The sequence below is a fragment of the Triturus cristatus genome, chromosome 9, assembly GCF_964204655.1.
Source record: "Triturus cristatus chromosome 9, aTriCri1.1, whole genome shotgun sequence".
Lineage (NCBI taxonomy): Eukaryota > Metazoa > Chordata > Amphibia > Caudata > Salamandridae > Triturus > Triturus cristatus.
Window position 1 is genome coordinate 301,902,795 of NC_140592.1, and position 72,089 is coordinate 301,974,883.

A 72,089-nucleotide genomic window follows, 5' to 3' on the forward strand; every position below is an offset into this window, starting at 1 on the left:
TTAGGCAGTTTCTTTTTAAATATGGATCAGGTAGGAATGATTCCCCTGGTGCTGTGCCCACTGTAACCAGGTCCCATTGTAGAGCCTGCAAGTACCACTGGGCATGTTTCACCGGCAAGATGCAGGAGGCCATCACCATCAGACCCATTAGCCTCAGTCTCATCAACATCCAGGACAGAGGTTGAAACATCTGGATCATAGACTGAATGTTCCCGGACTCACCGCACCAGAGGGTGGACATGGAACTACACTGTGTTCAGAACAGCTCAGATGAAAGGGAGAAGTCAGGTGTAACTTCAACATGTTGATAGGGAAACCCAGCGAATGCAAGAGGTTTGGGGCAGTCTGGAGGTGGGTGACGACTGGCTGGGGAGTGCCTGCCTTCAGGAGCCAGTCGTCAAGTTGCTTTTGTGAACACTCGGGGCACTGGTGAGGCCGACGGGAGCACAGCGTCTGGAAATGCTTGTGACCTACCATGTACTGCAGGTTACAGCTGTAGGCTTGCAGGACAGTGAAATCAAAATAAGTGTCCCTCACAACCAACACTACCATGCAGTCTCCAAGGTGCAGTCCAGACAAGACCTGAGCCAAGGTGAGCACCTGGCAATTCTCTTTCTTTTTCGGAAGGAATTGGTGGGATGGGGGGTGGGGGTGGGGGGAGCAGATCTAGTAAGGGTTGGAGGCCTCCAAAAGTAATGGGAATAGCAACCACAGCCTACTTCCTGCACTGGCACCCTCTGGTTAGCTCATTTGGCCAACAGAGCCTGCACTTCATGTCAGAGCAAGAAGAGATGGTCCTCTGTCAGCTGTTCAAGGGACCGGTGGCAAAGGTGGAGGGGTTTCCACGAAGAGAAGGGCGTAACCACGCTGAACAATTAGGAGCACCCACTGGTCTGAAATTATAGCTCACAATTGGGGCAGATGATGCTTTATTCCATCACCAGCCGCATGGCGTGTTGTGTGGGGTTGCCATGCTAAAGGGGCTTAGAGGCTGAGGCAGCCAGAATAGCGGGGGATTGGACAACACACTGGCTTTGGATCCCACATTCTCTGTGAGAGCTGCATTTATGACCACAAAAAGGCTTTATGGCCTCGTGACCTTGGCAGTATGGCTGGTAATGTGGGCACAGCTGGGAACTCCTACCAAAGACACAGGAGGGGCAAAAGGAGAAGGGAGGCTGGTGCAATGCCAGAGAAGAGCCCAAACATTTGACGGAAGCCCAAATCTTTAAAATCGCTGAAATATTAAATGAACCTTATTACCAAACAGGGGAGAGCTGTCAAAAGGCATATCCATCAGAACCAACTGGACATCTCCTAAGAGACCAGTAGACCAGAGTCAGGAGTAGTACCATAGTGGAGGCGGTACACCTTCTGAGTCAATCAGGTGTGTCCAACCCACACCAAAAGGGAGAACTTTGCTGCATCTGTGCCATAAATAATAGCCTAGTTCACTATGGTTCGGGCCTCTTACAAGGTCATGGGCAGCACTTGCATGACCGAGTCCTACAAGGTATGGGAGTATATGCCTAAGAAGCATGCAGTGTTCAACTACAATGCTGGGCTGGTGGAAGAGAAGATTCTTTTGTGCAGCCTCTTGGAATCCCTGTCCGGATGAGCGGTCGAGAACACAAAGGCATGAAGTTTGGCAGTCGCTGCCTGCACCACTAGGTTTTCGGGCATTGGGTGTGGATAGCTGGGTCCACAGAAGCAGGGCGATGGAGACTGGTAATCTTCCTGTGCTCTGGAACACCAGTGCAGGGCTTGGCCCAAATCCTCAGGAGAGTGGTGCCTCCGCTTCCCTTCATTAAAGCCCTCACAGACAAAGGGGATGGCACAGGCTGAAGCACCTCTCTTGAAACGTTACTCTTAACCTGAATGGAGGGAAGCTGAAGGTCGAGGTCCGACAGATGAGACCAGGCCAGCATCTGGGGATGTGTCCAGTCTACTGGCATCTCCCGCATCCTTGTGCCAGTTGTCTTGATGGAGTAGGCCATTTCATTAGAGGTCGAAGAACTAATGGGTGTCATCATCGTATTTCACCCCCCTCCACACCCAAAGTCCAATTCCCAACTAGGCCTGTCAAAAGCCAGGGGCATCGTGCCCAAACCAGTTAGTTGATAATGACTTGACAGGTCAGAGGGAGACATTGAGTGGCGGCATCTCAGAGTCAGACAGGAAAATGGGGTCAGTGTTGTCGAGTGGAACCAGCGGATTTGGGAGGACATGCTCCGGCGTAGGCCTCGGCACCCAAGTCAGTTTGGATCCAGAGGCAGATCAGAGGGTGCAGCTGGCGTCGGGACAGGTTTGCTGGCAGTACACCAGCTGGGGAACCCCTCAACTCCATCGGGCCCAAAAGCGCACCAGAGGGAGCCTGCGGCCCACAAATGGAGCATGGCCATAAACAACTCCTTAAGTTGGGCTGGGGTTGCTCCAGGAAATCAGAGAAGCGCAGAGCAATCCTGGGGTCCGGCTCTGCAGGATAAGTGTGGGAGCGGGGCCTAGAAGCATGACATTAAGGGGGAGAAGGCGAAGTACCCTTAGACTTCTGCTTCTTTGACTTACCCGACTTTGAGGAAAGCAAGATGGACTTTGAAGATGAGCGACTGCAAGACCAACTCCATGACCGGGCCTTAAATCTTCCTCGAGAACAACATGGTACCCTCTTCTGTCACACCACAAGGAGCTTTATGGCTCACTACTGGATCGCCTTCAGGTGCATCGATAAATACTGAATACATCACTTCCGACATGGACGCGGAGCTGATCGACGCCACCTACTGTGCACAGAGGTACTGCTCAAGATTTTGGACCACATTAGGGTCCACTCTCTTGGCATCATACTCTTTTGGGCGTCATTAGAGTACTTCATCTCCAAATTCAATACTCCCAGCACCTTCGAGATATCAGTATATCCTTTCTTAATATACCCAGGGCTAGAATTGTCTAGCGGCACCCTTCGGTTTGCTACTGGTGTGGGTGGAGTAAAAGTATATGTGTAAGAGATCGCGCATAGAGAGTAAAGATAGAACTATGACCAAAGACTGGGTGTCTATGGTGCCTCTGGTATGTAACGTAGCCACTTCAAAGCACCTCAGAGCCGCAGGATACGATACTGAGAGATGCCAGTGGCTTAGAGTAGAAGCAGTAAATGGAGAACAAGCCTGGTGCAAGACTGGGAGAATTAGGGTTTTGCATGCAGGGAGTTTTGCAACACTTTACCTGATCTGCGAGGGGACCATGCAGAATACAGAGATTGCTCAAGGTGGAGTCGTTAGGAACGAAGATTTTCTAGAGTCTTTATTGCTTTGACAACATCCTGGAACAGCAAGCCATGTCTGGAACCAAGCACATTCTTACAGTGCTGTTGACATGATCAGGAAACAAGCCTGAATCCTTGAAATAGGAGCACATAACCCATCAGTAGGGGTCTGCAGACAGTAACCTATGCACATGAATCAATAAACTGATTCATGTGCATAGGTTCTGAATCAATTCTTTAAAAAAATGCTGAGAGCGAGGTGGGGAGTAAATTCCTTGTAGCGCCAAAAAATAAGTGTGTGTCTAGGAGAGTGTGTCTTGGTAGGAGAGGAGGCACTATGCACTCATTCTTTAAGGTGACAAAAATGTTACGGATGTATTAGAAGGCCAACAGTCAGAAGGGGTACGTACGGTGTTTGCGCATGGGTGAACCTATGGTTTCAACCTCACTAAAGGTCACCTGGTTTCTAGTCCTGTTCTTTTACTTTGCAAACTAACGTGTTTTGTGAGGTGTAGCATTGGTTTGCATAAACTGAGCCAACTGAACGAACAACCCTGATAACAATGAACTTTAATAAATGTCTAAATATGGCTACATGATAACCTTATGACATGGACCTCAGTGGAACCCCAATATGGGCCCTGAAGCCTATCTGCACCCTTTGAGGAGGATGTGGATGTCCAGAAGTAAATACAAAAAGAACATATTTACTCTAGCAATTTATAAGTATGTTTTCTCACAGCAGTGCAACAAGCAAGCTAAAAGCTGCTGTACAGCAATTAAGAGAATTAGCAGTATATTGCTGCACAGAAATGAAAGGAATAATATACTTTCCTGTAGCTGTAAGGCAAAATGTGTTTGCGCGCAGCATGAAACGAAACAGTAGTACAATTCACCATAGCAGAGAGTATTTTTTAGAATATGAAATAGAATAACTGCAGGAGATCAGGTGTATTTTCCTCTGCAGCTGAACATCTCCCATGGTTCTCCATGGCTTCCCGCCGAAAGAAGCGCAATGACCATCTCCTTAGGAAAAGCCTTTATTGAGTAACCAATTTTATTTTAAGTGTAATACTATAATATTTACATCAAATAAGGACACTACAAAAAAAAAAAAAAAGTCTGGCGGACGAAAACCCTGAAGGGCAGCGGAACTCCTACTATAGGAATTCCAAGTTTAATTCAGGAGACATGAGTCTCCGGAAATAGAAGGAGCAAGTGGCAGGTCTGCAGATTTGTAAGACCTTCACACTCACCACACCAAAGGAAGCAAACTGTAGTCAAAATAAATTTGGAGCCTTGCCAAACACTCCTTTTCCCCTCACTGAGGGAATTCCAAATCACACACAGCACCCTGAAGTATCTGAGGATGACTGAGATGATGGTCAGGCATTTGCAGAAGTGTACTCCAAACCCAACCAATAGGTCAAAGGAATCCTAGGCCAGAGATGTCACACAGCCATTGCTTGGGGATGGGGACATTATGATTTGCAGTACAACAAAGCCCCCGCTACGTGAATTCCAGGCCACAGCAAGAATACAGTATTCGCCAGGGGCCACCAGCACTCTTGAATGGGTGCCCGGCTGGCAGAGTCTAGGACAAGTGTGTGCGGGCTCAGTCGCTGTCGCTTGCACTTCCCTCGTTATCACTGGATTCAGAGGCCTGCTCACTGGCACTGTGTTCTTCACGATTGGAGTGCTCGCTGCCACTGTGGGCAGGACTCCCACTGCCAGCAGGGCTTCCACTTTCACTGCGGATCCTCCTTCTCTTCTTTGGCCGCTCGTCATCCTCACTACCACTATCCTCCCCGCTGCTTTTGTTCTGTGCCTCCTCCTCAGCTTCACTCTCGTCGTCATCGCTGCCAAAGATCTCCTCTTTGTCTCGAGCAGCACGGTCCTCTTCACTGCCGCTCTCAGCGTCACTGGCACTCTTCTCACTTTTCTTCTCTTCCTTGTCCTCTGTATCCTCTTCCTCTCGTTCGCTCTCACTCGCGGAGCGTTCTGCCTCACTGGCTTCCTTCTCGCTCTCGCTGCCTTTCTCCCCTTCGTCATCTGCAAAAAACACACAAAAGATAGCAAATAATTAGAACCAATGAAGGGAAAGACGGAAACAGCATCATAATGCCAATTGGATCAGAAGAGTCCAGCATTACTTAACAGAAAGAGGAAAGGGTCTGCACCGGGGCCACTGATCCGGACAAAGTTTAGGCAGTCCAGCTTAAGCAGGAAGACAACTCTGGGGATGGTTCAGTGACAGGAAAACACAAAACAGGGACCCTCTAGCCTAACCAGAAGACATCAGTGTCTGAGAAACAGCAGTAACTATTAACTCTCATGTAAGTATATTTCCATGTCACATGGTCCATGTAGCATCCCATCCTACTACGCTAATTAAAATATTTGAAGATATGTATAATTTCACCAAGACAGAGTTTATTCTGGGCGTTTGTGCTACATAGATATTTATTCCTGCCATGCCAGTGAAAATAAATGAAGCTAAATGACACATTATTTAGAGTAGCTTGGCTAATAAAATGCACATTCACACATTTATTAATACAGTGCAAAGATCAAATTCGAGTTTATTTCGACAGTACAGCAAAGCTGACTTTAGAAAAAGTGGATATAGGTAGGGACATTTATTTATATTTTTCTAGATATTTTTAAAAACGTTTCAAGAGTACTGCACTAGTACTAAGGTAGTCACAAGGGGGAAAAAATATGTTAACATAAAAATACACTGTAGTACGCTATATTTGTCAAATATGCTGTCATTTTTGTATATATTTATTTTTCCAAGTAGTTCAGTACTGCATAGGTTTCACTGAATTAATTTAAAAAAAGTAAAGGGGTAAACAATTGAAAATACACTGTAATGCACTACATTTGTGAAATCTAGTGTAGTACAGTATATTTTTCGTATTGCAGTACTCCATTAATTTTTTTTAAATATACAGAAACATAAATAATTTGCCCTACTTATTACCACTTAAATAAAGTGGTAATAGGTAGGGAAAATGTTTAAAACCTACTAATTACCTTTAAGTAAGGCCCTAACCCAGAATACAGCCAAAGTGTGGTTAAAACAAAATGGCTGACTTACTTTTGTAAAGGCAGCCTTAGCCAAATCATAAACAGACTTGTCACCGGCATGTACCGTGAAATTACAGCAGGATATCGTGGCCTCAGATATTCCTATGTTTTATTGCCGTATAAGTTTAAAAATCCTCACCCTACATACCTCTACTATTAAAAAGGATAATCTACACACCATAAACTACATGCCTGCCAAATTTCATAAAAAATCCGACTGCCCTTTTTCGCACTACACTGGAGTACAAAGTCTATGGAAAATGCACCAGTGGAAAAATGTGTTTTGGGACCCTTGTTTATTATTTTAACCCCATTGACGAATCTTCACAAAACTTTGCATCGTCCGCCAAACTAGAAAAAGCAATAGGTCTGCAAAGTTTTGTGGAGATTCATCAAATGGTGGCAAAGTTATTAGCTGGCAAACATCAGAGGATTTCCTATATGTGGGAATCCTAACTATACAGTCGGAAAACTGCATCAATGTCGGTCCCATGCCTGGTGGCTCAGATAATGTAGTGAAGTAAGCTGGGTTTAGAGCTACCTTAAATAATCACTCAAGCATGAAAAATAATAAAAAGGAAATTAAATGACAAAAGAAAATCAGTTAAGACCAAGGGCAGAACACAGAGGTGGCATGGAGGAAGAAATAAGTTACGGGCCCAAAATGACAAATGGAAAGAAACTTGTTACTTACCTGTAACAATATTTGAAGCATGAAACTATTATAGATTCTCATGCTTTCTGTTATTCTGCCATCTAGTGGCTGGGACTGGAAATCCTGATTTAGCACAAAGTTTTTCAAACCGGCTGATTCTAAGCTCACAATGTCTCCATTTTCAGGATTCCGTTTTTCACAATTTTAAAATACTAACCCTTTTCTTTGTCTTAATTTGCCCTCTTCACCAGGGAGACTGGGTGGTAGAATGTGAATCTAGAAGAGCTGCACTCTTCAAATCTATTGTGACAGGTAAGTTACCAGTTTCTTAAGCAGTGTGAACCTCTTATACATTCACATGCTTTGAGAGATTATACAACGGCTTTCCCCTCTAACAGATGTGTGTGTAAAGGGTGGGCAGTACTGAAAATAGATTTCCATACTGACTTTCCCACTTGGGCTTCCGTCATTACTTGGCTGTCTACACAATAACATTTTGTAAATGTGTGCGGTGAGGGCCATGCTGCTGCAGGACAAGCGTCTTTTAGTGAGATGTTTCCCATGTACACAAGTTTCCCCCCCTTTATTCCTTGTTGAATGTTACTGGTTTAACCTCAATCACCGGCTATAAAAGACTGACACTGGCTGCCATTTTGATTGTGGAACGTGGGCTACAAATAACTGTTGTGATTTGCCAACATTCTTTGTAGCTTCCACATAGTACATAATTGCTCTCATGAGAGCAGGGTGTGCTCAAATACCGGTCTGCTGACATATTTGGGGCTTTGGGGCTTGGAAGCAGCTGGAAATGTGGATAGTCAGACTAACGTGACGTGAGTGCCACCAGAAAGGAAATTTGTAGTGTCAAGTCCTTTAAGTATGCTTTATGAAGGGATTCAAGGGGTGGTTTAGTGCTTGTGTTAGAGGTGCGTTTAAATTGCACATTGTTGGTGGGATACACCTTGGTGGGCATATTTTCTTAACCCCTTATAGAAACCTTGTAATGGCATGCATTTTGAAAATGTGTTGGTTATCTTGACCTCTTGTATATGTTACTGCTGAAAAATGGACCTTCAGCGATGCGCAAGGCAATCTACTAGGTGTATCAAGTAGTGTAGGATGTTAGCATCGCTAGTTAGACCTGTGTTTTTCTTCTGTTGATTCCAACTGAGAAATCGTACTTACTTTTCAGCCTAGAACTTGCATGTGGCTGGTGTTTTTGCCTTCTTAATTATTGTCAAACACTTTTTTTTTTTTTCAAAAACCTTTATTCTTTTAAGTCAGGGACACAGCTATTCAGCCGACAACCCGGAGGTACGGCAGCTTTAGAAACACAACACAAGCGAGCGTCCACATTTCACTGACAGGAGAATCAAAAGGTTCTGTTTTAAATAAACACAAACCCAAACCTAAACACAAGCAAGGCGATAAGTACTCAAAGCACAGAAAGGGTTCCCATCAGGGGGAGCGAGCCCCATTTCGTCCATCAGACACAGGTCTATAGTAAGGGAAAGGAGGGGAGGGCAGAGACTCAAAAAGACAAACGCATACCAGCAAAGAATACAAAGCCGGAAAGAATGCTAAGGGGAGAGCTGCTCCTCAGGCGGGTCAGGGTCTGGGGGCAGGCATATGCCCCCTCTGTACTGGTTCCATCGCCCCCATACCGAGTGCCATTTCCGGGGGCGCCCTCGAGCCCAGTACACTGTCTTCTCCCTAAACATGCTCCAATCCATGTTTTCCATCCACGCTGTCAATGTAGGAGGCCTAGTAGAGCCCCACAGGCGAGCAATGTCGCGCTTAGCTACCATGTTCCCTAGGGTCACCCACTGAGTCTGCGCCGCGTCGTGGTCAGTAGGACCCCACACATTCAGGAGACAACACCGCGCCTCCGGCTGCATGACGATGCCCGTCACCTCCCCCATCACATCGTGGATTCGCTTCCAGAACTCCATGATCGCACCGCATTCCCAAATAATATGCAGGAAGGTGCCCACCATACCACAGCCTCTCTTACATAAGCCCTCCTCAGAGAAACCCATATGGACCAGCCTGGGCCCTGTCACGTAAACTCTATGGAGTATTTTAAGCTGCACCAGCCGCAGTTGCGCAGGGATCGCGACCTCTTTGGGAGAAGAAACTGCATACTGCCAATCCTCATCATCTAATTCGAGGCCATCCCTAGTCCATTGATCGCGCAACCCTAGAAGAAGATCTGCCCGAACATTAATTAGTTTCTTATAAATGAGAGAGATCGTACTCTCTGGCATATGGCCATCCAGGATCCGGTCCTCTAACGGAGAGGACTCAGGCACCTTCTCCCCCTCTACAAGGACTGACCTCAAGGCGTAACACACTTGAGCGTGTCGGAAGAACTCCGTGCTCCCTAGCTCATATTCCTTCTGCAGCTCCTCGAATGACTTTACCCTACCCTTAACCAAAAGGTCTCCAACCCTGGATATACCGATCAGGTCCCATTTCTCAAACCCTTTTGTATGCCAAAGCTTTCCCAGAATATCGGAGTCAAACAACGGGGTGGCAAGGGTAAGCTTACCCCTCCAGCCCAGTGAATCTGTCGTCACCTTCCACACATGCACGGCCACCCTGGTGGGCCCCGTAAGGGTTAAGTCCAACGACTTCGAGTACAAGGCTCTGTGGTAATTACCCCCACGCAGCAACCACCGGTCCATGGCGTAGCCGGGGCTCAGCGCCGGACCATAGACACCATGGTTAATCGCGCTCAACTGAGTGGCCCAATAATAACGTCGAATGTCTGGAAGCGCGATACCCCCGTCATACCACGGAAGCGTCAACTTAGCAATCGCTATGCGTGGTCGCCCTTCCCACAATAGCGCGCGTTGGAGGCTTTCGACCTCACGAAAATAACTGGCCGGGACCAAGTCAAGGGTATTCTGCAAGGCATAGAGGAAACGGGGAAGAGACATCATTTTATACAGGGCGGCGCGGCCAAGGAGGGAAAGCGGCAACCGCCGCCAGCCCGCCACGTCCCGCCGCAAACGTGCCAAGGGAGGGAGCAAGTTTTTCTCGTATCGTAAAATGGGGTCGGTGGAAATATAGATCCCTAAGTACAAAAAGCCCTGCCGGGCGATCTGGATCGAGCAGTTTCGCGGGACAGGCAGGACATCACCACACAGGACATATAAGTATGACTTTCCCCAATTAATAACAAGACCAGAGTTCCTACCGAAAGAAGTCAAGACGTCACAAACCACTATGAGAGATTTCTTAGGCGAGGTGAGGTATAGCAGAATATCGTCGGCGTAAAGCGAAATACGGTCTTCGTGTTCGGGCGACCAACGAATCCCACGTATATCCGGGTGCCATCGTACCCACGCCGCCAGCGGTTCAAGAGCAAGGGCGAACAACAACGGCGACAGCCCTGCCGGGTGCCCCTCCCGAGCTCGAACGGTGTCGACGCCCGCCCGTTCACCACGACACTAGCAAGGGGACCCTCATAAAGCAACCTCACCCAGCCTACAAAGCCAGGCCCGAAGCCGAACTTGGCTAGCACAGCCCACAGGTATGCCCACTCCACTGTGTCGAAAGCCATCGTGGCATCGAGGGCCGCCACAATGGCCGGCTCTCGCATCGTGCCCGTCCTAGCGATCACTCCATGAAGGCGTCTAAGATTCAGTGCAGTGTTACGGTGCGGGATAAAGCCCGACTGGTCCGGGTGGATCAAATCTCCAAGCACCCGGACCAGGCGGTTAGCAAGGATCTTGGCAAGGATTTTCGGCTCGGCGTTGAGAAGTGATATCGGTCGATAGGAACCACACTTATCCCGGGGCTTACCGTCTTTATGTATTACCACAATCGTCGCCAGTCGTTGATCGAGCGGAAGAAACCCATTCACCCGCGCCTCCACGAACATGGCGCGCAGGTGAGGAGCCAACTTATTCGGACGGAACTTATACAACTCAATCGGCAAACCATTTGGGCCCGAGGCCTTACCCGAGCGCAACGCACGGATAGCACACGCCACTTCGTCTACAGTTATATCTCCATCGAGGTCATCCCCATCAATGGCAGAAAGGCAGGGCAGAGCAATATCACGCAGAAGGTCGCACGAGTCCTCAGTCGGGCTATCCGAAACCGAGGTGTATACCGTACGAAAATAGTCCGAGAAACACTGGACTATACCGTCGGGGTCAGTGACAACCTCTCCCCCATCCATCGACAACTCCGGCACCACTCGATTAACACGCTCTTTTTTATCCAACCACGCCAACAGTTTCCCGGCCTTATCACCGACATCGTACAATCGACCCTGCTGCTCCCTATTGAGGGTCTTGGCGGCGTTCGTCACCAGATCCCTGTATTCCAATTGCTTCAAGCTCAAATTATGCAGTGTGGCCGCTGCAACATCCTCTTCCAAGGCCACTTCCAAAGCCGTAATCTCGTCCTCAACTTGTGTCACCTCGGCGTCTCTCCGCCGCTTGGCGGCCACTACCAAGGAAAGGGCCTCCCCTCTCAATACGGTCTTAAAAGCTTCCCACAAGGACACCGCAGATTCAACTGAACCCTGATTATCTTGAAAATAGTGATCAACTGCCTTCAGCAACGCACTGCGCAGCTTGGGGTCACGAAAGTACCAGGGGTTAATGGGAGCCACCCTGCCCCCCACTACCCGGCCAATATCCAGACGGGCCCACACCGGCGAGTGATCAGATATACCCCGTGCCATGTGCCTAGCCTCAGATACCAATGAGGCGTGCGCAGCCAGAGTGAGCAAGTAATCAATCCGAGAGAGCCTACCGTGGGCCCCGGAGTGAAAGGTATATTGTCTCTGAGTGGGGTGTCGTAGCCTCCAACAGTCTACCAGGCCAAAAGTATCTATAAAGTCGGGAAGCCACTTCTGAGCCCCCCCGGTGTCCCTGGGCAGGTACCTATCGAGCAATCCAGATCCAACCGCATTGAAGTCTCCTCCCACCACCAGCATCCCTTCAGGGAGTTCCAACAAGGCCTTGCCCAGATCAGCAAACGTGGAGGCCTGCAGGGCAGGAGGGACATAAACAGAAACCAATACCAACGTTCTGCCCTCCCACCTCCCCGCCACAGCCACAAAGCGCCCCCTGTCATCAGCGATGGTGGAGTCAACCTCAAATGGTAGGGAAGCTCTAACAAGTATGCCCGCACCCCTTGAGCCCGAGGAGAACCCCGAGTGAGCAATGAATTTATAACCCTTTCTATTAAGTGCATAACACGTATTCCCTATAAGGTGGGTCTCCTGCAAGAGGACCACATCTGGCGAGGTCCGTTTCAAGAATTGTAGGACTATCCCCCGTTTAATACGATCCCCTAAGCCATTGACATTCCAGCTAATTATGTTTAAGCCCCTATCCCCCATCCCCAAACACAAAGAGACCTCCACCCCCCCCGGAGAACCACAATTGGACAATACTGACAACAATTACTACGCCTTGCAAGAAAAAAAACCCCAACAACAACCCCAACATCCCGAATCCCCCCCCTCTCCCTGCACCCCTGCGTCAGCTTACAAAGCCCCCCCAACTTGCAGTGTGCCTGTCGCCCTATCAAAAACAAATCTACAATGAGTACCCCAAGGGAGGAAAAAGCTCCTATCTTCCCCCCGCCGCCCTCCCATTACTGCAGTGGGGTGCTAGTCACTTTCTGGGGCTGAGTCAAAACAGACTGACACCGGAGGTATCACTCCTGTCCATCCCGGTCGCCTTCCGCTCGAACCACGCGGTCCCCGCCGGGCTGTCGCCGAGGGAGCGCATCCAACCAGTCCCCCGCCATGTCCGGCGATTCGAAGAAGAAAGTCCGATCCTCATACACCACACGTAGCCTGGCGGGGAAAAGCATGGCATATTTCATGTCCATCTCCCTAAGCCGCCTCTTCACCCCCAGGAAACTCTGCCTCTGCTTCTGCACCATCTGGGTGAAGTCAGGATAAAAGCTCACAGAGGCGTTCTGAAAAGGCACCGGGCCTGTCACCCTCGATGCTTGCAGGATAGCGTCTCGGTCTCGAAAATTAAAGATCCGGGCGACAATCGGCTGCGGGGGGGCTCCCACCTTAGGCCTTCCGCCAGGCACTCGGTGAGCCCGCTCAACCGCAAAAAACTTGCCGAGGCCCTTAGGCGCAAGATGGTTCACCACCAAATCCTCGACGAGTAAATCCACGGAGAGCTCCTCCGAAGTTTCCGGGACCCCAATAAGGCGCACGTTGTTGCGCCGGGCCCGACCTTCAAAGTCTTCGAGCCGGCGGGCGGAGAGGTCATTTGCGGTCCCTAACTTGCGAACCTCAGCCTGGAGTTCCGAGACATCATCCGCGAGGCCAGTAGTCTTGAGATCCAGGGACTTGACCCGCTCGTTGGTTTTGCCCAGGTCCGCGCGAATCAAGTTGACATCAACCAAAATCATGTCCACCTTATGCGCCAGGGTCTCGAACTGTCGCCCAATCGATGATTGCATCCCCTCAATCGCCCCCTTGATATCCTGCAATGATAACTCCGAGGCTGGGGATGGATCGGCCTTCTGTGCTTCCAGCGACTGTCCCGATCCCCCAGGCGACCCCTTCTGCTGGGCATAGCAATCCATATTGTTGGATTGGGTATAGCCTCCCCGCCTGGTAGTCTTAGACTTCGGCTTGTCTACCTCCGATTTGGTCGACATCTCGAACAGCAGGGCGGTCAGTTGCAAAAAGACGTCCCTCACTCAGCCAGAGGAAACAGGGTCAACCAGGCCTTCAACAGCCAGCCAGGGTCGAGTGGAGGTCTTCCAGATAGCAGGGGATCGGCATGAAGCACTCCCGAATCAGAGCAAGCAAAGGGCGAGAAAGCGAAAGTGAAAGTGCAGCGGCACCCGTCCGCCAGTTCACACCTCCCGAGGCCGCTGTTGTTCAATTAGTGGCCGGGCATCCTGCCAACGCGAGCCCCTGGCATCCTTCGGAGGTAGGCCGCAATCTTCCGCCATGCACAACTTCGGTTCCCGGTGGGCGATCTTAGCCCGGACAACGTCAATCGCCCCAGCTGTGACTCATCTGCAGGATTCCGTGCATGAAAATCAGGATTTAGGACAGGATGATTGCAGGAGGGCGCGGGAGCTCAAGGCTCACGCGGCCATCTTGGTCAAGCGCTAGGCTCCTCCCCATCAAACACCTTCTTGAGTATAGGCTCTAAGTCTTCAGCAGCCATGCCTCTAGGGATAAGTGTTCTGGCTCTGGATGGGATATCTCCATCTCTTTTCTGGTAGCCTTTTGTGGTATCCCCTGGACATTGCCATTAGGGACATTGAGGTTACAAGTATCGTTTTAAATTGCTGGTACACTGCATTTGCCGACTACGTTATGCAACAGCGACACTGTCGGGGAAAAACGAACGCAATTATCCCTGATCAGTTCAGAGAGTGCACTGCCCAGAAAGAGTGAATATGGTAACCTGGATGCAAAGTCTTCGGTCTATGTTTTGAGTGCCCCGGTCTATGAAGATGTCTTGCAAGATCTCTTGATTCAGCTGCCACTTGTCAGATACACCTACTTCTCTGCTTAGTCTGTCTGCCTCTGCATTCAGATGTCAAGCTATGTGTACAGCTGTAACTGATCTTGGTCTTTACTGCCCAGTTACATATCTTGTGAGCTAGTTTTGTCAAGTTGTACGATTTTGTTCCTCCTTGTTTGTTTAGATAAGAACAAAGCTATAGTGTTGTCTGTATAAATAGATATTTTCCTTTTACTTGCGGCTAAATAGCTTTTAGTGTTATTAAGATGATCTATAACTATAACACGTATGTGTTGGACGGCCTCTTCCATGTTCTATTGACCCTTTATTATGCGTCTTCTTGTGTGTGCATCCAACTCACACCGTGTGTGATGAATCAGTAATTGTCACAGAGGGAAAAGGTGCCCTGAAAAACCCTGTTCGTCATGTTCTTCTTTGTCCACTATATTTGGCTCTCCTTGAATTTGCTTTATAACAACTACTAGAGAGTCCCACCTCCCCCTTGTTTTGTGACCAGTGCCTCAGCCACGCCTGCAGTAGTCTCCTGTGCAGTATGGCATGTAGTGTGATTGAACTATATGAAGCCATCAAACCAATAGTATCCTCAGTGTTCTCACTGTTAGACTGTGGTGTCTGGTAAGGATGAATCTGCCCCTGCATTGCAAAAATCCTTGTTTCTGCAGGAACTGCTAGTGAAGTTCCAGAGTTGAGGCGGGCCCTGTGCCAGGATAGAGGACGATTTCTTGATATTCCCTGAAAACCCAAACGAGTGCAGCAGTTGAACGATTGTTGGTGCTCTTCCGACATTGTAGGAAGAAATTCCCCTCCACTAGTCAGCCGTCTACATATGGATAAACATTTATAGCTGGTCTACTGTGATAGGCTGCAACTACTGCAAAACACTTTGTGAACACCCTTGGGACTGATTTTATCCCAAAGGGAAGTATCCTGAATTGGTAATGATTTCCCCAAACACAAACCTGAGATATTTACGATGTGTTGGTTCATCAGTCATGAAATTAGGGGTCTTCCAAGTCTATCATTGCTAGGTACTGTTTCTTCAACATGGAAATGACTTCCAATTTTGCCTTTTGAGAAATCTTTTTCAGAACCTGAGGTCTAGAGTCTGCCTCTGTGTCCAATCTGGTTTCCGTTTTAAGATAGCATACTCTTTGTTTGTGTCTGTGGCACTGCTTCTGATGAATTCTGGTCTAAGATTTCTAGCACTTCTATCTTTGTTCTTGCCAATGAGGAAGGATCCAACACCCTATAAAGATACTGAGGAGTCAAGGGGGAACATATCTTGCACAACTTGCCTAGATATAGAGTTAACCGATACAGTACCAAAAAGACAATTCTTTTGAGGCTGAAAAATTCAAAGCACACAAACAATGCCTGAAAAAGAAACTCTTTAGGAGCTGAAAACATCAGCCTCTAGCAAAGCAAAATGAAGTCTTCCGGCTTGAGCTGCGAAGCAGAATGTTTAGCGAAAATATGTAAGGCTGACCTTGTGGTCGCCTGGGATATACATCAACCACCAGAAAGCCCCTGGTGAGGGCAGTTAAAGTAGCCATTGCCCTGGTGGATAGGGAACAAATGTCAGCTTGAGGGTCTTCCTTGGCCAAGACACAGCAGACTTTCAAAAAAATTTGAAATAGTATGCTTGTTCACTGCTGTACCATTCTTGACTCCAGAGAAACCCACAAACAGCTAATCATCCTGTCTTCTGATTCTGTTGGAGAAAGACTCTGCATTTCTGTGGTCCAGTCTAAGCAGCCGCTACTCTTCTTTAGTGGGATGAGGATGAGGGGAAAAAAGATGGAAGAGGGGAAAAAAGATGGAAGAGTGGAGGACTGACAAGAAAGGCACACACCACTTGCTGATCCCGGCGTAGAGGGCTTTTCCGTAGTCAAGAATGCTGGTTATGAGTGCATGGCTGACAGGCTTCCTTGATTTGGGGGGGGACCATTTGAAGGTCTTTCGGAGGGTGTAGAAGCAGGTGGAGGCGACAGCGTTGACATGTTGGGTCATGGAGAGGGAAGAGTCGAGTACGATGCAGAGGTTTTGGGCGTGGTCTGTGGGGGGTGGGGGACTGCCGAGGGCGGGTGGCCACCAGGTGTTGTCCCATGCAGAGAAGGAGGGTCCGAGGACCTCTGTGTTGAGCTTCAGGCAGCTGCTGCTCATCCAGGATGCGACGTCCTTCATTCCTTCCTGCAAGTGGAGTCTGGTGGCGATTGAGTCCTTGGTGAGGGAGAGGATGAGCTGGGTGTCGTCGGTAAAAGGATACGATGCTGATTCAGTGCTGTCTGACGATGGCGGCGAAGGTGGCCATTTAGATGTTGAAGAGCGTGAGGCTGAGTAACGATCCTTGGGGTACTCTGCAGTTGATTTACGTGGGTTCGGAGAGGAAGGGTGGAAGTCTGATTCTTTGGGTTCTGCCGGTGATGAGGTAGCGGGGCCAGTCTAGGGCGGTTCCTTGTATACCGGCTTCGCAGAGTCTGGCAGTGAGTGTGCGGTGGGAGACGGTGTCAAAGGATGCAAAGAGGTCGAGTAGGATCAGGCCATCCTGCTGCGAGAGCTGGTTCATCTAGTGCCGGGTAGTAAGAGGGGAAAGAGTGCTGGATTCCACAGATCAGCATCCCGAATCCTCCTTGGCCAAGGCAGGGAGACTGGGATCAGCTGTGCTTAATCCTTGCATGTCTTCTGCAGGACTCTTGGCATCATTATAAACCCCCTAGGGGAGTGGTCCCTGAAATGAAGTCTGCTACCAATCCCATCAAAGGAGTTGAAAAACTTTGGTATGGTCATGGTTACCAACGGCAATCTAGAATTCAAAAAGGCAGCAACGACCCACCTCTTCAAAAAATCTTTATCTTACAAAAGGGCTGTTGTGTGTAAGCGTATTCAAAACGACACTTAAAAGCACTTTATGAATATTACCCCATACCCAAGATGCTGTTACACATCAGTGAATCAAGTGTGGAGCACACCTCACTCAGTCCATACATTCAACATATATTTGAAAACTCAAACAACACATTCTTTTAGCCTTATACAACATACAGAGTAATGACTTACCAGAACCAAATGTAAACACTTTGCCCCCACATCACAGGAGAAGGAAAAAGATATAAACATGATACAAAACAATCATTGTTCGAACACAGAAACTGCCCATCCGTTTGACTACAATAGTACTACTGATGTACTACCAAATCCTAGTCACAAACCTACATGGGTAGGTTAACACCGTCACCTCTCTCATCTTTTATGTGCAGAGATCTAAGCCTACCTGCGGAGATCACTGCACACATAGATATATGTTTTAGTAGTAAATGTGGTGGTGGGGGCGGAGTGGGAGAGGCAGGAAGATGGGGACTTCTTACTAATAAAGGGGAGAGGATTAGGGAGGAATAAATAGGGGTTAAGGGAGGGGTACGCACCCAGCCACAAAAGAGTGAAACCACTGCTATTCCAAAAGTGCACTTTAATAGCTGCAACAGGAAAAGGGGCCCAAAACAGTAGTAATGTGCTCCAGTTCTAAGCAGGAGTATGTCAGGCACTACAAATTACTAAGCACTGGTACTGCGACACCATCTGATAGAAAATAATGGAGGCAGGGACTTAAAATGTAAGCCCATGGGAACTGATGATAAGTTATTATTTTAACTTTTTTTAAATATAAATAAATGTAATTTATTTTGAAAAATATAAATATATAATATGTACATAATTTAAAAATATATATATATTTTTTTCAAATTACACAATTAGTATATAGGTTATTAATTCTGTAGCTTTTTTTTTTAAATTGGGTTACGTTCAAAATACATTTTTTAAATTCTTTTACATTAATATATACCATTACAATAGCTCTACTGTCTTTTTTAGGTTCAATACGCATTTAAACATTTCCCTATACTTCTCCTTACGGAGAACACCGCCTAGGTGTGAATAGTTACAAGTATTAACTTTACAGCCGTAAATTAGGCTTCACCCCTCAATACAGGGGGCAGGAACGTGCAAGTCAAGACCTAGAGTCATTTTAGATTTGCAATCAGTGAATAGTCAAAAGGTAGTAAAGTTACTCAAAAGTGTAAGAGTAAATGTACGTGTCGTAAATCTAAAAATGTAGATTTATCTTTCTGAATAGGGCTCCAAGTCTTCATCCAAAGAGGGATGGAGGCACAACTTAAAAAAAAATTAGGACAAGAAGAATAAACACTGATTCTGTGGGTCATTAAATACATTATTTTAATTTCACAACAGAATTCAATGTGATTTTTTGGTACTAAAATTTGGGATTTTCCCTTTCAATTACAAAAGATAGTGGAGAAGAAAGAAGAAAAAAAAGGCACACGTAGTCTGTCTCTCATCTTCACTGGGAATAAAGCCACAGTGGCATGCATGTGTGAGTTGTTCTTTAGTTTTCCCTGCTCTGATCACTCATTGGAGGAAGTTGATGGGGAGATTCAGAGAGGTAAGCAAACATGGGCTGTTTATAGGACATATTAGTTTTTTGTTCAGACTTGCATCTAGAGACATAGACTTCAAATTGTAAAAAGCCTACTGAAGTAATTATTTCTGCATAAAGACTTCAAAGAAACAAGTCTCAAAAGTGACACTCATACAATGTTGCTTTTAATACCAATGACATCACAGGCAGTGTGTGGAAGCTACCAAACAGACAATATGTAAGGGGTACCGGTCATATTTTTGGAGAAAAAGACTTCCAAGGTGATAAAAGTTCAAATTTTAAGGAATCCGGAACTGTTTAAATGGGGATTTGTTTAATTTAATGGCAAAAGAGAACCACAGATGTGTCTCCGCAGACTCACAAACCCAAGAGTCAATCACAGATGTACATATACCTGGAGAAATATTTTTCAGTTCTGTCATACCTGATCCTTGGGTTTCTTTGAAGGCATCCATGTCATCCTCTTCCTCCTCTGGTTCATGATTCTCCAGCTGAGCTTTGCGAGCCTCCTGCAGAGTACAAGAAGACAATGTTACAGGAGTGAACTGTTTACATTGCTAGTGTGGCGATTTCTATCATCCCGCTTCTCAGGAAAGATTTACCCCAACCGCATTAAAAAAAACTTTTAATAAAGCGATCACAGAAACCGACTTTCCATTTCTGATTATCCATCATAAAAGAAAACTGTGCTGTTAGAGAACTTAAAAAATGCATTAGTAGTGTGTTGTTTTATATAGAGAGGATACCAGTAGGTATCCAAAGGGCATTGCTGAAGTGTGACTAATTCCAGAGTTCCAGATAAGGTTTTAAAATAAAAGTTTTTTACTCCCAACTTTTGTAAGTTGGGAATTAAATGAATTCTTACAAGGTCAAAATGTAATTCTCATTATTGATGAGAGAATTTTTAAGTGTGCTAAAAAAGGAACAATGTATTTTTTTTAATTACATTTAATTAGCATGGAAACAATGTATTTTCAATGTTCATATCATGGGTATTCAATATATTAATTCCACACTGTCTTTGTCCCTAGGAAGGCCTGCAACTGAAACAATGCATTTGTATAATAAATCCCTTTTCACCTTTAAGGTGAGGCAGCAATAACAGCAGTGTCTCTTATTGTGGGGGATCACTCCTGATGTCATTGATCTGGATATACTCATCTGGCAGTGCAAGTGGAAAGCTTGGGTAGAGTTCTGGGTATCAATTACTCCCTACATTTATCGGGGATGGTTTTGTCTATGTGTATACAGTAAAACTGCTCTATAAAGAGCTAATCTGTTTTGCTGGCTAACCAGTTGAGAAACAATGAAAGAACAAATCAACCAAGACTTTGACATGTGAGATTTCTTTTTTTACAGCTTGTAGCATGAGGATGGATTAACCCATTTAATTACATTACTCGATCATAATTAAAGCTTAATCCTTTGTTTTTCAACAGGTAGAGCTAGCCTGCTCTCCTCTCAGCACCCCCAATAAACACTTCCTCTTTATCTCCACCGCTCTGCTTATTCCCTCAATCACCCCTCCCAACCTGGATTCAATCAGCATTCGCTACCCCCATGGATAAATCTCCAAGCTTCTTCTCAGGGACAAGGCGTCCACAAACAGGAAACAGACACCACATTAGGGGGTACCATGTATGGAAAAAAAGCCTGTGCCTTGGACCCAAAACGGAGGTCAGAATTCCTTACCTGGGCTTCCAACTCTTTCTCATTCATGTCCCTGTGCTTAACCACCAAGAAGGCATTGGTTCCCGTCTGTACACCAGCCTTGGCCCTTCGCTTGCTCAGCCGCACTCTGAAGGAAGGAAACAAACAGTACAGAGACGCATTTAAAAAGAATAGAAAAATTAGTTAAGATGGGAAGAATGCGGTACCAATGTGTCCAGGCACCTGATCAGGTACACCTAAGAAAAACAAGTCAACAATAGGACAAATACAGAATTTTGACAAATTCACTTTTCACGCACACAGGACACTACACAAAAACCACCCAGCACAACATAATCACTGATCAACCTCAAATGTTCTCTGTGTAACGTCACACAAATCCTTATAAAAAGAACACTTACCAACCCACCACAGACACCCTTCTAATCCAGAGGACAATCCCAAAAATCATCCTCAATGCAACAACCTCTGCTATCCACCGGAGAACTTTTGTTGAGGCATATTCCACAAAGAGCTCAAATAGGACTAACAGAGCCAGACTCTGACCACATGTGCTAAAAACATCAATTGAACCCTCTCACTAACCCAACTCATTCATCACCTGCCCACGACACTTAGAATCCCGTACCAGAACACATCAACACAAGCAATCTCGTTCCACAACACCATTGTCAATCCATCTCAGATAGTGCTGCCAAAAAGTACCCTAAATGCAACACACTGTCTTCACCAAATAACCTCATCAAAACATCCATATGAAACCCACTAACTACCTGCCTACAACAAAGACATTTTAATAAGGATATTACCAAGCAATACCATCCCTCAATTTACCCTTCACGAATAATCCTGTTCTTAGGAATTATCCCCCATTCTGTCTCTACTCATTTGAAACTTAGACATGTTTCCCTGGCGCACACCCCGTAAATACCATCACCCTGATAGCTTGGAGGACTCAACTATCCTCCAGTGTTTGAGGATGACCCCCCCCCCCCCCCATCCATCCGCTAATTTTAGGTTTACAGTGACCCTTGACCCATCACCAAGGATTCTAGCTCATGAGGTCTCCCTCAATTTACCAGCTTGTTATGGCACCCCTTAACCTCTCCCCGTGATGTAATCTGTAGCTTTGTATGAAAACTTAATCTGGTCTCAAATGTCAGTTTGGGCAACCTCTACTGATCTAAAATGTGCTATACTTGGCAACGATAACTCAATTGGTATCTTACTTTTTATGGCAGCCATATAGACTTTGCCTAGTTTGGAGCCTGCAAGAGTATCCTGTGATAACTAGTCTGTTTTCTAATTTGATACTTTGAACTCCTGTGTCCTTGCCTAGTGTCCCATTTATGATAATCCACAACAATGCTGTACACTCTATTACACTGCAGCAATGGCTCACCTGGTTTCTAGCTCATTGTAATACACTCCGTCTCCCTCTCGGAAGATGAAGAAGTAGTTCTCTTCGTAGCCTTTGCTGGCTTTGTTCTTCACATTCCAGTTGTACTCCCTGGCAATCTTGTAATCATAGCTGGAAGAGGAAATTAAGGTCAGCAAATGGTCCCTGTAAGAGATGCCACCAACTTCAACAGCAACAAATATGCCATCTAGGACAGCCCTCATTCCAATTCAGAGTTTACCCCATCTACGTACATATCATCTGCCATGTAGTCCATGCCCTCTTCCACATCTCTCTTGCGTTTTCTAATTGTATCTTCTCCAGGCAAGAAGTAGGCGACAAACTGGTTTCCTTCTTCATCCATCATTCCTCTGAAAGAAAGACAATGAGAAATTGTCACTATTGCTTTTTGGTAGACATCCATTGATGGGGCCTCAGAGGATAAGCAAAACCCTTGCACCCCTCCATATCGCCTGCACCAAATTTCAATACAATACGCATCTCTTGCTTCCCACCTTCAAACAATATGCTTACTATTTGTAGATAACAGAGGTATGTCGTACCTGATCATGGCCTGTGACATCATATCAAGTGCAGTTGAGCCCGTGGCCTCTTTGGGAGCTGGGTCAGAGTCGAAAATGACTTGGGCGCAGGGGTTAATCCACATCTGGGGGGGGGGGGGGGGGGAAGAGGAAGCATAAAAAAAGGTCTTAATCCCAGTCTCTCTCAAGAGTAACACCCAGGAGTACCCAGCTATGACTCTGGAACTTAGAGTAGCCAATACCCGGAGAAGCCCAAGTAGAGACAACAGGTAACTCACTCACAGCGTAGAATGAAGGTGACAGCGCTGAAGCGCTGATGCTTTGGCCACAAAACAGGCTCTTGAATTTTAATAAACAAACATTTACGATATACTTACAGAGGCAGGCAGTGTCACTACCAATGTCTTACAATCACTCACACATACAAATCACATTTCAAAGACACATTCAGAGCTCAATAACACCTGCCCCCTCTAAAACTTCAGTCCACTGTTGTCTCACTAATCAGAAGGAAGAGTGGCTTGCAGACACATGCACATAATTTTAATCAAATAAAGATTCTATCAATACAAACTGTTCCAACAGTAATTCTGAAGCTGGTATACTCACTCATTAAAACCCCAACTTCTTTACTCTCAGCATTAAACATTATAAGTGCTTTGGCTTGCACTCAAAAAGGTATATTTCACAGGAATGTGCACAAGGGTAGGATGGCTTATTGTACACAATAACTGGTCTCAAACAAACGTATTCCTAATTAGATATGAAATATGGAGAGAGGCTCTGGCAGAAATATTCATACCTTGATGGTAGTCATTACTGGAAATGTCATATAAGAGAAAACACTTTTATAGACAACAGTTCTTACCTTGAAGTCAGGGAATACTGGCATAACCTCCACCGGTGTGACACGAGGTTTGCTGTAGTGCTGAGTAATCTAAAACACAATGACAAATGCACATTAGGAAATGAAGATGGCTCCACTCCTCAAGAAGAAAATGTTTTATTCCTACCTCTATTTAATATTCAGGCCCTCCATTAACTCAAACAAAAAACCCTAGCTTGGAAGAAGGGCTGGGGTCCCATGTCTATCAGCAGAAAGTTAGTGAGTGAATTGTCTAGCATATGCATGTTCATTCCTTAGGTTCATTGAAGAGACTTCCAACAGGATTCAAGAATACCTATTATTTCTAGGTGTGACAAGGGTTGCGTAGGAAACTGTAAAGGGAAGAAAGTGAGTAATAATTGAAACACAGGCTGATTAGATAGCAAGGGACAGACCTGTGGTAAAGTGCTCTATTGCTTTCTATTTCGGGTTGTGCTACATAGAAACCATATATATGTATACAAACGTTTGCCATAGGAGGGATGAGGGAAGTGGTAGGGAAGGCTGCGACCACCAACATTAAAAGCTCGGGACATGCACGATACATTGACTAGTGGATTTCTGTACTCAAAAGCTACAGAGGGCGACAAACGTGGCAAATTTATAAAGCACTCAGATAAACCAGTCTAAAAGCCATGCCATGTAACTGCATGGGAGAGAAGGTAAAAGGGTTCAGGGCAACAGGTTATATTAACAGAGATTTTTATAGCGTTGTCTAGCTAGCAGTACGGAGTCACAGGACTTTCCGGCTCCAATACCTTTAAGACGTGGCCATATGAAGGTTCTGTATGTGCACTGCCTGGATACAGGCAGGAGTATGACAGGGCTACTAATCATATACGCAAGATTATTTCTAAAATTGTTATCCTTGCTAAGTAAAAATACTTATTTTGCATATTTAACCAGAATACCCTCTCCCTCAACTTCGGGTCCATGTAGCTAGTGTGACCTAAACCTATACTCTTATGATCTCCTACCCTGTTGTGGGAGTGCCACACATCCTTGAGCAATATTTCCTAGAACATAAGAACTGCTACTGGAGTTATGTGGTCCAAACCCTATGCGGAACTTGGGACCTGCTCATTAAGCAACATGCAAAGCCAAATGCTCCCCACACCATGTCCTACCGCACTATGCCCCCAGCATCAAACTCATACATTCCATGAACTATGGTGAAAAAACCCTTTATCTCTTCCCCATGGATCTCTGCCCTGCAAAGTGTTTACAGAAACCCATATCCACAAATCATGATAAAAGAACCCTACAGTTTCTCCTTCAACAATCCTAGTCCAGATATCTCATGCAACATATTTAGAGAGTCCCCTTTACCCCGTCCTCCATGTGGTCCAACAATCAACATCTTGCATTAGATCACCCACCAACATCAAAAATGAGAATATATGTGTGACATGACAAGATTTTCCCATCTATACCCTGAAATGACACCCTCACCGATTTCTGTGCATCATCAAATGTTTTCTCAATGGCAGAGATCTGGCTGTCTCTATCTTTATAGATCTCCTCCTCCGTGAACTGCTGTTTGACGGACACACCGATCCTGTGTGGGAAGGGAAACATTTGTTATTAGTTCGTTGTGCCCATTTTATAGTTTTATTAGTTCCTGTCCAAGCACACATGAGAAACGTGTGCCAAAGGTACAACACTAAGAGACCACAAATTCATGCAGGGTTGTTATTTGCCATCAAAGTCTGCATCCCACGTATTCACCAAGGCCTTCGCCTCTGTTCAGCTCAATCAATAACTTCTGCTGAGTAGGATAATACATCCAGAATCATTGCAGAGAGGTCGACAATGAGCAAAATACTGAAAGCATCAACACTAATGCAAGATGTAGGAGATATTGTCCCATCCCTCACAAATCTGTGTGTGTGTGTGTGTGGACAGAATACAAAGCAAAAAATTAACAGAATTGTGAACTTAAATTTGTAAAGCACATACAACCGAATGGCATCAAAGCGCTGTCACAAAGTAAGACACCAGAGGAACAAGGGGAGAAAGCCCAAGTAAAATAGATGCTGCCAACCAGGAAGTCACCCCAGACAGAAATTATCAGAATAACCTGGTTTTCAGATGCCTACGAAAACCTGAATACAAGTTTCAAATCCTCATATTTTCTGGAAGTGTGTTCCACAGCCCGGCAGCTGCCACCGAGAAAAGTCGCTCTCCCCATCTAGCTTTCCACAACCTGGGAACAATCACCTTTCCCCGTCCTGCCGATCACAGACATCTGCTGGGTGCATACCAGTTGAAGGTGGCCCTATGACAGCATGAGCACTGCTAATGAACATTCTTAAATACCAGGCATAGGAATTTAAAAGTCACCCACGTTCACACGAGCAGCCAGTGGAGAGTCCTCAGGCCCTCCCTTACTGAGATGAGTTAAGGCACACCCAGAACCAACCGAGCCACTACATATTGGATGAGCTGAAGTTTGTTCAGAATACTCATTGGCATTAAAATACAGAGCGTTACAATTGTCAAGGCGAGATGTGATAAGCGCAGTGACCACTGACACCCTTAGCTCCCCAGAAAGAAAGGGAAGAATTTTCTCAAAGATCTTAATAATCCAAAAACAGGAGCTCAACGTTCTATTAACCTGGGAGTCAAATGTCAACATGTTGTCAAAGATCACCCCCAAAGTTTTTTTTCACTGGACCCCGGGACGGGGAGCGTACCACAGGTTACCGGCAAACAACGATCAGTCCAGATTGAATTTTCTGCCCCAAAAAACACAATCTTCGTCTTCTCCCTGTTCATTCTCAGCCAGTTCTCCCTCATCCAAATACTCACTTCGGCCATACAGGACCTAAATCTGTCTGCCACCTCTTCTCAATCTTTGGAGATGATAATTTGGGTGTCATCCACATGATCAAGCAAACATCCTGTAGAACTGCCGAAACAAACTGTGTTTCTGCTCTGGAGTCGGTCTACACAGATTTGTGAGACTAGTTCATGAGTGCCTTTCTCATGAGTTCTGATTGTCGAGCAAAGGGTTAGTGCGGAATAAACATGCAGTATTTAGTTGTGACAGATATGGTATGGGATGGCACCACAAAAGTGGACTATTGGTAGCAACAACAAATGAGGCAGAAGCCTTGTTTTCAGGGGTATTCTGTCCACAGGAGGCAAAGCGACTGGGTGAAGGTATCCGGTGATTACCCAAATAAAACTACACTGCAGTTCTGGCATACAAGTTAGGATACAGGTGTTAAGCCAATGAAGAAGGTTGGAAAATCAGTCTTTTAGTTTGATTGAAGGACAGAGAAAGCTTTGGGGATGGACAAACATTAAGGCATGAGATTTGGCGGACCAACTTTCCTTTTTTGAACAGCCTATATCTTTTAGTTTGAGAGGAACTACAGGTCTTTGATCTTTTATGCAGAGAATACTTCAGAATTTTCTTTACAGGAGATTAGCCACTGTAGAATTTAATAATGCTGAAATTCAAAACAGCTTGAAATGCTGAAAATAGGTTTACAAGAATCACTTCGAAAACTGAACTCAAACGTTTTTGGTGTGAGGAAGAAAGAACACTGTTAATGGTGCTCAATAGTGGGTTAATGTTCTCCAATAGCCACAGCAAAGGCATGTTCTGCAATGCGCTCGCGGTCTTCCTGGAGGCCACATGACTGTTCATCTAACAACAATAGATACATGCAGGTGCACACTAGACTCTCAGAAATCAAACTCAATAGATATTTTGAGAACAATCCCTTCACTTTGGGAGTGGATAGTCACGTCCTGCAGTAGATATAGGAACCTGTACTTGGCCCAGGACAGTAAATATGACAGCTAAATCTGCTAGGCTCACATGGATGAAATCAAAATATTATGCAAACATTTACTACACTCCAACATGCACTGAAAAAGGAAGAGCAGTAAACAAACATCTCCCTGACAAGCACAGAAGAAACTGTCACCTCAGGACACCCCCTCTCCTGCCCCTTGCAGGTATGTACTAGAAGCGTACGAAAATGGCAAAAAGGTTGACCCACCAAAGTTTCTAGGTCACGAAACCCGAATCCAACTATGTTCCCATTTGTCCAAGGCATGATTAAGTCTGCTAAGCTCCTCAAGCTCCATAATCTGGACTCAGGATGAATTAATGATTAAGTAAATATTTTGCCTCCACTTCCAGTCCTAAAGAGCAAGGCCAACCAGCATTGATGGATAGACTAAAAGCCTCGATATTATATTTTGAAGTGCACAGCAGTGATGCTGACTCTAGAATAGCAATGGATCCGAAGGAAGGTGTGCAAGAAATGTCTACAATAATGATTTATGACTGCGATGTTCATTTGGAGCAGACTCCTTGTTTTGCTGACTTGACTAGTTTTATGTAGTACTATTACATCACCAACTAATGTCTAGTAAACTGATGATGATTGGGACATGCAAGAACAGCAAACTAAAGAACAAGCATTTACAATGCAATGGTCTCGGCATTGTTAAAGTTAGAGCTATTGGCATTGCTCATGACATTATTTTTGTTTATGTTTTTAAAACATTTAAAGAAACTGCATTGTTATTTACAATGATGTCAATAGCTTAATCACTCTCAAATGCGAGACCTATTGCATTTGCACCCACACACAGAGCCACACCCACAGAGCCACCCACCCACACAGAGCCACCCACACAGAGCCACCCACACAGAGCCACCCACACACACAGAGCCACCCACACAGAGCAACCCACACACAAATAGAGGCACCCACAGAGCCACCTATACACACAGTTACCCACACACAGCCAGAGCCACCACGCATAGAACCACCTACAAAAAAAGCCACCCCCACAGAGCCACCCACACACAGAGCCACCCACACACACACACACACACACAGACCTAAAAAGGAGGGGTGACTTCAAGGGCCAAGACAGATGTGAGGAGCGGAGCAAAGTCAGGGTGGAGCGGGGCATGTAGGGCCAAAGAATAGCGAAGGGCTGGAAGCCAAGGCGAGAACTTGGGACAAGAGACGAGGGTGGGGGGTTGAAGGACAGAAAGGTAGGGAGATATTAGGGGAAAGGGAGAAGAGCGGAACTCAGCCTATGATTGGCGCATGGCCAAAAGGCAGCAGTCCAGGGCTCAAAGAGAGGACAGCGTGCGGCTGTAATACGAAGAGAAGAGGCGCGGGCGAAAAAGGGGAGAGGGCAGAAGCAATAATGTGTATTGTATTGTAATTGCAATTAAATAGCGCTGACGACTTGACGAGGTGTTGAAGCGCTTTTACGGTGAGTAGCACGCTACTCCAGCACCCATTTGGATTAGTGTAGGAAATTACAAGAAAAAAAGAGCGAGGGTAAGAAATCCAGATATTTAGGGCAAGAGTGGCCGATAAGAGTAAAAGATGGTGTCTTTCAGGGAAAATTAGTGGAACATATCGAGTGAAAGAAGAGAAACTAGAGAAGGTACAAAGGAGGACCCACAAGGACTGGGGGGGTGGGGGGTAAAGGAGTTGGATGGGTCATGGAGCTGTAATTCGGAAGGTGTGGGGCAGTTAGAAATGGTGTTTAAAAGCTAGGCGCTTTGAATGCTGTTTGCGTTCATTGTTTCCACTGCCTCTGTACAGCACACACACACTCATTCGCTTTCTGCCTTCAGAAGAAGGGCCTCCGAGCTCAGAACATCCTATTCTAACCAGTTGTTTATCTGTCTGAGAACAGAGCGACTCCCTGCAGCATGTGCCAGGTGCAGACAAAAGAGCCGACTCAACACAGACAACACACGTGCACTACCCCCACGGGGCCCTGCGCTTTACACGTGTGTGGGGGGGACTGAGCTACCAGTGCCACTTTCCACACAGCGACTGACTTAACCAAGGAAGAAATCGCCCTTTCACCGCAGAGACTATTGGCACTGAACTACCCTATGAAGAACGTATTTAGGTTTCACGAATACATTAAACCTAGTGCATTGCCTGCCAGGCTGACTTACCATACCCATGACAGATGAACGCACCAACAGTCATTTTAGATATCCAATTACCCCAGCATCATACTTCCCGTGACACTCTCCTCGGGGAAATGCATCCGTGTGCTCTTGGACTGGTTGCTTCTGCTCGGTACGGCTCGGCCTGACACCCACGCAGAGTAGCTTTCTTTTTTAACCCTAACTGCAGCAAGAATGACATATGGACCCCGAGTGCCAGGGGGAGGAGAGCGAACAGCGCCAGCCGGAGGCAGGAGCACCGAGGGAGCCGAGAGCAGGGGATGGGTCACTGCTTTAAAGACCGCGATCCCTTTGTTACTTGCAGTTCATAAATTGTGCTCCTTCTAATATGGCCTAGTGAGGCATGAAAGCCAGCCACCCTTCAGTACAAGCTGGAGAGTGATGCCGGAATACTGCACAGGGGTGCACAGCCCACACCCCACCGCACTCTACCAAGCCTTTCTCTGCTGCCCATCCCGCCAGCGCTCTGTAGCGACTGCAAGTTGGCGCTTTATAGAAATCACCGAAATAAATATGTAGACTTGACAGGAGTCCGGTGAGCACACTACGACTCCGGTGGGTGCGCAACGCCCGTTGGGTATGAGAGGGGTGCCCTTAATGTCAACCACACCATTATGTAAATGATAACAATTAATGGGTACAAGCAGTGTTTTAGAGCTATCACACATACGCGGGGCGTGCGTGCGTGGGTGGGGGGGGGGGGGGGGGGGGGGAGTATTCGGTCTGGGTAAGGGATCTGAATCGGCAACGGAGCACATAACTACGGGAGGGCTACGGGTGTACGGGGGCACGGGTTGCAAGGGAGATCCGCCGAGTCTGGAAGGGGGGTTTCAATAGACCACAGGGGCTGCAAAAGGGTGAGGAGGAGGACGGAGCCTGGGTGGGTCTGTGGAGCGCTGGGACAGTACAAGAGCAACGAGGCCGCATGGGGTGCAATTGGAGGAGCCCAGAGTCTGTAGGGTGCGGGGCAGCGAGGTCAGCATGCCCGGCTCCAGGAATTGTTTTTTGGGAGGGCAAAGGATCAGGGCACAAGTCCTAAACAAGGGGGAAAGGCGTCCAAGGCACGGTACGGATCCCTGCTCATCGAAGGGCAGCGCCGCCAACTATACTCACAACAGCACGAAGATCCTCACGGCCAGAGGACAGCAAAACAATGGCGGATGGAAGCTCCGAAACTTTTTCGGATTCGGGGGCGTGTTCCTGCTGTTCTAAAAGGGCGTGGCTAAAAAGTGGAAAGAACAGCAAGGAACACGCCCCCGAATCTGAAAAAGACGGAGCCTATTTGGAGGGACAGCTCTCTCCTCCAATGGCGGGCCTCCGTTTAGGAAGCCAGCCAATGGAGGAGAGGCAAAAAGAGAGGCGGGCTAAGGAGCCACTCTAGGAAACATTAAATCTCGACTTCCGGTTCTGCCTTCGGCAGACCGGTAGTCCTCGACCTAAAAACGTCATGATTTAATTAAGATGGGAACTGCAGCCATCTCATCCACAGTCTTGTAAGTGGAATTACTAGAAAGCAGAGACCTTGGGCCAAGGAATCCCCGGATCAACCAGGTGAGATAGTTCTGGGGAGGACTTGGAGTTATTCTGGTAGTAAGAAGAGCATTTCAAGATGAACCAAATTATTTCCCACAGTTTAAAGTTCCTCCAGGGCTAGTTCATCTGAACTCGAGTGAAACTATATACAACTTTGTCCAGGTTGAAGTTGTGTAAGGACCAAGTTGGACAAGAAGACCTAATCAAACATGAAGTTAGGAAAGACAAACATTTTCTGGTGGTGCAAATAGGCTAGCATGTTCCTGGTGAGCATCTATGGTGCTGCATTTTGGCTAAATAAGAACCAGCATGTACTGCTGATGCGTTCTCCCATGCAAATAGCAGAATATAGGAAAGAAATTGTGATAGCTAAAACAGAGTACTTTGCTAATTCCATCCTGAAGGCACAAAATAGTACTAAGGATGTATTCAGGATTGTAGATACTCTGATTAACCCAGAATGCTCAAAGAATGAGATTGTGCCCAGTCAGGTACTGTGCGAAAGACTGGCAATCTTCTTTGAGGACAAAATAAGTAACATTATCAATGGCTTAAATCCAGGGAATACGTCCAAGGAGTTACTCTCCGCGAGTTGAGCTGAGAGGGGGTAATTATACTCCTTGGACCACTTTAATATGCTCTCTATAGGTGACTTTGAAAAAATGGCCATGGGAGTATCCTCAGGATCTCCTTTGGATCCATTACCACATAAAATTTGGAAGGGGCTGGCTCCTGAATTATTTCCGGTCCTACAGCAAATTTGTAATCAATACCTGATAAATGGCATAGTGCCGGCCTGCTTGAAGCAGGCGTCGGTGACACCCCTGCTGAAAAAAGCGACACTTGACCCAGCCGGTCTGAAGAACTATAGACCGATCTCCCTCCTACCATATCCAATAAGAATTCTGGAGCAAGTGGTTAGTAAAGCACTCTCCCAGTTTTTAGAAAGAATTGACATCTTGGATAGGGTACAATTTGGTTTTCGCCCAGGCCATGGGACAGAGACTGCCCTGGTGACCGTCATGGTCATCTACGGATGCGAGCAGACAGGGGACAGTCGGCCATATTGGTTCTTCTCGACCTGTCTGCCGCATTCGATACGGTAAACCATGAGACTCTTTTGTCCAGGCTTGAAGAGGTGGGAGTGACGGGCACCGCTCTTAAGTGGTTTCATTCTTACTTATCCAACAGACAACAAGCAATAGCCCTCCCCCTTTTTGACCCAAGTTTTCCAATATACTGTATGGTGTCCCACAGGGATCGGCAATAAGCCCTATCCTTTTTAACATTTATATGAGCCCTCTACCTGCCATCATAAGATCTCATAATGTTAACCTAGTAAATTATGCAGATGATACCCAGCTTATCCTGTCTTTAGAGGGTGAGCAATCGGTTTCTCTACCAGACTTTCATGCATGTCTGCAGGATATAGCAACTTGCCTCAGGGAGAATTCCCTTCAATTTAATTGTGAGAAGACAGAGATTTTATATTGTGCTGTAGGAAGAATTCCCCCTACACTTCCATCTAACCTCTGGCCAACTCCTGCCAGCGTCCCATTGGCTCCCAGTAACGCTGTATGCAATCTGGGAGTCCTGTTTGATAACAAATTGACATTAGAGAAACATGTCAACAAGACAGTTGGAAGCTGTTTGTTTGATCAGAGATTTCCGGACAATCTTCGATGTTTTCCTTGGAGGCCAGAACGCTGATAGTCCAGAGTACTATCCTCGGCAGACTGGATTACTGCAATGCTCTGCTTTTGGATTCTCCACGATATCTGATTGAGCGATTGCAGAGAATACAGACCATGGCCGCAAAAACAGCATTAGGACGATTGCGCCGTTCCTCTGCCTCCCTGGCACTCTGATTTGCACTGGCTGCCAGTCTCGCAGAGAATACAATTAAGGCTTTATGCATAATGTTCAAGGCCCTGCATGGACATGGACCTAAATCCCTGCAGGAAAAATGTATTTGGTATGCTCCCCCCCCCCCCGGATGCTTCGCTCCTCTTTGGCAAATCTGGTGGGGGTGCATAGAGTCAAGAAAGTTAAATCAGGAGGCCGGGTCTTCTGCACGGCAGCCCCCTGCCTCTGGATATTAGACATACAGATAACATTCTGCAGTTCAGAAAAAGGATAAAAACCTGTCTCTATCCCCGGTTATGCTCTCCGGTTCCCTGCTAATTCCATCTGGCAGGGGCTATAGTTCTTTCCACACTCAGCTAACATCTTAACATAGCGCCAGGGTATCAGCTGCGCTCTACAAGCAATTGTAATAATAATAAATAAAGCATATGTCTCCTTTACACGATGTGGTACGATTAAAAGTGTACAACATGCTAGTGCTTAGTACCAAAAAAACCTCTACCACACTTAGGGTGATAATTGTGTTTAAATCTCCAGTCTGGTTGTCTACTTTGATCCAACAACAGTAAAGATTTTGTTAGTGTGCTTGTACCTCAGATCGAAACATTTGAGGAAAACAGCGAAGAACTTCTTATACAAAAGAAACACAGAACAGGGGCAGCGAGACCCAATTTAGTGGAGAGCCCCGAGACACAGAAGTATGAATTTGGAAACAATCCCGCACTTGTATAGGTGTGGGAGAGGTCATAAAGGGGAAGGTCAGGTCACCTAATGACCCCCTCACACAAATAATACCCTTAGGGTTACTTCCCTGAATTAGGTCTTCTTCCGGGTTGTACACATAAAAAAGGTTCAACCCCACACAATCCACGAAGTGAAGCAGGACACCCCTCGTCTACACCAGGACTTAATATACTGTATTTATTTGTTCTTCTATTTACTTTTGATCAGAAATGTGGCTCATGTAACCCTCAATACCCCACAGTAAAATAGAAGAACAACTTAAATACAGTAGCCAATAGACATAGCACGGCAATAGTATACTTTTTTTTAACTTGGGCTTTACTATACACAAATCCAACCTACCTGACTTTTACCAGGATCGCAAAAAATGATAAAATGAAAGACACAGGCACACACAGACCCCCCCCCCCCCCCTCCCTTTTACGTACTTGACTTCTGGTTTCTCGTTGGAGACTCCATATCGGTTAAACTCAGTAGAGATGTACTCTGTTTTTCTCATCCAGGGCACCACCTTGGCATGCTGTTGAGACCTAGAATAGAACACAGACCACGTAAGATTGTCCATAAACTGGGGCTTAAAATGTCATGAAGATAGCATGGGAGAAGGAAGGCGATCCAAAGTCAAACCATTCTGCAAAATTATACTTTTCGAACAAGACAGAAGGAAAATGGGAAAGCAAATTAACGAACTTCAGCTGAGTGGGCATGCTCTCCTGAGAACACATGCAAAAGAATATGCTGGAGATCTGTGATTGGAAAATATGGGTGAGACAGGAATCCACGCAGGCATTTGGTATAAAGGTGGAGTAGAGAAATATCTACCAAAACATCCCACAGGTCTATCATTTCATCCACTCAGAGTCCTTTGCATCTCTGGAAGGGTGAGGCAACCATCCATCCCTACCTGCAGTACTCAGCCTCTCACCTCTTGGAGCTGCTTGGTGCCTGGATTTCCTCTTCTAACAGTTTCTCATCTGCAAGGTCCAGAAGAACTACAAATAGGAAAAAAACACTATTGAGATTAAGTGGTGTTCAACCCTTAGGGTGTTAGATTACAAGATTGGCACAGAGACATAACTGCTATTGTTTCTTTACTACAAACTGTTTCTCTTGCTTGTATGAGTGTATGTAAAACCAACAGAGAGATATTATAAATAAATGGTGTTCACTCCTTTCTCTCATGCATTTTTCTAACAGGATACATTCACTCTTGCAATGTTTCTGGGAGGAAGGCATAGGACATTGAGATCTTGCAGTTGTCCATAGGGAAGGCAGTAAACTAACATCACAAAATTCTGGATCTGGCACACTGTACAAGTGCCAGCGCCGCATCTTTCATCCATGAGCAGCTGTCCTTGTATTGCCTGTAGACCAAGCCACTTACCACTTTTGTCGATGCGGTAGGTGTCAGGGTTGATGAGGTCAATGGTCACACCAAGATCAGGTTCTGTTAAAAGGTCATGTCTGTGCTGCTTTTCCAAAGAAGTGGCCTTGTACTGCACAAACCTAGGGGAGACAGCCATGTCAAAACATTACCGAGGCAAAGGCCCCACTCTGTTGGTTCCATAACCCACCCTCTCCGAAGTAATCTTTTCTCTTCCAGCACCTATACCACCCATGGCCCAAAACATGCCCTTCCTCTACTTATTGCTCGCACTCGTCTACAATTTCCCTAGTCCTTTAATTGTACTCCCTCTTTCCACTGTCTGTTGGCATACATTCTTACCCTATCTGCCTGTAACCCACAAATCCACCACAGTGGCAACTCTGCCTCCCCCCCCCACCCCCTATCTACCAATACATGCACTCACATATGCTTCCCAGATTTGCCAAACTCTGCTAGTACCCATAGGTTGCCACGTAATCCTGCCTCCCACCACCACACATACGTTGATAGCCACACCTCACATTGTAGTCATTATCCCCACATGTTCCTATCTACAGCACCAAGTCTCTCACTCCCTGCAGTACTATTAAATTTCACTCTGAAGTGGTCACCCCAGCTTGTCCACTAGATCATATAATTTTACCAATCACCCCTTTACTTTAGAATAAAAACACCCTTCTCAGCAAAACTCATGTTGACTGTCTACACAAAAATGAAAAGATGTAATCACCAACAATAATCTATAAAGGTTTTTTTCTTGGAAATAGCAGCTTATAGGAAAATATTGCTAGGGCTTAAAAAACTATTTCTTCAATCGCTGGGTGAGTAGGTCGCCTGCAGCAAAGTCCATAGCACCACCTATCTCTATTGAGCCTGCACAGGTATTGAAATTAGTAATTCCAGAGACTGTCTAGAGACCATCTCCTGCACTCTGGCACTCTACTTTCGCAGCACTGCTGATTCATCTATTGACCTACATCAACAATACCAATTTCCCTCCCCAAATCATGATGGCATTCCCACATGCTTCACTTTGGTGGTACTTTGAGACACACTCTTCCACGTTTAGCAGCTACCATTTTTCCATTTCCTCTACTAGTATATCCACCATATCTCCCTCCCAACCCCTAATCCCTCCTACCTACCTGCCACAAGGGTTTCTTTAGTGACATGTCCTATCCCTCACCTTTCCCTCTCTCCGTTCTCCTCATTCTCCTCTCTCAATGTTTTAAGTATTCCCCCTGCTGAAAGGCATCGCCTACTAATCTGGCCTACTTTGTCAATCCCAACTCTTACTTTTGGAAAACTGTCAAGAGGAGCCACCACATTCCTTGCTCCCAAGGTTTCCTCTAGTGTGATGACAGAATCTTTACCTGTTCTGGTCAAATGGATAAGTGATGAATTTTGGATCAAATGGAATGTCAGGCAGGGTATTGCAAAATTTGACCCGGCAGATTACTCCTGATCTGAAAAATAGAGGAAACGGAAATTTATCATGGAATGTCTGGAAAACAGAGCAAAGGGGTTAGTTTAAAAAAGTATCTGAAACAAGTACCTTTCAGGGACAGTTCTATGCGAGTTCTGCCTGTAAAGGAAAGAAAGAATAAAATTGTAAGTGGAGAAGAATAGGTTTTGTAAAACAAGCAACACATGGCCCAAAAATGACAGTTTCTAAGAATAAAGAGAACAGACAATCTTCTCATGATCATCTGTGCTGGTCGCACCTGCCTCCCAATCACTCATCCATTTTTATGTTCCCTTTTCCTTATAAACTAGAAGGATTGGCCTTCCACCATTTTTCTTAGCAGACATTGTACAATTTGATTATTATTTTATTGAACATTATCTTGCTAACATGTGAAATTAGGGAAATTATTGTAGTTTGCAGGATGTGAGGTCTCTTTTTCACTTGCTGGCTAATTTGCAGTTTTCTAAATCTGTTGGTACAGTTTGGTGAGCACCTTAACTGAATCATCTTCTGTTGCTTGTAATATTTCTATTGCAATGCTTTTAATTTCTGTGATTTTCCTTTGTAGCAGCAAACTTAATTCTGCCAAAACTTGACTTCTACTATTAAAGGTTCTTGAGTGAAGCTATTTTCCTCAACAGTATTTCAGATACAGATTTCTACTGTAGAGGTATTCAGTGTATTCTTTTCACCTCTTATCTTTGTAGCATTATCCTCTAGCCATAGTTTTATTTGAGCATATCATTTTGGTGTTGGAACTTTGGTTTGATGTCAGAAATCTTTTCAAAAATAGCTCTTGATAATTTATTTTTGTTTCCATCTTCAATATCCTTGCATATGTTGATGTGATATTGTCTCGCTTTGCCGTTCTTTGAAACGTGCTATTCACTTCTTTCATAAGCACCTTATTTTTTTGTAACTATAGCTTCCCCTCTTTCCCATGCAATTTCTAATCTTTCTTCTGTCTTCCATTTGGATTTCTTTTGCTTTTTTGTCTTGAGTAGCTCTTCTGAGATTCATCCATAATTACTGTCCATATTTCTTCTAGCTCCCCATCAATCAAATTCAGCATTTCATATTGTTTTCAGGCATTTGGCTGAAATGTGGTAGGAATATTTTAAGAATGTAATCCGTTTGATTGCGGTGTGCTCCATTTGGGGATGCCCATGTATTAAGCTGTGATGAAACGGCATATATGTGAGACCACTTTGCTAGTTATTTCATCTCCCAGTATAGTAGCTTTTAGGGGGCTGCTATCGGGGATTAATTTTGAGTACACGCCTTTGGCCTGCAGAGCATGATTCAGTCATAGGTCACTTTACTTTTGCATGCGATTCAGTTGGAATTCTTTTCGGAGCGTCTCAAATGATTTCGCTCCCCTTTGATGTACTATGTCTCCAAACGTGGAGAGCCCTATATTTTCTCACTGACAATATCCAGATAGTTTCCCCAACTTCCCTTATCCATAGTGGTGTGTGTTTAGTCACCTTTTCCCACCATCCCAAGTATTTAGTTGTCTTGCCCCAGGTTTCAAGTGCTAATCTGGGTGGGTTGCAGCACTGCCACTTGCTGACCACACTATAGACCTTGTGTATATATGTGCAGTGCTCAAATCCATGTCTCTCCAACTAGTTTGTGGATCTAGTCTTGAGGCAAACCCCAATAGATCTAGACCATTTAACTTAGCTATCGTCTCTAGCTATGCAAACCAGTGGGCAACGCATTTTCTATGGATTCGCATTTTAAGTAAGACTTCTTCTGCAGTTGGATTAGTGCAGTGATAGACCTGGCTAGTGATTTTGTCCTAGAGTTGGTGGATTGTTACATAATACTCTAGCTTGTTTTGGGTAAAAAAAAAAAAATTCTATTGAGTGACTTCTGGTGTATTGAGGTGTCACTTTAACTCAGAGAGAGCCAAAATGTCATCTTTTTCTGGATACTCAACTGAACAACCTTCCTGCTTTTATTCAGCACCCAAAGTATTGGCAAATCTGTAGGCAAACAATTTCTACATGTGTTCATCTTTATATCTTGACACATGGGCTTCAATACAATATCACTTACAAACATTTGTGGGCAAATAGCTTTTGAAGTGATCTTATATGGGATCTTATATGGGCTACATGTAAGGTTTGTCGTGACACATTATGCGTGCTGTAGTTTTCCAGAGATAGATCAATTCTGTTTAACGCTCACAGACAGACTGTGTTCCACCGCCTTAGACTGTTATCCGGCCCTCGTACCGTTTCATCCTGCACCGCTTTTTACAATTTGGTGATCAGTTTTTTCTTGGCCGGTCTACTAATAAAATTTGGAGTGATTTAAGTGTAGTGGGTTCAGCAGGGAAGCCGGGGTAGTGATCTCTGAGTGCACGCTTCAAGCGGTAGCAGGAGTACTGGAAGAGTAGTGTGGGGTTTTGAATGTAGTCTAGGTCGTCTCCTGTAATGTAGTTACCCCCGGATAAAGGTCACTCATAAGTGTGATGCCAGCCTCCCTTAAAGCTTTTACAGGCCCTTTTTCCTGAGTTACAGATATGGCCGCGTGACCAGCCAGAGGTAGAGCAGAAGCGTATATAGGGAGTTGGTGCGCACGTTTGCCAATCGCCTGCCAGGCTGCAACAGTGGTGTTGATTGTGTTAATCTCAGTCCTGGGCTTCTGCCTAGGAGTATGTGTAAGGACGCTCTCAAGTGGTACGGGGTGGGCATCTCCGTCCTCTACAGCAGTGTGTGGAATAGAATTGTGTGTCCTGAACCAGTAATAAGCGTATTGGGCCTGTGCACAGAGATAATAGACATAGAAATCAGGAGCAGCGAACCCCCCTTTATCATAAGCAAGCGTTAGGGTAGGCCAGCTAATTCTGGGTTGTTTATTCCCCCATACTAATCTCAAAAGCTGGATTTGCACTGTTTTAAAAAAATGTTTGGTAAGTTTAATCGGGATAATACAGAACAGATATAAAAACCGTGGAAGTATGACCATTTTAATTACTGCGATACGGTCTGAAAGAGACAACAGAAGATGGGACCACTTGTCCACTTGTTGCACCAAGGCTGGGCCATAATTTTCTTTGATCACGGTGTCAGGGTCGCGGTGCACCCAGACACCACGGTACTTAACTGGGTCCGCAGTCCATATCAATGGGTATTCTAACTGGGACGGAGACGTGACCAGCGTTAAAGGAATAATGACAGATTTCTCCCAGTTAATCTGGAGCCCGGAGAATAGGCCAAACTTAATATATTCTCGGATAATTGGAGACAGATAAAGTTGGGGGATCACGGATAAACAGAACCATATCATCCGCGTACATGGAAATCCCGACCGGTCGGTGATTTAAATTGAGGGCGGCTTCTCTATGACATTGACTGATTTTACAAGCTAACGGTTCTAACTTTGTTCTTTACCTCCACATAAATGATGGATTTCTCCAAGTGTGGTCACGGTTTTCGCTGGAAAGAAGTAATGCAGTCTACAAAGACATTACAGGAATTTCAGGTCCTCTATTTCAATTATTTCTTCTACTGCTCTTCTTGATCAGATTGTGGAAAACCTGGCCAATCTCCTTCATGTCTTTGGCTGTCCCATAGATAATTGTGGCCAAAAGAGTGATAGCTCAATTTAGGGCACATTCACGAGATACTGCCATGTTGAGAGCATGATATGTATGTACCTAATGATTATAAAATATTTCGAACAAACTCAACTAAACTTGTGAATATGTGCTGCAATCATACTAAGAGTTACACGTGCGCAGGTGGTGCACACGTGGTGAATATCAACCTTCAATTTCAGACCACTTTTTAGTTTGTATAGAGCACATGATGAACTCTGACCTCGGAACCTCGAGTATGCAAAGTGTGTAATATGTTAATCAGAAAGAAAATACTGATACAAGACTTCCCCTTGCAAAATGGCTACAAATGCCATGCTTCCGAGTGCTCTTTCATTAAGAGATGGGTTGGCGAAGTGCTTCCCTGCGTTTCTTGTTATGAGCAGCTTTCTTTACCTGGTAAAGGCTGTGAGGATTTCGTGGCCAGATCCTACTCAAGGAATCTAGTTTTCATATTTAGACAATAAACAGCAATGCTAACCAGACACTGGACTAACAAGTTAAAACAAGCATTTGCAATGCAATAGGTCTCGCATTTACTAGAGTTTGAGCTATTGGCATTGTAAATGACAATGCCTTTTACTTACTTGTTGATTTTTAAAACATAAATAAAATGCATTGTTATTTACATTGCCAATAACTTAAACTCTCACAAATGCGAGACCTATTGCATTGCAAACGCTTTTTTTTCCCAACTGACAGCATTGCCTTCGACCTGAGGTAAAACGCAACATGTTTTCAATTTCTTTCCAAAACGTCTTGGGGTAGAAATCCAACAGTCTTCGTTGTAATGGTCAGGCTTTGCTCGCTCAAGTTGCTTGTGTTTCTCAGTCCGCGTTGTCATGTAACCTCGGCCTTGGATACAGTACACCTGGCCTGGGATACAGTGCGTTGTAATTTATTCGATTTACATATATTAATTGGCTGCGTGAACTGTGCAGCGACACTAGCCATCTGCCCGAGTACCTGGAGGAGAGATGTTGGCCCTGTTCCTCCTGTGAGGCAGGATTTCTGACCGCCGCAGCCTCTGTTGAGAGATGCCGCTCCCTCAGGCGCAGAGCGCAGCAACCAAAAGTGAAAGTGAGCCGAGAGAAGTTCCGCCCCTCACCTTCCGTCGGTGGCTGTGTTGCACAGCGGAGACTACAGCTCATCTGGAGGGTGGACCGGGTGCCTGGAACTGTGAAGAGCAGTGTTCGTAAAACACAACACTGGGGCACAAGCTGCAGAAGAACACACAGCTCCAGCCAGCGCCGGGATTGGAAATAGCAGCACCGCAGGTAGGACTGATACACCATTGTGGTGTTAGCTAACCCGGGGTTGACGTCTGCACCGACGAGCATGCTGCACAAGAAGAGAAGCGTATGTAGGGAGCGACGCGACCTAACAGCCAGAACTGCGGCCTTGCACGGGGGTACGTGGATAAGGAGTACTGCCTCGGCTCTAGATCGTCCGGTCGTAGTACTTGTACCCGTGCTAACGAGAAACTGCGTGATGTACCCTAGTGCCTGCGTAAAGCGATCTGAATGTCCTTGGGCTAAATTCGCGCTATATGAAAACAGAAAAAAAGAATACAATAAGATCCGGAGCAGTGATAAAAGACGCACCGACGCTGGGTTGTGCGTCTTAACGCGTGTGAACTGTAACCACGCTTTTGCTGTGTGAGGTAAAAGCAGTCTGCGTGGAGACTTGCTCGTTGCCTCTAAGCAACACACGTGCCAGCAGATAAAGCAAGAACGTGCAGTAGGTCTCGCATTTGAGAGGGTTTCCTCCATTGGCATTGTAAATGATAATGTCTTTTATTATTTATGTTTTTACAAAACCTGCAAGCGGTCGTAAAAGCTGCTTGCAGGTTTGATAAACACATAAATAAAAGGCATTGCCATTTACAATGCCAATAATGAAACTTTCTCAAATGCGAGACCTACTGCGCTGCAAGCGCTTGTTTTGTAATTATTTTTATGTAAACCAAAAAAATAAAAATTACGCCACATTTCATCGTAATTGCACGTCACTACATTTCCATGATGATATTGCATAACTGTCGAAAATCTTGCCCCTGCAGCGATCAGAAATTTTTGATCCATACACTGGTCTCTAACGGGGGGGGGGCGGCGACGGTGGCGAGGTGTGAGCGGATGCAGTGAGGGGGGGGGTCGGCAGCGGCGGAGTGTGCGCGCGCGTGTGCGTCTGCGCAAGCACGTCTCAGAAGCGCGTCCACAGACCCCGATCGCTGCGCGTGCCCTGGTCTGTCTCCCTTGGGAGCAAACACGGCAACAATAAGTCTCGTTGGCGGCAGCGCTTCGCGCTGCAACGCCAGCGAGACCTAAAACCAACACACCCTATGTAGGACTTTCGATTCACCAAAATGCCAAGAGGTGATGCACATTACAAAATGTACCATTTGATGCAGGCTGAGATCAGGAGATATAAGACAAGATTGATGACATCTCAGGTGTGTTAAATGAAACTCTGGCCCCAATGACATCACAGGCAGATACCACAAAAGTACAAGAAGAAAAAATTAAAAAGTAACAAAAAAAATACAACAGCAGATATAAGGCAATTTTTTTTTTCTTTTTTTTTTACTAACAAGAGGGCTACCATATGCCAAACGTGCAAGCAAGATATGGTAGTGGTGGAGTTAAAATATGAGAGAGGTACAATACTGCATTCCAAGGCATGGTCATTATATGCCCAAGTACAACCTCACATGGCTTTTAAGTCTGAAGTGCCACGGCACAACCATCATATCCCGAAACACAGGCTCAAATGCAAAGCCATCAAACAAACCGGTGTAGTTTCAAATATACAGATCCAGCTTTATATGTCCATGTAAATCATAGGCAGAATGACAGCCTGAAGAGCTTAAGATAACATAATATTTGCAGCCTGATTAGGTCTGCCACCTCTCAACAGTCCGCCTACATTTGTTTGATATAGAAGCATAGTCTATTTCATAGGTGCTTGCAAACATTCCCCCGGGGGCCACAAAGTCCTGTCCGTGGCATACCCGAGGGCCGCACCTATGCCAGCAGGGTGAGAGTCGAGGTAATGAAAGGTGGGCGTGGGGAGACGCAAGGCAGATGTATGGTGTGGACAACAAACCGAGCCACTTGACTTTTGTCTGCCACGAACGCTCTATTCTCACGCACCAAGAATTAAAGTCAAAGCATTAACTTCTAATGTAAAATGTGAGTATGACAAGGGATACTCATTTGGTGGCTGAATTGCATAATGTGAAACCAGAAAACCTTTATTTATGCCCATTTCACAGCTTTCTGAATGTTTGTGATCTGCCAATTGAACAGCAGCCCAGAGCTGCTGGTCACCAGGGGGCCGCTCTAAAAGTTCAGGAGGGCTGCATGCGGCCCCCGGGCCGTACTTTGAGTATCCCTAGTCTATATTTAGCCTTCTAAATGGACTTTGCCCATAGACATCTAATCCTTTGCTGCTTATCATTTAAACTCTTTTTGAATTTAATGCTACTACTTTACTGATCATCAAAAGGATGGAGTTAGATTGATCAGAATCCTAATCTGTGGTCTGCTGCCAGCAGTAAGGTCATCTTATTTATAAATGAAAAACCAATGCACTGACACTTAAGAGTTGCAATTATTAACATAATTAATGTTACATATAGTTCTAATCTAAGACACTTTGGGTTTAACACACACACACACACATTATGTATATATATATATATATATATATTACACACATACATACATACACACACACACACGTATAACCCAGTGGTGGTTGCCACAGGGTAGTTATAATTAGGATTGTTTTCCATAGGAATTTTTTTTTTTATGTTGCCAATAACGGACGCCATTTGAAGAATCTCCACGAAACTTTAAAGAAAAGTGCTACTTTTTTACTAGTTAGCGTATGGAAAGTTTCAAGTTGATCCGTTAAGGGGAGCCGAGAAAAAGAGGGGTCCCAAAACGCATGGGGGCACATAATGTTTATCGGGGGGGGGCGGGCATAGCCCCTCCCCCTTCCTGGAGCCTATTTAAGTCCCACGGACCCCAACCCCAGGGCCATGTATTAAGAAAAAAGGGAGGGGGGCCGCTCTACCCCCCTCCCTAAGCCAGGAGAATTCCCAGGAACCCCATCCCCGCAGGGCTGGATTTTAAGTAACTTGGAAGGGGGCTGTGCACTGCATCCCTCCCGGAGGCATACAATGGCCCCGGGTACCCCACCCTCAGGGCAGGCTCAGTGATGGTGTACTAGGGCCTCCAACCCCCATGACACCATCTATGTTCCTGCACACGGCAGTCAAAGTGCAAATGTTCTCCCACTGGGAAGGAGCACAAAGCTACTCCCATCCAGTGGGAAAACAAAACATTTCCCTGCCCGCACTCTTCGGCAGGGAAATGCTTTGAATTGCTGCCAACCCTCGGGGGTAAAAGAAAACTGCTCCTGCGGGATTGGAGTAATGTATTTATGTGTATGTATAGCACTGAAAAAACCCAAAGGTTAAAGTAATGTTACAGTTTGGTGAAATGTTGAGTAACGCAACGGTTTAAACTCTAACAAAAACACAGAAATTCACATGTTATAGTTATCTCAAGTACCTATAACTTGTGCCCTAAGGTAACTCTAACTCATGCCCTCGCCATGCACTGCTAATTACCCCAAATATTGCATAGCTCATGACATCTTCTATGACAATTGATAATATCCCTGCAACATTTGCAAGTAAATTATTGAAGAGAAAACAGTGCATGGCAGGGGCACGAGTTAGAATTACCTTAGAGCACGAGTTATGGTTCCCTGAGATAACTATAACTGGTGAAGTTCTGTGGTTTTTAGAGTTTAAACTGTTACTGAACATTTTACCTAACTAGAATGTTACTTTAACCTTTATTTATGTTTTACTGTGAGATATATATATATATATATATATATATATATATACACACACACACACACACACACACACACACACACACACACGCACAGGTTTGCTTTCATCTGCAAATAACCTTTCATTGGACTAAAGTTAGTTTTGCACTCTTAACAGGATTAACTCATGAAAATTTTCATGTGAGTAAATCTACTCCTAGAGGAATGTTCTGGGAGTGCTAGAATACATTGAGAGTATGTGGACACTCAAATCTATACATTTGTGGGTTTGTTTGTTTTTTATATCTTTTATTTTAGGCGACAACCATATTGTTATTCAAACAGTGACAACAGTTGTATGGAGGACAATTACACAATACACAACTTCCCAAATAGCAGCAAGTACATAGAAGAAATTCAGTACATCTTTGTCAAATTTTCACGATACATGTGAAAATCACCATCATGCCCTGGCATACAGTGCGTCGTATCCATGTCCATTAACCATCTTGCCCGAGTCATGCAGGATGCTGTGCAATCCAAGGGTCCTTCGATCCATCTATCAGGCCCAGCCCATAGTAACCTAGCCAACTGCCCCAAACTCTATGAAATGTTTGAGGGCAGCCCCTACTGTAGTATGTGACCTTCTCTGCCGCTATGTAGAGGTCCATCCCTTTCTTCCATTAATGGATAATGGGTATCTCTGCCGCCCCCCACCTCCCGGCCACATGTCTTTTGGCAATAACTAGACCTAGGGCGCTAAAGATGAGTTGGAGGCGTGGAAAGTTTACATCATTCAGGATTCCCAATAGGATGTATTTGGGGTCCATCGGAAGAGAAACATCCAGGATGGCACTAAGCTCTTGTATTATCTCAGCCCAATAGGCCTGAATGTGGGACACACCAACAACATGCGTCACTGGTGGGTATTATTGAACGCCTCTCCACTCACCTTCTACCTTGGGAAAAGTCAGACATTTACTCCTGCAAGGGCATGAATAAATTCCTTTCCAGAGTGATGTGGAAATGTGGAAAATAGGTGAAGGTAAAGGAGCGATGGGATAGAGAAGCAAAGGGGGTTATCTCAGTCGACCAAAAAAAACGCATATTTGTGCTTGTTCAGACGATTTTTCATGACAAATTGAACACATATCTGGTCAGGCAAAAACAAATTCAGAAATGCTTCAGGAATTTGTTTGGAAACCTGCAACTTTAAAGAATACGTCAAAGTTGTAAATCTGCACCAATGTGAGGCTGTAGACTTGCAAATGTAGATTTGGGAACTTCGGAGGATCAGGCTCAAACGATTTACATAAAATGCATCCTTTTTATCCAAACTTTTACACACTTTGAGGCTTCTGGTACAATTTAAGAGATAATTTGAATAAAATGTATATTACATGCACATGCGCTAAACTAATTATGAATTCCAGCTTAACGATTCAAGTTTTAAAGTATGTGGGAGAATTGAATTATGGAAAGGTATTTGTAATTCAAATCAAAAATACTGTATGCACTTTTTATAGAACCTACTGCCAAGATCATCCAGCTTTGTAATGCCAATAGTAAATAAAGGGGGTTGAACATGGTAATCCCCGTTTTTTACCTTCACCTGTGCCCTCAGTGCAGCACTTCCCAAAAATGCTGTAACAACACTTTAACCATTTGTTGTAAATAATTGGGACATTTTTAACTTCCTACTAAATATTCCAAGGCTGTCTTAAGAATTGTAAATTATTACACCTGTGCTGACAATGAATTTGAGAGCTTTCCAGAGGTCCTTTGCGGGCCTAAAGAGGTAAAAGAATTGATTTCACTGTCTGTCAACGTGTTCTGAGAAGCGTTCAGCCACAGCCCTGGTGTCTTACGTTAGCAGCCATCTGGAGGGGTGTTCTGCAAGCTGTTTTGGGTATACAGGACACATATGGCAGAAATGGGATAGCAGAATGCAGCATTGGCTAAAAGATATTCAACTTTACCTTTTACTTCAATGCACAAGCAAACACACTCTTTTCAAAACAAAGGCCTGATCAAGCCTTTTAACATGACCTTTCTAATATGATGGTCAGCCCATAAGAAGTTGTTGAGGATCCCAATCTAAGACGAAGTAACTTTTTTCCTGTAATGTCAGTTCCATTTAGACAATGTATATGCAGTTGTGTTTGAAGGATGCAATTCATTCTTTGGTCCCCATGCATCCCTTTTTGTCTCGGATGTTTGATCCTTGACACTGAACTTCTACCGTATTCTAGTCCTGGAATTTGGACTGGCTCTGCTCTCCTTCCTGTTCCTTCTGGATGAGTTTGATGCTACACATTCTCATAAAATCTAATCTTCATCTTCAACCAATATTCATAAGATTTCCAGGGAGGATTTTCCCCCTTTCAAGGGCCCTCTTATGGAGGCCCTTGACACCTACTGCATGTGCGATTCCATGCAGACTGGCACGGAGGCCCTTTCTTCTGGAAATCCAGAAGGCCACTCAATCAGTTCAAGCATTCAGTCTTTGCCATAAATTGATCTTCGGGTAGATTTTGGTGAATGTTGCACTTTTCTCAAATATTCTAGGAATTAAGTTAGGATAGTAAATTTGGCTTTGCAGCATCCGCAAAACACTCTGCTGCTCTGAAGGCACAATTGAAGGCAAGAAATTAAAAAGCGTATCGGTAATATAAACCTATTTAACGGTGCTCAATTGCAAAAGGCTAAACCACCAAATCTGCCTGAATGGTCTCAAACTTCTGACATTTAAGTCCATAACCGGTATGTTTACCAGTGGAATCAGAATCATTTTTTAAAAAGGCCAAAAGTAGTGAGATTTGGAGCACTCTAGTGCCTTCTGAATGTCTCGTTCCAGCTCCATTGGTGTTAACCAGGGCCACAAGAATTATACGGCAAGGGAGGGCCAAATTATGCAGCAGGGTGGAGTAAATTATGCAGCACAACAAAGCAAATTATGCAGCATACCGTGGCACATTTTGTAATAGTAGTACTTCATTATTAGTTTGTCATTTTTAGGTCTCTGTATGCGCTGTCTCGAAGAGACATGTATATATTTTGTGGGCTTCCGCCCACCCATAGGCTTCCCCTTTGCCGATTCCATCGTCGCTCTCCTATTCTTTCTCCCTATTTGTCCATAGCATGCATAGGTCATACCTCTTTCAGTGTTTAGCCTGCTCCGAGAGCATGGACCAATTACTACTATCCATCCATAGCTCCCATTTTAGCAACTGTTTTAGGAACTATTTTTTAAATTGATTTGGAGCACTTCACACTAGCGCTCGTGCTTCTCTGCGCCATTTCTGTAAACAGGCCTGACAGTCTTGTCCTTATCTCATCACATTTGTTGTGCATTCAAAAAACAAAATCAAATGTCAGATGCAGTTTTCCAAAGGGTGCCTGTTCCATCCCCCAACACTCTCCGCTTCAATGCTTGTTTTTTGTTGTTCCCGCATTGTGGCTTGTTTTGCCTCTGGTTTAAACTGGCTCCCCTTCATGTCTAACAAGCATTGGCATAGCCAATAGGTCTCGCCTTTGGGACCTTATAAGTGTTTAGCCATGCAACAGTTGCATACCTAAATACTTATAAGGTCCCAAAAGCGAGACCTATTGGCTATGCACAGCGGCCGTGAGAGTGAAAGTGATCGAGATCACTATCAAACATCAAAGCGGCCGCGAAAGTAATCGCAGTAAAGCGCGGCGCGGGCCCGCGAACATTCACTGTAGCTCTAGGCTGGCCTGGTAGCGCTTTTTGGAGCCCTCTCAATAAGTGTCGCCAGACCAGCGTATGCGCTAGGTCAGGCGAGACCTAAAAATAGGACTGCCAGCTAATTTTCACTTTTGCTCAGTGGAATCTGTTAGTGCCCTTCTTAGGAGTAGAGCTACACTTGGGGAGCAGATACAACCCAGAGACAGCAAACAAAACATGGAAAAGAAATGGGCACACCCCAGGGCCTCAAATGAGATTAATATCCGTGGCCAGTTAATAAAGTGCATTACTGAAAGATGGAGCATTTTTGGTGACTGTTTATTTAGATCTCTAGCTTGATTGACTTTCAAAACGCATGATTCAATTATGCTTCTATCACTGCAATTTGAAGACTTTGTTTGGGTGAATGTTTAAAAAGAAAATCAGGGATAGGAAGTCTTTAAGCTCACGTTTTGAAAGGAATGTATGCACACTGTGTGCAAAGCTGGGGCTTGAGTGCTGCTGAAAGGCTGTTACTCGGGCTGCGAGTGTGTCCACTGTGCTATTTTTTAACTGTGTAATTGTTTTTATTAAATTGGGTGTTTTTAGACTTGCCGGTTTTATCTTATTGACACACTTGCCTGTATAAGATTCTTAAACGCTAAACCCGCGGTGCCCGTCTGTAAGAGCGGGCCCGCCTCCACTGGGTTAGCGTTCTAGCTGTTCCCCTTTCAAACTCCTTAAAAGCCACGCTGGCGCGAGCGCGCACGCCAAAGGCAAGCCCGTCTGCGCCCGCAACGCGCCCATGGCCAGGACCCGTGGTCGTTTTGGGCCCTTAAGCTGCTTGAGCTGCTGAAGCTCCGGGGGGAGTGTTGCAGGGACTGCGCCATGTTCAATTTTGACAGTAAGAGGGGAAGGTCTCTCTGCACACACTGTCACTATCGAACGGATGGGAACGCTGATAAGAGCAGCGGGAAGAAGGGCGGGATAGCCTGCCATATTGAAGGGGGAAACGCAGAGGGTTTCCGGCTGCATGTAATTTCCCCCATCCGCAATGATCAAGGGCCGGCGATAAGGCCGGAGGTTACTTCAGCAAACAGGCTTTTGTGCATCCTCCTGAACACACGTTCGGTCATGAAACACAAATACGAATTGGAAATATTATTGAATGCACACAATCCTGACATGGTTTTCTTAACTGAGACCTGGATGGATGCAACGTCAACTCCTGACTGGAACGTGGCCCTGCCATCAGGCTACGCACTATTGAACCAAGATAGAGGGGGGGAGGAGGCAATCCTTGTTCTCCTTGATCTGTCGGCCGCATTTGACACCGTTAACCATACGGTGTTGGTGCGGCGACTACAGGAGATAGGGATTAGTGAGCTGGCTCTGGCCCTCCTCTCCCCCCTCCTCTAGACAATAGGAAACAAAGTCTGAACTGGGAGGGCCTACAATCGGACAGTTTTAATCTGCCCTGCGGTGTTCCGCAAGGTTCAGCTCTTTCCCCAACACTGTTTAATGTTTATGTGAAGCCGCTGGCCAGGTTGGTGAGGAAACACGGCTTTACCCTCGTGTCGTACGCGAACAACTCGCAATTGGTGATATCTGTCTCAGACATGCTGGAGTTAACAGCGGCAATATTCCATGCTTGTCTGAAGGATGTTATGGAGGGGATGAGCCTGAGTTTCCTGAAAATTAATACGGAGAAAACAGAAGTGATTGAGTTTGGGAACGAATCACCAATGTGGAGCAATCTGTGGTGGCCACTAGAGGCGGTGGAGTGTCCTCTACCAGTAAGAAAGGTGAGGAACCTTGGGGTCATTTTCGACTACAAATTGAGCATGTCAGCTCAGGTGAATAGCCTAAAATCGGCTTGCTTTTTCCTACTTAAGACCCTGCGCAAAATCTTCCCCTTCATCCCCCGGGCACTTCAGAAGACGGTAATGGCCGCGCTCTTCATGTCCAAATTGGATTATTGTAATGCGATGTTCCTGGGCATTGATAAGCATCAGGGCATTGATAAGCATCAGGTCAGTAAACTTCAATCACTGCAGAATGCTGCAGTTCGAGTGATTCTAAAGCTTCCGAAGGGCCACCCCACCTCTCAGGGAAGAAGGTCATTACATTGGCTCCCTGTCCAGCAGAGAATCGAGTTTAAGGCACTCTGCTTGGTGCACAAGGCAAGATATGGTGGTGGCTCTGAAGACTGTCAGGATAGGTTCAGGCTCTATACCCCCCCCCGCGAGACCTACGATCAGCCAATCTTGGCCTGATCTGTACCCCTAGATATACACGGGCCAGATGTGTTGGCCGCTCACTTTCCAGTTGTGCGGCCCAATTGTGGAACAAATTACCGGTGGCCTTGAGACTCCAGCCGAATCTTTCTTCCTTCAGGAAAATCCTGAAATCTCGGCTGTTTAACCTCGAGTAGCTATCAGTCTATCATTCCGCTCCACTTACACACACCAGCGCCAAGATGCCTCGGCATTCGAGCGCTTCAAGCATTTTATAACATTAACATTATAATATACTCAAAATTAAAAGTAATATTGCACTGGCAAATCAGAGTTTAATACTGTCAAGTATTGTTTTTAATTTTTACTCAGGTTTGCTGGTGCAATCACTTTTAACTCTGAGTACTTGTGATTTAATCGCAAAACATATCTTAAACAATAATACATCGTTTGATTTTTTGTGGAAATATGCAGCTAACTATGCTCTTTACATTGCAGTGAAAAAGCCATGAACATGCGCGTTTTAAGTGCTCTCAATTAAAAAATGTTTCACCATCTAATCGGGATACAAATAAATGCAATGATTTTCTGGTGCAGCGTTATTTCTAATTTTGAGTGTTCATGGGCATTACATCGTTTCACGTTTCAAGTTCCAGTCAAGCAGTCACTTAAAGCCTCTCCATGAAATTGAGAGAAGTGCGAGTTTACATTTACACCTCCCCTCGGCATGTTATTTTATCATGTCTGTGCGCTTGATTTTAGTTTGTCACATCCTTTAAAATAAAGACAAACCATTGCATGGAAGCAACAGTGACTATGTAATATTTACCAACATAGATTTCCTTTATATGCTTTTTATTATTCACTTTCACGTGATAGGACAAGAAATACATGGTGAAAACAAACATACTAAATAGGAACATGTGCACTGTTGCATGCATGAAGGGTGACCCCCAATAACAATAACCAACAATTGCTTACATTATGACAACTAATGTAAACAACATTGTTTGCAGTTTGTTGACAGTTAATCTGTGTTATTACTTGGATTTCAGTATCCTTGTTCGTTGTGTGTGCCTCCCCACTGACCATTCCATACCATATACAGTGACAGGCAACACCATACCATACAATGACGGGTTATACCTAGGGCTCCCGGTTTTACGTTTCTCTTTTTTCATATTTCCGTCTGTATTTATCCACATTTCTTTTTGGGCCATTTAATTGGTATTTATCCAGAGATGTAAAATGGTGTATTTCCACATTTATTTAACTGATAAAAAACATGCATTCATGCTTTGATGCATGTCGAATTTTAGCAAATTAAACAGCCAAATTAAACAAAACACGTAAATATAGCATTACATACAAATATATGTTAACTAATGCCTATATTTAAGGGAATTTCCCTGTTTTTTAATTCCACATGCTTTCCATCTGCTCAGCTGTTGGCCTGGAATTCATGAATGACAGCTTGGAAAGTCACTCAGACGAAGCACAATTTTCTATATTTTTACACTTTTAAAAATAAATACGAACAGAAAACATATTGTTTTCTGTCTTAGTGTATCTGTAAAAATTAGTAAAAACTGAAAATTGGGAGCCTTAGTTATACCATACCATACATTTACAGATTATACCAGACCATGACAGGTCATATTAAACCAAATCCTACAAGGCAGATCATACCATACCATACTCTAGAATGACGACCATACCATGACTATACTATACCCATACCATAAAATAAAATGCAATGATAGGCCATACCATACGACAGGCCATACCATATGCCAACACACCATACTAGTCAATGATAGGCCATACTATACAATGACAAACCATACAATATGATGACAAGCCATATCATATTATACGACAAGCCATCCCATACAATACATGAGGCCAGATCATGCTATTCCAACCCATAATATATCATGCCTTACAATAGAATGACAGGCCATTCCAAACTGTGAAGTAACAGGATATACCATATGATAATATAAGTCAAACTGTACCATGCCATATGATACAATGACAGACTGTAACACACTATATTATACAATGACATGCCATACCATATCATACAATGACAGGCCATACCATACATTGATAGGCCGTGCTGTACTATACTTTACCATACCATACACGGACATGCAATACCATACCAAACCATATTATACAATGATAGACCATACCATCCGATACAATGACAGGCCACACAATAGCACACATACTTTAAAATGCCAGGCCACACAATATCATACTATACCATACAACGAAAGGCAATACCATACAGACTATTGAATGACATACCATATTATACAGTGACAAGCCATAACATACCATACCCTGTTCTACAATGACAGGCCAAGCCATACTCAGGGCTCGAAAAATCTACTCGCCCACTCGCTATGGCGTGTCAGATTTTATCAGGTCGAGCGAAAGAACAGGTGTTCTGTTAAGTCAGAAAATGAAGGAGCAATAAAGAGGACTTTAAATCTTGTTTTTTATCTTGTCAGATTTGCTCTGTGTTCAGAGACAGAGGTCAGAAGTCAGTCTGCAATTACTTTTGCTTCACAGACTGCAGAATTCCAGGATTTTGTAAAGTGAACTGTCTAACCTGCTGTACGAAGTGTGAAATGAAAGGCTGTAGGGTATCAGGTTTTCCCTAACACATTTAAATAGCTAATAAGTCAACTGTACAAACATTTCAAAACATATATTTCAGTAGTTTTTTTGTACTTCTGTGTGATGCAAAAATATAAGATGAAAAACAAATCAGAACACTTTACTTGGTGATGTGCAAATGAGAAATATGTTTTCTGAAACCCGTTTTTCACAGCTTATTGTTAATACACTATATAGTTTTATCAGTAATGCTGCAAGATAGTGGGAAGGTTTTTGACCATTGCTTGGAAAATTACAGTGCGTGCAAATGATAAATATGTTTTCTGAAACCCGTTTTTCACAGATTATTGTTAATACACTATAAAAGTTTTATCAGTAACGCTGCAAGATAGTGGGGAAGGTTTTTGGCCATTGCTTGGAAATTTACTCTGTGTAAATGATAGTCGCTGCCACATCATGCTTTAGTAATATATTTATTAAAAGGGGGTGTTTAAACATGAACTGAGAAACACTCCTGCCCCTGCACTGATGGCAATGCTATTAGTAAACTGAGAGGCAAGCAGGGATCATGTGTTCCCTAAATGTGGACTATCTTCTTATTACACATGGAGCAAACGTCTAGTCTATTTAAACATAAAAAAAGAGTTTTGTAAAGCAGAAATGCTAAACTTACATATTTGAAGGTGCACTCATATGTGAGAATGAAGAAAAAGGTGACTCTGTGAAACAAAATATTTGCCACTGATCACACAATATGAGACCAGTTTACAGGTCAAGTACATTACAGTTAGGTCGAGTAGATTATTCAAGTTACTTGACTTGCAGGTGTAGTAAAATGTTTGATTTTTCGAGGCCTGCATACCATACCATACCAGGCCACACCACACAGACAAAAGCAATATATCTCACATAGGCGAGACCTATTGGCTTTGCCAATGCTTGTTACACTTAACACTTTCTGGGCATTGGTTTCACCTCATTTGAACCAGTTTGATAACCAAATACAGCAATAAGCGACAGAAAGGTGAACAGTCAACTTTTGCAAAGGGTATTCCACTATGCAGTGACATGGGTCACTGCATTCTTAGTAACTTTTGAAACGTTTGAGCTAAAAACAAAAATTATTTAGGAAAAAAATATGCAGAAGATGGTGGACTATGTGGCAAAACCATAACTATGCAAAAAACGCTGCGGTCAGACAATCGCATAGTTACAGTGGCCCTGGTATTAACTAACTGATGAAGCTTAACAACATGAACAGACAAGGGAGGCACAAAAAAAGCGGAAAGTGAAAGGCAATGTCTGAAACACGTTGACCTGCAATATTAGCATAGCACTTAAAAAAAAGTCCAGTTTACTGTTTATGGCTCAGTCTTTGCAACCTCTGAACCAGCGTTATCAAGGGCAGAATGCAGTCACTCACAGTGAAGTTAGCAAATGGCTGAATTGAGCTGACCAACTGCCCCTGCTGCATGCAGGGAAAATGTGAAGCCTTTGCAACCTCTGAAAACAGGAGTGTCAAGGGCAGTGGCCGGTGTATTAAAAACAACTGTGAGGTGATAGCTGCAACCAATAGTGACATCCATGCATCTAGGGGGCACACCTACTACTGCATCTTAGTAACTTTACATTTTTTTGCTATTCACTATTTCCTAGTGTAAAGTTAGAGATCTAAGTAAACAGTCACATGTAGGTGGAGCCTCACAGCACAGGATTTACAAGTCTAAAATGACTACCCATAACTTTCCACACATAGTTGGAGGTCTCGGCCACCAGGGCGGAAATGTTATGGCAGAGGAAAATATATTCAATTTAAAAATGTAAAATACATCTATTATAAAATATTAAAGTTAAATAATTTAATAGTCTTAGTTTAAATATAGAATTGTTGAAATAAAATGATGCAGCACATTAACTTAAATATAGCTTTGTATTAAAATAGTGATTATTTTTAATTGATTATTTAATTTTAAAATCTCTAAATATATTTTTTCAAATTCCACCTACATTATTTAATAAATATGATCATTTATGATCAGTTATGTTCAAAGCTGTTTAAAAATAAAACGAACATGTTTTACAATTATATAACTTGATTGAGTTTTTAATAATATTTACTAATCATATGTATTTCACATTAAACAAAATGCACATAAATATTTTAAAAGGCAGCAACATTTTATATACTTAAGCATTATTTACTACGGGTGTTATTTAAATCCCTGCCTCCATTGTTTTCTATGGCAGTATGCTGCACTACTTGTGAGTGGCCATGCATGGTACTGGACTTACTCCAAGGTCAGGCTGGAGTACATTTACAACTCTTCTGGGACATTTTTGGCCATAGTAACTTTAGATGTGCATATTGTGATTATCCCGCCCATAGTAATGCACTCATCACAGCCTTAGATTCAGTTTGGAGAAGTGCTAGCCTCTAACACTGGCTCTTAACCATACAAAGGCAAACGATATAAAGTAGATAACGAATCAAACAACTAGGGATATAAATTTCCCAGGCAATCGTACTAAAGGCTACTAATGACAGTTCAACCAGGATGCTATTCAATCGAGCGAATACATTCCCACCAATAGTGTTCTTTCGAAAGCGTAAGCACAACAGAGCTGGCCATATTAAATGCCTAGAGACAGAGCACTGTGTACAAAGCTATGCCTATGTTCTTAAGATTCGCACTTCTGCTATGACGCAAACGCCGTGACGTCACGAGGGCCAGTGTTATGGCGAGCTTTGAAATGCAGCTTCCCATAACGTATTGGGCTGTAACGCTATCTGCGGGCCGCGTATGGCCTTATCGTAGGTTAATTAAACGATCGCTGGACTCACCTGTGCCCATCTTCACGCTGCGCCTGGGTCTGAATGGTGGGAGCCATGGCTGCCGCTGTTGATTTCCTGTACAGCCACGGTGACGTTCTTCGCAGAATCACCAGAGGCAACCGGGGGCCTACGCAGAAGCTGCCCCTATAATGCCTGTCTTAACATCCGCGGATTCAAAATCCGACAGGGGTTTAAGTGGAACTATACAAACGGAATGGTGGATGGAGTAGAGACTCTAGTCCCACATCTAAATAAATAATGATGTCGGTTCAGGCTCAACCTTGCGTTTAATTATACGTTAGGACCCCCCCCTCTGAGCAAGGGACTATGGGTGTTGTAGTTTCAACATTGCTGTGAAGGTAAGAAAAGAAAGATTGGTAAACAGTTTAACAAATGCGCGAGAAAACACACTGAGAGACGTCTCATATTTTATGGATCTGATTCGAGGTTGTGCCAGGCTTTCTGTAGGCAAAGGCAAATATGTGTCTTTTCTACATTTGCAGTGAATTATTCCTGTCTCACGGAAATGCGTTCAGAAAGAATAGTACAAGAAAATTGCTCACAACCTTCTCAACCATTGCTTAAACACGGCCATGAGAAGAAGTGATACGCCTGGATTTATGGCGATACCGGCGTAAAGGGTATTTTACCGGTCTGATCAGTATTTTTAGGTCTCGGCTGCGCTTGCGCAGTCTAGCTCCGAGATTTAATGACTTGGAGAAGAGGGGCTTGAACCCGCCCCTCTTCTCCCCTGTTCTCCATTGGCTGGCCTCTTGAATCCTGGCCAGCCATTGGAGAAGAGGTCAGTCATTCCGATTAGGCCCCGTCCTTTTCGGATCGGGGGCGTGTTTTTTGCAAGAAGTCTCATTCTCTGAGAAAAGTCAAACACGCCCCGAATCCGAAAATGCTGCTGCCTTTCTCCGACGCATTTCTGCTCTGCCTCGGAGAAAGGCGGTGGTGTCTTCCGGTGCCCTCGGCTTGTTTTGATGCATTTAACCTCCAGGCTGAGCTGAATGGATTGGCTGCCCGCCGCGTCACTCTCGAAAAGGACATGGTACAGCCTACTTCGGAGTCTCTTTCGTCGATCTAGAAAATGGACCCATTAACAAAGGCGTCTGCTGTAGAGTGGTTTCAGAACTGTGGATGCTAGGCGTGCATGTCAGAAGGTGACTGAGAAATGCGCAACAGTAGTTGCGAAAAAACAAGACATCGTTCAGCAAACAGAATATATACAATTTACACACATCAGCAGTCATTTATAAGTGGCAGGTATCTATTTTAAAAAGTTGGAACCTTTTAACATTTAAAAATGTCGTATCGTTGTATACGTGAATATAACTATTTCATTGAAGCTATGTTTCAATTTAATTTGATCTGTAATTTAATAAAATGTTTCGTGTGTGTCTGCTGTCGATCATTGACTCGTTAAAGATGGCGACTTCGCAGGGGAGAGCAGTGGCTGCAGACAGGGCTTTAGTCCGCTCTCTATGTCTACATCGCGGGCTCTACTCGAAGTGTTGTCGGTTGGGGGTGTGCTCGAGCGCTGGGCCCGGTCTGTGGTGGTTGCGAATTGGGCAAGGGGTCGGGGACTAACGGGAGAGGGCAGGAGTGGACGCCCGGGGGAGTGGGCCACTCCGCACTGACACGTGGTGCCGGTTCAGGAGGTCCCAAGGGGGCCAGAGCCAGCAGCCTTCGGGCGGACATGAACGTACCCCGGGGCATGTGCGGGACGAGAAGTGACCAAAAGAACGGGGCGGACAGCAGCTTTTGAGTGCCGGCCCCTGTCGGTGACTGAGCCGCCAGCATAGCCGCAGCCATGTCGGCTATCTCTGCATCGGAGAAGGTGGACGGATTCACGCACAAATCCCTGCGCAAGGTGCAGAGCCAGAAGCGCTCCCAAGGCTCGTCGCAGTTCCACAGTCAGGGCAGTGTGATGGAGCTCTCACCACTGCCGCAGCTCCGAGGTTAGGGGGCCTTGTGGGTGTACTGTGCAGTGCGATAGGAGGCTTGTAAGGCGCTTCCACTCAGTATTATAGTATAATTGTACGTCCTCCCTAGCACTGCTTAACAGGTAAACTCAGTATGTGATGTGTGAGTAGTTTATCCAGTATTGTTCTCGTATCTATAGTTTACTGCTCCTCACAGTATTAGTTCCGGTCTGTCATTTCCAAAATACAGGAAAGAGCAGACTTTGCTTTATATGATCAACGATAATTTGAGGATCAACGGGATTATTGACGCAATTCTTGCATCCCCAAGTTTGATTCGAGGTCTAACCGGTCAATGAAGAACAACTAAGGGGCATATTAACAAGCCAGGCGATAAAATTATTGCCGCTTTAGCGGCAGAAAACTGCAGCTAAAACGGCGATAATGGGCTTGATAATATGCCCTATGGAATTCCAATTGAAGCCCAAGTTAAATGTGAAGGACATCTAACCTGAGCTTGAATTAGAATTCCGTAGAGCATATTATCAACCCATTATCGCCGTTTTAGCGGCAGTTTACTGTCGCTAAAGCGGCGATAATTTTATGGCCTGGCTTGTTAATATGCCCCTCAGTAACTGGACGAACATTTCACATTATAGGCTTAAAACCCTGCTGTATTCGTCTAGGTTAGTGCTTGAGTGGACGGGGATGTCAAATCAAGTTCTCATGTACAAGCTGACACCGTGTGTTTGAGATGCAATTTTTTAATATATATGTAAATATGAGTATTTGCTGGGGGACGCCGTGTTCACTCTTCTGTCCTCTTAGGTACAGACAGGCCAGTAACACTTTGCGCCCGAGATTACTACATCATGTGGCTCTTGTATTGTTCATTCCTAGTGGTACATCTAGATGAAAGGTGTCCCTGCATGGAGGCCTAGTTTTGAGAAAACATGAATTGTGGACGATCTCCTTACTTGACGTACTGAGTTGGAGCTTGCTGGCGGTGTGTGAAAGCCTGTACTGCTCAAAGAAAGCATCCTTTCACCAGCACTTCTTTAAACCCCCAAATATGGCTGAGTTGGTAGCGTGCATTCTAACCACGCTCTCTGAAAATAGCACGAGTAATGACGGACCTTATTAAATCCACCTATTTATTTAATTGTTCCATGGTCCTGGCACCAGCTCCTGCCACAGTATGAATTGATAAGAGGTGTATACCATTTCTTCTCTTGTGTGTAAGCTGACACCCTAGCCATCTGTAGTCAATACATTGAGATAGCGATGTTTTCTTTTCAAAGCAAGGGGTACCGAATACACACGCCCCAACCTGTCGGTGTGCTGGCAAAAGTCCAGTTTCTCACTCCTTGCATTTTGATACCTTACCAGTTGTCTAACAAGTGTCTGGGATACCACAGGGCTCACTAACACCCCACCTGCTCCCAGAACCTCGTGTGAAAGTTCACATCCTTGTGTTTGTATCCTTATAATTGACTGGCACAGGATGAGACACGACACTCGCATCTTTGCTACAGTAGAAGTTATTATTATGCTTCCACCTGAAACACTGCCTTCTACAGGGCCAATTAGGTTGTGTGCTTGATGCCCATTACCTCCCCTTATGTTGTCATTCTAGACATCACAAACGCAGCCTTTAAGCCATTGTAAACAGATATTGACATTTCAGGCCTCTACAGTGTGCGTGGCACTCTAGAAATCATATATAGCATGCTGTTTGAGTTAATTCACATGCTCGTTGAGTCATCAAACTCACTCAAGTACTTGCTTTCATCGGTCTCGGCATTGTTAAAGTTAGAGCTATTGGCATTGCTCATGACATTTTTTTTGTTTATGTTTTTGTTTTTAAAACATGTAGAGAAACTGCATTGTTGTTTACAATGTCAATAGCTTAATCAGTGTGTGTGTAGGTGGCTCTGTGTGTGGGTGCAAATGCAATAGGTCTCACATTTGAGAGTGATTAAGCTATTGACATTGTAAATAACAATGCAGTTTCTTTAAATGTTTTAAAAACAAAAACATAAACAAAAATAATGTCATGAGCAATGCCAATAGCTCTAACTTTACCAATGCCGAGACCATTGCATTGTAAATGCTTGTTATAGAAAGGGCAGTGGACGTGGCGTAACAGCCAGAACTGCCGACTTTGGACCTGGGGAAGGGTCTCGGCTAGGGTGACAACCTGACATGGAGGCGCATTTTTGACAGGACTATTAAACAAGCATTGGTATAGCCAATAGGTCTCGCATTTTGGACTTTATAATTGTGTAGCTGATGCAGCGCAAAACCAGGGGGTCGAAATTTACAAAATCCTCCCTATTCACAGACCCGTCATCACACTAACTAATTCACACACGCATTCATTGGTGGGGCCCATAACACCAACACTCACACGTCTCTTTCACAGGTCTGCACTCCGGAGGAAGGATGCGCTGGACATGTGGGGGGTACCTTATTACCTATAGGGAAGAAAAGTTTACAAAATATACATTAGCATTCACCACCTATAGATTCCTAACCCTAAGCATCAAGGCACTCAACCACTTGGTTGACGGACCAATTAGTTGGATTGGTTGATGGTGATTTAGAACCAGCTAAAACACATTTAAGACTCAGAATCCTTTACTCTATTCATTGAAAAACCACAAACACATAATTTCTGTTAATCATATTTGTTTATCTAAATATTATTTGCAATTTATTTATTTTATTTATTTATTTAAAATTTTATATAGCGCACAGTTACCCTCGGGCAATTAACATCAGCATTAATAATCGATCAAATTTTGAATTTTGTTCGCAAAACGCATGACATTTATATTTACCTATTCTTGCTATCTGGATTTTTCTCTAATTCATTTGGCTCTGCATAACCGAATTTAGCCGTTAATTGTCCAAATAAAGCAGGCCAAAGCTCAAAATGCGAAAGTTCTTTGCTCAGCACGTTAGAGTCCCAAAGATCTCCAAAGGACCAAAAGTCGTGCAAGCATCTGTCATCGCCTGTGGAGTCAAAAGAGGGGGCGCAGTCATCGAAACCCCAGAATGCCAGCCGCTCGTCAAGAAAAATGGGGAATGGGATGCCCCTCCCTATTCTACTACTCTTTTATAATAAATTTCGGGATAACATGAAACATTTTTAGGCGACGGAAAGTTGTGATTGGCTGAGTGGTAACACATTTTGCACCATCTTCTAAGGAACACACATTTTGATTTTCTACTTTCGGTGTTTGCCATTTCGAAAAATGGTCAGTGTCTTTTGACTTAGCCTCTTCTACTTCACAACTAGTTTTGTCTAACCCAAGGCTCTAAGCACCTACTTTTGTTCTTTTTCTGTTTATGTCTTTTCCGGTAAATTTCAAGTTTCTCCTTCTGGAGCACTTTTGTCTCTTCAGTTTGGCATTTGATCGTCTTTCACTTTTCTTTCACAATCTTGATTCAGAATTTCCTGAACATCCATCTCTTCCCCGATGTCGGACAAGATAACTCTCAGGATTTCTGATTCTTCCTCTTCCTCAACCACTTCTGGTACAGTCACCTCTAGATCTCCTTGGCTGTCTGCCTCTTCTCGTACTTCAGGAAGTGCCACATACGACCATTCTGGTGACTTATACTTCTGGTTGGGCTTTCTAGTCCTTTTGCTTTCCTCTGAAAGTGTCCCTTCAATGTCTTTTGATTTCTCTTGGCTAGACACCTCATTCACTTGTTCAGCTCTGGATGAATTCACTCGTGTCAAACTGTATCTCAATCTCTTTATCTTGTTTGGCCAAATTTCATCCTTTGATGGCCATTTTAGCTTACTTCCTTTTTTATTTCTCTCAGTTCTCCATGCTCTTTTCCTCAGGTCTCGACCTTCTGGTACTTCTTCGTCACTGTCCTCCAATTCAGTTCCAACTTGACTCTTACTTTCAGTAGTTCTTCTTTCCACCACTTTCTTTTTCTTATCTACTTCTGTCCCTCCTCGTGGTTCTTCCACACAATCTTCCTGCTGACTAACTGTCCCTTCCTCTACCTGGATGTATGGTTTCCCTACATCTCCTCGGGGGTCTTCCGCGACAATCTTTCCCTCACTCTCTGTATCTGGTACCTTACCATCTACTTCTGTTATTTCAGGTGGAATTTCTCTTGACTTTACACACGGAACTTCTTTATCAAGAATTTCTTTGACAGTCTCTTCACTGTTTTTATTTTCACTCTTATGTGCTTGTACTGGTTCAGTGTCTGACTCAGAGCTGGTGTCAGAAATTTGCAAATTTCTTCTTAATGGAAGATTCTCTGGTGCTACAGCTGGACTTGGTTCTGACTCCCCCCTTTCAGGAGTTTGTCTTGCTCTTATTTCTTCAGTATCTGATTCAGAACTTGTATCTGATTCTTCAAAGTATTCTCCCTCCTTGTTATCCACTGGATTTGGAATTCGCAAGGTGTGACTAGCATGAATCCAGTTCTTCACTCCTGCACATTTTACAGCTGTCGTCGTGGTCAGGATCACCTGACGTGGTTTACGCCACCTTGGGACCAAACAATTTCTTCTTCTATGCACTTTTATTCTTACCCTGTCACCTGGGCTCAGATCATGAGCTGGCTTCTTTTCAAGAGTGGTGGCATCCGATCCAACCGGATGAAACACAGAATGAACGGAATCAGCCAACCCCTTGCAATAATCCAACACCAACACCAAGTCATCAGATATAGGCAATAGCTTGTTGACTGGTATGAAAACATGTTGCATTGCTCTTCCCATCACTATCTCGTGAGGACTCAAACCTGTATTCCTATCTGGAATAGATCTAATAGTCATGAGTACCAGATGCAAAACATCAGGCCATTTCAATCCTGTGGCTAAACACATTTTTCCCAGTCTGTTTTTAATGGTGCTGATAGAGATCAGGGTGTGTATAATATTCCCACTACCACGGATAGAGTAATCTCACAGTTACACGCACATGCATACATCATACGCCAGGGCCCATTTCACTACACTAACATACGCTCAAATACTCTACCAGCAATAAACCTGTGGAAAGAAAACTCCTAATCACCCTGCATCTATATCGAGGTCGATAAGACCTGGTTTTTGTGACTGTCCTTAAACATAATCTATACAACATATACAGCAATGATCAAAAATGTAAATCCAATAATTGACAAGAAAGAATATCCAACACCATGTTTAAAATTATATTGCTTTATCTAAAATTAGTCAAAGGAAATCAATCAGAGTAAATCATTTTCTCATAGTTACCTATTCTAGCTAAATGTCAGAACGGGTCAGGACAAGTCTCTCGGTAAATGTCTCTCAAGACGAAGTCCCTTCAGCATCGATCCACAGCAACGCAAATTCGGTACGCGGCAAAGGCAAAATGGCAAGTGGCAAAAACCCTCTCTAGGCTAACATTTCTTATAGTGTCTAAAACAATGGAAAGATACATTGGAAACATAGAAAAAGTTGTAATGTCCGCCGGACCTGCTGAGCAGAGCGAGAAGGAAAGGATGTAACATCGCTACATTTGAAAATCTCCGCTCAGGAAAAGTTCACAAAATAAAGACTACGGAACAGGAACCAAGAAATAAAAAATGTATCTTGTTAGTTCTACTTCTCCTCGGCAATCGAGCCACAGTTCAGAGTTTCTCTAAGGCTCCTTTGTTTCCCAAGGCTGCCAAGGACATTTTCATTTCACTTGGAGATCTCCCAAAACTGCTGCTGTCCTCATGGAAAGTTTTCAAACAAGCAAGCAAGGACCATGGTCAGTTAGCTTCAGGACCATTTCCAGCAGGGGTCTCCCTCGTCACAGTTTTCATATTATAAATCACAGCCAGGCTTACAAATCGGCCATCTTTTCTAGGCCATCATAGGCCTCAATAGACCATCTTAATTAAAGAGACAAAAACAATCGTTACTACAGCATAGTGATTTAAACAGTGTTAACCTCACTAATACCCTTATGTGTATGTATTTATCTAGCTCTTGCAACATAGAAAAGCATTAATTCGGAAAGCGTTTTGTGCTAAAAAATAAACAGCACATAGCAACGTTTAAACATGAAAACACGCACTTTATAATTAATCAGCACGTTTATGCGTACCCTCGTGTAACTCTCTCTCTTGTTAAGACAAACGGATTGATTAATATAAACACACTTGCACAAGACAAATAATTATTTATTAATTATTAATAATTTAGTACAACGAATAGACATGCCAGAGCTTCAAAAGCCACTGAATTTTCAAACTGAAAACTCCGCTCCAGCAATCCCCCCTTTGGTGATTTTATCACCAAATAAACCCCAAAAAAAAAAATTAGTGAAAATTTAGTCCCATTTTAGGAGAAATCGGAAATGTCTTTTTCTCCTCATACATCATTACACACCAGTCACTCTTTCATCATCCCTTTTTGTCTCTAAATAAACACTCTCCCTCAATTCTTCTAATTCAATTTCTTGTGGTTCTCTTTTCAACCTTTTGTTTTTCTTCTCTTTATTCAGTTTCAGTTTCCCTCCCCTGTTTTTACAACACACACACACACTAATCTCAGTATCAGTAAAGCAATAATTATGCAAGTTAAAGGAAACAATATTCTACCTATAATAGTACTACCTATTTTTGCAATAAAATCTTTAACAGCTATCACTTTATTAGCTATTTTAGTCCATAAACTCTCAGCTTCAAATGGTACTAATTCTTCATGCAAATCAGTAATATTTTTGATATAGACCTTCAGGTCTTTACTTTCGTCTGGAATGTAAGTGCAACAATGTTGAACTTTCAGCATTCCACAGACTCCACCCTCCTTGGCCAATAGAATATCAAGGGCAAGTCGATTTTGCATAGACATGGCACGTACGGCACTTAATTCCGTATTCACCAAAAGAAACCCTCCTGCGGTATTTGTCGATAAGCGATCAACCACTGTGGACAGTTTCCGAATTCCATAAGCATTTAAAGAAATTCCCACTGCTGGAATCAAAACCCCAAAAATGTCACCTACAATTTCAGACCAAGTTTCTCTCTTAAAACGCATTAGTAAGTTAATATCTTTTACATCTCTTATCTTATCTATATGAAAATTTTTCGGAAAAACCAGGCCCACATAACACGTGCCATACCAATGGTCAGGCAACTTGTAATAAGCCTTGTTCCCACAAACATAGTACACTCCTGGAAAAATTGTATCTTCTCCACCTCTGAAACCCCAACCTGTTGCAATGAAGTATGTATCATGGCACTCACTAGTCCCAACAAAATATGTATCATATTGGGATTTCCTTCTCGTAATGCAAAGTTTACCCTTTTGCGATGCATCTAGAGCTAAAGTTGGACTAGCCCCATTTTTCAACTCTTTTCCCATCTCAATGTCCCAAATTGTCTCACTCACTTTATATTTTCCCGCTTTCTCATGCATGTTCAACCTCCTTTCCTCTACCATATCCAGGAAAGCTTTCTCTTCTCCTTTCAGACTGCAAGTTAAATTATTCTTAAAAATGTAATCTAATGTTAATCCTTTTTCTTCAATAAAAATCTCACCAAAAGTGTTAGCTTCTTTAGCTGGATTCAGCTCTTTGTTCATTGGCAAATGTACAAAAATACTATCTCTGTTAGACATCTTATTATCTACTTTCCCTAACAAATAAAAAACACTACTTAAAATACTACAAGAAATACCATATGTAGCTGGTAAATGGTGATAAGTAACACCCTCTGAAACAGATGCAGGTAATTGCATACAAACGTAGCAATCCCTCACTTCCATTGTTTTCACATATTCATATAACAATTTTGAAAAAACATTACTAGAAAAATTATTAATTGACCTATCTTTATGTATGTAAGTATTACTTATTCTAATCGGAACTACTTTTTGTGAATTCTTTTCTATATTTTTCACATTTTCTGTATGCATCTCAAATTCAATTTTAAAAGTAACTAACAAAATTAAAACACCCCATAGAAGCATTAATAATCCAGTACAGCAGCAGCACATCCTACACCACCTCTTAAAGAAGGCACATCTATTCCGATTATTCTCTATGTTAGCCATTTTACTATTTTGCTTTAACCTCTACTACTCCACTACTGAAATAGGAACTTTCAAATTCTTCAACGATTGTTTCAAACTCTTTTCTCCTTCAGTTTCTCCAAAAGATCTTCTCGTTCACTCAATCCAAGTGAATCTTCCTTTTATTCAGTTTGGATACTTGTCATTCTTCACTTCAATTTCTTCAACATCAAATTGTATTAGATCTCCAACATCAAAATCTTCAGTATCTGACTCTTTTCCAATATCAGTCAAGAGTACTCTCAGGATTTCACCAGTATCTTCCTCAACCACTTCTCTCAAGATCTCTTCCGGATTATCTCGAGTCACTGTTTCTTCTTTTCCTTCTTCAGACAGTGCCACATAAGACCATTCCGGTGATCTGTACTTTTGGTTGGGTCTTCTTACTCTTTTTATTTCTACTGGTTCTTTTGATTCCTTTGATTTTTCTCCTTCAGCTTTTGAACTTTGACTCGATACTTCATTCACTTGTTCAGCTTTCGATGTGTTTGCTCTTATTATTCTGTATCTCAGCCTCTTAACTCTGTTGTTAGGCCAACGATCTCCTTTTATCACCTTTTTTGGCTTTATTTCTTTATTGCTTCTTTCTCCAATCCAAGTTCTCTTTCTCAGAACTCGACCCTCTGTTTGTTCATTCTCATCATCCAATTCTGTCTCAAGTGCCTTCTGTTTTCGTTTTATAGCAGTTTTCTTTTTCTCCACAGATTTCTTCACCACTATTTGAGACTTCCCTACTCCTGTCCCTCCTCGGGTCTCCGACACGCAATCTTCTTGCTGTCTACTTGTCCCTTCACCTAGCTCGTCATGAATGTTCCCTACACCTCCTCGGGGGTCTTCCGCAATCTGTCCCTCTCTATCTTCTTCTGACCCTGCTTCTTCAAGTATAATCTCAAGTGGTTCTTCAATCTCCTCCTCTTCTGATTCAGGAGTAGTCTCTGTGTGATTTCTCTTTTCTTTTATTTTTCCTTCACTGCTGTTTGAAACTTCAGGCTCTCTTACAGAATCTGATCTTCTCTCTGATACTCGCAGTGATTCATTCGAAGCTTTTTCTGCTTCTTTCCTCACTGATTCTGTATCTTCATCATCACTGGAATCTGACTCTTCAAAATACTCTTTACCAGTCCCTTCTTTTGGGTTTGGAACTCTCAGAGTATGACTTGCATGTACCCAGTGCTTCACTCCAGCACACTTTACTGCAGTCGTCGTAGTCAGAATAACTTGTCTCGGCCTTCCCCACCTTGGAATCAAGCAATTTCTTCTTCTGTGTACCTTAATCCTCACCCAGTCTCCTGGACTCAGATCATGGGCTTGCTTCTTCTCAAGTGTGGTAGCTTCTTCTCCAACCTGGTGAAACACAGAATGAACTGCGTCAGCCAGGCCTTTACAGTAATCCAAAATCATGTCATCAGTTATTGTCACCAATTTATTGACAGGCACGAATGCATGGCGCATTGCACGTCCCATGATTATTTCGTGCGGACTCAAACCAGTAGTTCTATCTGGAGTAGATCTCATAGTCATCAGAACTAGAGGTAAAACGTCTGGCCATTTCATGCCAGTGGCTAAGCACATTTTTCCAATCCTATTCTTGATTGTGCCATTAATCTGCTCAACCACACCAGAAGCCTCTGGTCGGTATGCACAATGTAGCTTCTGCTGTATTTTCAATGCTTCACAAATGAAACCCATAAGCTCATTTTGAAAGTGTCCACCTCTATCAGACTCAACTGTTACTGGAAACCCGTACTTAGGAATCAACTCCCTTAACAGTAACTTTGCCACTGTTAATCCATCATTTCTTCTAGTCGGGTAAGCTTCCACCCACCTTGAAAACAAACAGACTACCACTAGAACATACCTCAGTCTGTTTACTTGGGGCATTTCAATGAAATCAATCTGCATTCTTGTAAAAGGACCTCCTTCTCTGCCTATTGTCCCCAGACTCACCACTGTCTTTTTCCCAGTGTTAAATTGCTGACAAACTAAACACCTTTGACAGATGCTTTCTGCAATTGTCCTGAACTTTGCATTGTACCAGGTCTGCTTGAACGACCTAACCATCGCATCCCTCCCCAAATGTCCCTGGCCATGATACATCCTTGCCATTGACGACAAGATGGAGTTGGGCATTACTGGTCTGCCATCTCTGTAGACCCAAACATGGTCTGTTTCTCTTGGAGCACATCCTGCCTTAATCCAATCTTTTTTCTCTTCCTCACCTGCCTCATCTTGCAACTGTTTCACTTCATCCCAAGTCTCTAAGACATTAGTAAACATCACAGAGAGTAAAGACATTTCCCCCTCTCTGTCCCGATTGATGGACTGATTTGTCTTGGCACAGTATTGCGCAACATCGTTGGCATAACGGTTTCCGACCGTTATAAAATCATCCCCTTGTCCATGGGCAGCACACTTTACAACTGCTAACTCTTTAGGCAGCTGTATCGCCTCAAGCAATTTACCAATCATTTCAGCATTCTTTATCGGAGTTCCACCCGATGTCAAGAAACCTCTTTGTAGCCAAAGCTGGCCAAAATCATGCACCACTCCAAATCCATACTGACTATCAGTCATTACAGTTGTCCTCAAATCTTTCCCAATTTCGCAAGCTTTTGTCAATGCCACCAATTCAGCAACTTGCGCAGATTTCACTCCTTTCAATGGTGATGCTTCCATGACCTCTGAAACTTTGCATACCGCATATGCTGCACATAGCACACCATCATCATTTCTCAGGCATGATCCATCCACAAACAACACATGATCACTCTCATGCAAGGGTAGATCCCTTATGTCTGGTCTCGGTTTTGTACAGTACTCAAGCACATCCAAACAATCATGATCATCTTCCATCTTCACACCCACATTTTCAATATCCGGCAAGAGTGTCGCTGGATTCACATTCACACATCTCTCAAGAGTCACATTTGATGCTCCCAGAATCACTTTTTCATATTTAGTCAACCGACTATGTGACATGTACTGAGTTCTGCTTCTTGTCAAAAGAATTGCCACATTGTGAGGTACGAATACCCTTACAGGATATCCCATTATGATTCCCTCACTCTGTTCCAGGCTTCTGCATGTTACTGCTACAGATTTCAGACAACCTGGTAAACCCACAGCTACAGGGTCAAGTGTCGATGAGAAGTACGCAATAGGCCTTCTCAGTAATCCATGCTTCTGAATTAACACTGAAAGTGCACATCCATTCCTCTCACTGCAGTACAACTCAAATTCTTTCTCATAGTCAGGCATACCCAAGGCTGGAGCCTCACACATTTTATTTTTGAGCTCTTCAAATGCTGCCATTTGTTCTGCATCTAGATCCAATGGATCTGTCATTTCACTTTTTGTCAGTCTAATCAATGGCTTTGCTATCAGCGAAAAATTAACTATCCACTGACGACAATAACCCACCATACCCAGGAACATTCTCACTTCTCTCTGGGTTTTTGGAGCTTTCATTTCTCTGATTATTCTGATCCTGTCATCAGTCACTTTTCTCAGACCCTTTTCAATATTGTGTCCAAGATAATGCACCTCTTTCCTGCAAAATTGCAATTTGGCTGGAGATACCTTTAACCCTCCATCTGCCAGATGATTCAGTAAAGCTATGGTATCTACTTCACAAGCTTCACGTGTCTTTGATGCCACCAGTAGGTCATCAATATACTGCACTAGCACTGAACTCTCGGGCATGATCAAACTTTCCAACGATTTCTTCAATAACTGATTGAATATCGAAGGACTCTCCGTATACCCCTGTGGGATACGACACCATGCTAAAATACGCTGGCCAAACCTAAATGCAAAAATCGGCTGGCTATCATGATGCAATGGAATTGAAAAGAACGCATGACACAAATCAATCACTGTATACCACTCAGCATCATGTGGAATTTGATACAGGATCACTGATGGATTTGGCACAATAGGACAACATGCCACCACAATTTGATTAACTTTTCTCAAATCCTGTACGATCCTAAATTTCCCATTGGGCTTTTTTAGTCCCATTATCGGTGAATTACACGGACTACTCAGTAGTTCTCTCAGGACTCCTTGCTGAATCATTTTCTCAATTATAGGAGTTATTCCTTCAATTATTTCTGGTGTCATTTTGTACTGAGGAATGTTAGGATATGTGATTCCCTCTTTCACTGCAATTTTCACTGGATCTACATTATTCATCAATCCCACATCCTCTCCAGTAAAATCCCAAACTGCCCTTTTCACTGTGTCTCTTAGTTCTCGAGGCAAATCCTCCGGATCAAACACAGCAAATGCACCAATTAACTCACTTTCTCTATTCTCTAGAGTCACTCGGTACAAAACATCCTCATCTGGTGTCTCAAAGGCTATTCCATCTGGTGTACAAAAAATTGTACAGTTCATTTTGCATAACAAGTCCCTACCTAACAAGTTCACTGGACTCGTGTCACAGACGATAAATCTGTGCATATCTGAAAATTTCCCTATCTGTACTCTCACTGGTTCAGTAAGACGTGTTCTGATTTGTGTATTGGCTACACCAACTACTTGGATTGCTTCATCCGAGAGAGGAAGATTTCTAACATCTGTTGACCTGACAGTTGATCTTGTCGCACCTGTGTCTACCAAAAAAGTAACACTCTCCTCATTTATTTTCCCATCCACAAATGGTCCTGCCTGGTCTATTTCTAGAGTTGCACCAAGTATGCACTCTTCCTCCTCTCTTCGGCACCGTCAATAATCACCCTCAGACTCACTCCCTTCACTCTTTAACAAGTACTGTTGTACTTTGTTAGAACGTCTTGGTTTGTTTACCTGCTCATCATTGTAGAATCCTGAATCCTGATTATACTTTTGTAACCCTCTATTCTGCGGCAAGGGCGGTTTTGGCTCTTGACTCTGCTGTCTCACAACTTTCTGTTGTTGCTGCTGTTGATTATTTCCTTCGTTCTGCACCTGTTGATTTAAGGGTTTATTTTCATTACTTACTAATGGTGGATTAGGACATTCCGATCTCCAATGCCCCAATTGGCCACAGTTGTGACAAGGAAACTTTTTTTTCGCTTCCTCAAGACTTCCCTTTCCTTTCCCTGCATATCTAGGTCTATTCCCTGCATTGTTTCCTGGATTATTCGCTTGTTCCACTAACTGTGCTTCCTGTCTTTCCGCAACTTTCACTTGTGCCCACATTGCTTTCTCTTTCAGCTTTCTTTGTTTTGCTTCAATTTCATCACTGAAGTATTTTGCATGCCTCAGGATCTCATCTACTTTCTTACTCTGCCAATCCACTGTGTGCTCACGAATTCTCTCACCAATTTCAGGTCTAAGGCCATATACAAATCTGTATACAAAATGACTCAAATCTTTGTCACCCAGGTGTTCATCTCCACTGAATTGTTTAAATGCCAGTATCAGCCTCTCGTAAAAAGCATGAACTGATTCTTTCGCTTCCTGTTGTGTTCGATCTATTTTAACCCAGTCTGTCTCTTTTGCAGGTACTTTACTCTTCAGGTATACCATCACCTGATCATATTTTCTCATTACCTCTGGATCTGGTGCCCCTGTTCTTGGATCTCTTGGATATTCTTCAGTAGGCCAACTCACAACTATTTTACACTCAGTCCACAAGTCTGCTGGAACAATTATATCAAACAGACTATTCAGGTCAACCCACAGCACTTTTGACAATTTCACAAACCTATCTACCTGCCTATACCACTCGACGGGCTTTTCTCTCAATCGAGGGAAATCATTTGTAAATGATAAAATATCCTGTCTAGTCCATGGAACATGTACATATCCTCCTCCAGGTAT

At 43.9% G+C, this 72,089-nt stretch overlaps 1 protein-coding gene across 1 annotated transcript; it reads right to left on the reverse strand.

Annotated features, from left to right (window-relative positions):
* Positions 1–4,301: 4,301 nt before the first annotated feature.
* PAF1 (PAF1 component of Paf1/RNA polymerase II complex) lies at positions 4,302–56,562 on the reverse strand. The gene is made up of 14 exons (XM_085624966.1): positions 56,295–56,562; positions 36,523–36,552; positions 36,341–36,433; positions 34,965–35,086; positions 34,506–34,572; positions 34,009–34,110; positions 24,916–25,021; positions 23,446–23,514; positions 22,599–22,702; positions 22,290–22,406; positions 22,039–22,167; positions 20,658–20,763; positions 19,390–19,474; positions 4,302–5,314 (listed from the first exon to the last, which is right to left on the reverse strand). The coding sequence occupies exons 1-14, from the start codon at positions 56,339–56,341 to the stop codon at positions 4,878–4,880; spliced, it is 1,614 nt and encodes a 537-aa protein (XP_085481092.1). The 5' UTR covers positions 56,342–56,562; the 3' UTR covers positions 4,302–4,877.
* Positions 56,563–72,089: the final 15,527 nt, after the last annotated feature.

Excerpts from the sequence above, each read along its gene's own strand:
- PAF1 (XM_085624966.1), bottom strand. The coding sequence starts at position 56,341 with ATGGCTCCCACCATTCAGACCCAGGCGCAGCGTGAAGATGGGCACAG. Across the intron at positions 36,553-56,294 it reads CAGCGTGAAGATGGGCACAG|GCAGAACTCGCATAGAACTG; the intron begins GTGAGTCCAGCG and ends TTTCCTTTACAG. Across the intron at positions 25,022-34,008 it reads AACGAGAAACCAGAAGTCAA|GATCGGTGTGTCCGTCAAAC; the intron begins GTACGTAAAAGG and ends CTTCCCACACAG.